Source organism: Protopterus annectens, chromosome 9.part0 (genome assembly GCF_019279795.1).
Source record: "Protopterus annectens isolate FY-2018-M chromosome 9.part0, PAN1.0, whole genome shotgun sequence".
NCBI classification, from domain to species: domain Eukaryota; kingdom Metazoa; phylum Chordata; order Ceratodontiformes; family Protopteridae; genus Protopterus; species Protopterus annectens.
In genome coordinates this window covers 1660481706-1660553794 of record NC_056743.1, presented here as the reverse complement: position 1 = coordinate 1660553794, position 72089 = coordinate 1660481706, and positions in this window count along the sequence as shown.

Sequence of the window (72089 nt, the reverse complement as noted above, 5' to 3'; positions counted from 1 at the left end):
GGGTAACCTACCAGGGGCTGCATGATCTGCAGATACTAGAGTGCCACAGGGTTGTCAGGGACTTACTTCTGCAACTGATCGAGCTGGGCCGGCTCACCTCAGACCCAGAGCCAACAGGTGGGAACCCATCCCAGTTGAAACCAATGTATGTGTAGCTTTAAGAATACTAGCTACAGGTACCTTCCAATGACCTACTGGGGACATCATAGGGGTCTCACACACATCTGCATCCAGGGTACTCCACCGGTTCCTGGATTTCATGTGAACACATGCTGGTAAGCACATATATTTCCCCAGCACCCGTGAGGAGAGGACCAGCAATATGAGTTTTTTCTGCCATGTAACAGACTACCCAGAGGTACTAGGTACCACAGACTACACTCACATCCACATGAAGGCACTACCCGGTGAAGAGGGCAGATTCTACATCAACCACAAGGGCTATCACTCCATCAACTGCAAGGTCATGTGCAATACCCAGGGAATTATCATGAATGTGTGTGCTGGCAGCCCTGGAAGTTACCATGACTCTCTCATCTGCCATGCTTCACAGCTGTACCAGGCATTTGCCTTGGGGGACATCTCGTATGGCCATCTGGTGGGGGATGCTGGTTATGCACTGGAGCCGTGGATGATGGCACCCATCAGAAATTCACACATCCACACACAAACACACACACAAACACACACACACACATACACACACACACACACACACACACACACACACACACACACACACACACACACACTGAAGAACGCCATAATGAGGCACGTGCACAAACCAGGAACAAATTTGTACAGCATGTGTTTGGCATGCTCAAGTCACGGTTCCACTGCCTTGACATATCTGGTGGAGCCCTGCAGTACTCTCCAGCCACATGGGCACACATGTTCATAGTATGTGCCATGCTAAACAATATGATCCTGCAGAAATAGCTGCAGCAGGAATATCACAGGGAAGGGCCGCACAGTCCCCTACCATTGGCAAGGCCCCCAAAGGTACAGGGGGACTTGGAGGAAGAACCCCTGAGCCTGCTCCTGTAGGCAGACAGAGGTGTGCCCAGTATGCCCAGTCCTTGGAAAAGAGGCAACACATAGCACACACTGACACTGTAGGGACACAGGGACTGACCCTCTGTCTGACTGCACATACAGTAAAATGGATGCCACACAGATCACACTACATGTATCTTACCATGTATAAGCTGTGTACTGCATACATCCAACAGAGTCAGCACTCAAGCACCATCCCCAGAACTGCTGCAGGCACAAGGTAATTCAGTCTTCTTAACAATAAATGAATGGGAGCAATACATTGTGGTAGCATAGCTATGGTATTGCTGCATGCATGCAAGGGAATGGGGTGGCCTACCGGGATAGCAGCAGACAACTGACAGCTAAGTGGGACAACGAGAAATGTCCACCCAATACTGGCTTCCCCAGAGTATGCAGTAGTCCCCTAAGTGACAAATGTCACTGTAGTATATGTGGGGGCAGGGCTAACTAACTGTGGGGTCATAGGTCACATGCATTGATGTCAATGTGGGGGTCCCATACTCACCCCTCAACCTTACCCAGCAAGTGAGCAGTAGAAAACCATAAAGAAACGTCTGTCAAAGGCCCACAATTGGGGACAATGATGAAATATTCCCATACAGACTTACACAATGATATCACAGCAGGTCTTGCAGTTGCAGTAAGGCTCTGATGGGTAAGAAGTCTGAAACCCAAATATCTGCCATTACAATCTAACCTGTGATCTTTAGTGATATTCATTTATTCTCCAAGCCAGGCACAATACTATGCGAAATTGAACCAAAATGTAAAGGGAACATCAGCACAGTCTGTACAAATGTGAACAGTTGCCAGGTGCCCCCCCACACACACCCATGTTCCCATATAAATCCAGTAACATTAATGTTTATAGGGTATTAGCAGCAGAGCACACATTCACAGGGCTGTCCCAATGAACTTGATAACTTGTTGCATGTCCACAATGTGCAGGGGTCCATGAGCTATGTATGTGTGTGGTTAATACTGTCAGTATGTGGCCTGCACTTACTCCTGTCTGTCGTATCTTAGTGGCCTAGGTACAGTGCCGTGGCTGACAGGCTCCATGTTCCAAGAACAGCAGTGCCAACTGTTTTGCATGTCAAATACAGCTATAGTAGGAGTTGTACACTCTGTCCAGAGAGCAGTATCTGTTAGTGCAGAAAAGCTGGACAGGTCAGGGACAGGGGGGCCACACATATGGACAGTACACATCTCAGAGTAACCCACACAGTGCCCAGCTGTACAGACATTTTGCAGAATTTGCAGAAATTTTCATCATATTTATCTGTCTGCTTACAATGAAATTGTGATTTTCTGGCAAATCATTGGCAAGTCATGAAAGATTAAAGTCAGAACATAATAACAGGTTGTAGTGTCAGACTTCATACCCTTTAGGAAAATGCATGTTAATGCAAAACCTGTTATTGTATCACCTTTCTAGGTTTGTAAGGCCAATAATTAACAATGGTACTTATATGTAGGCCTTTGTACCCAAATTACTTATGGCTATGTCCAGATGTCTGGCTCTAAAAAGTAAGGAGGTGTGGTGCCTATTAGGACAGCTGCTACCCGAAGGTCAGTGTACTGCCAGGTTGTAAATGGCTGCCAACTTACTGTGTCAGCACTGACAACATGTCACTGGCCAACATCCATACCCCTGGAATGACAGGTTGTCACAGAAGGAGCACAAGTATGCCTTGTATAAATGTTCTGCTTGTCCTAACATTGCATTTGCCTGCCAACTATTTGCAAAACAAGAAAAGATCATGTCAAAACATCAATGTCAGACAGTGTAGAAGCAGACATCCCTCCCATAAGAGAAAGCAAGCAAATACCAAATTGGTCTCCCAACTGTCAATGTTTGGCAGAACAGTATTAACACCGTGTCCCTATGTGTGGGCCTTTGTCTGACCGTCACATATGGGCCTGTCCAGATCTCAGTCTGTGATGGTTTGACAGCTAGGCCAACATGTAGCCTCATAATAACATATACTAACACAAACCATCTGAGGACCACAGCAAATGTAGTGGCGCAATGATGGACAACCTGCTAAACAGGTATACTCAGAGGTGAAGACCATAACTGTGTGTGTGATGTTACAGAATTTACCCCGCTCACACCAGAAGTACAAATACATAACAGCAGCCACTGTGGGAAAAGCCTGTAATTGGACTACAGAAGGAGAAAGAGACACACTTAAGGGGAGGGGGAGCCACTGGCCAGATAAATGGAGAATGTGCACACCAGAACAAATTGTGCAGTAACATAGATGCCATGCAGTGTATAGAGTCAGAAAATATCACCTACAAATATACAATACACACCCATGTAATTGGAGGTCTGCAACAAAACAAAAACACAAACAAAGGACACCTCAGAGGCAAAAACACATGAGAACTCCACAAACCTACACACCACAGAACATGCAGAGTCCACACACCAGGGTCTTGCAAACACTAAAGCCTTACCATACACCCAACATATTACTCATGGAAGACTCCACTGGGAAACACACAGCTGTGCCTCTCACCAGGCAGAATAAGGAGAAAGTCACAGTCACTTGTTCATCAGGTGCCATAATCTGCCATATCATACATGCACTCAAGTCATCCCATAACAGGTACAGGTATCACTCTGGCCTGGTACATGGTGGTGTGAATGATGGCAGATGTATCTCCCTGGACTATAGGAAGGCAAACATGATTCAGCTTGCTGAATATGTGTCCCATGCCGGTATGTCCCTAGCCTTAAGCAGCAGTCTGCTGTCACCCAGAATGATGGATCAATACAAACAGAAAATAATTGTCAGTAAAACTTGGCTCCCTTACTGGTGTCATCCCAGGGGGATCCACTGCCTGGCAGTCTGTGAGCACATGATCAATAGACCACACTGACTTCCTAGAGATGGCCTGCATCTGTCTCACTTGGCCTTCAGGCCTCTGGCAAAGGGTCTTGCCTCCCCCATAGCACCTTTGTAGGGAAAGTCAAGTGGACCATACTATCAACATAAAACACTCAACAAAATGCAAATTAAAGGCTCTGACACTAAACACTAGGAGTCTAACCTGGAAAATGCACTCATTGCAAGGAGTTGTAACCCTGAAAGATGGTAACATTTGTGCATTCACAGAAACCTGGCCCACAGCTGCAGAGAGAAACCCATCCTTACCTGATCAGTCATCGTATTCCACAGCCAGACCCCATAATGTGGGCAGCAAAGCCAAATGAGGTGCAGTATAAATATATATTAGACTGACACACACCTCCAGGCTGGTCAAACAGTCTAACACACATAAGGCACTCTGAGTGCAGTCAACTATTAACAAGACCCTTATGCAAATTATACATAGCTACAGACCAACATATCTGATTCAGGACACCCACCCCACATATCTTGTTCTCTACAACTCTATCAAGATTCCACCAATCACACTGATCCTGGCTGACATATATTATCCAAACACTGGTTGGGAATCCAGCCATACCAGAACAGAAATGCACAGAGATGCCTCCATCTTATCAATGCTCCATCCTTTGGACAGCCACTTGATACCCCCACAAGATGTGATACCGATGTCAGACTTGGCAGTAACTAGCATGATCAACCAATACAGCACTCCTACAGTATCATCCTCCCTGGCAAGTTCTGACAGAAAAGCAATCACATGTCATATCAACATCTCTCTTCAACCACACCTAGCCTTGGTAAAAGGAAATTGTCCCACAAGCTGATTACAACAACCAGAGGCATGGTATAAACAGCTGAACAGCCACCTAACCCAGTAGAGGAACAGGCACTAACTTCTGAATGTACACAAATACTAGCATGCCAGCGTATAGATAGAAATGCATGGAATCAGGAATACCTGACAGGACAACCTCACCATCTGCAAGGGAGAGTAAACTTGTCCGCAAATATCTTCAGTAAAGTAACTATATACCAAAATGATAACATTGCTCTCCAGGACCAAAAATGAGCAGGTGCACAATTGGAAGTAATCACCCCTTAGCCTGAACAAATAAATAAGAGCATCAGTGAAATCCACTAAAGGCAACTCTGAGACCAAATTGCCCTCAACTAAGATTGACAATCATAAGGCCTTCCTCGCATATGTCTGCATTCACAAAGGAAGCTTCCAGATCTGTGCAGAACAGGTGGTCAAGGACACCACATACACAAAATGCTGTAGATATAGCCACTGCATTGGCTGACAGATTCAGTGGAAATGTCTCCCTTCTGCCCCTAATCAAGAAAGAAGGACATCCCCAGTACCTGAACACCCAATCCACATCACTAGGGATCAGGGCATCACTGCCCTCTCAAAGTCAAGAAGACAGCTTCCATGGGACCTGAATACATCTCAGGATGCAAATTTCATGAACCCAGGTATGAACTGGCAGCATCATTATGCACCCTGCACACCCAAAGCCTGAGTACTGTCTATGTCACAGCCAAGGGGTAGACAGCCACTGACATCCCTTTACACCAAGGTGGAGGGTTCACCAATCCAGGAAATGAAAGACCTAGCAGCCTAACTATCCTGATCCACAAGGTCATGCAATGGATTATGGTGGAGCACATTAACAGGGACAATGGCAAAATCCAAACACATTACCCTACACAGTCTGCCACCCTCAGGGGAGGTATGTCAGTGACCTCTAGATGACTTCCCTGAGGCTGCCAACAAAGGCCTGGATGAGGGAATGATGGTGTACTCTGGCCACCATTACCTGGCCGAAGCCTTACAAACCATTTCCCACTTGGCCATAGTACATGAACTCTGTCAACTAAGCAGCAATCCATATGTTACCAGAAGGGTATCAAACTGGTTCATTGATAGAACCCACATAATTATAATAGGGGTAGCCAGCTCAGCCATTACACCCGTAATGAGTGGCATACCCCAGGGACCTGTCTGGGGGCCTCTGGTATATGGGATATACTTCGCTGAGGTGCAGGCCAGAAACACTGGCCCATGGCTGACAAAGTCAGCAGATGACTGCAAGCTGGGAACAGTCATCAATACCCAAAGTGATGTGGAAGTCCTACAACAGGGTCTCACCAAAACAAATGCCTGATGCCAGAAACATAGCCTCAAGCTGAATGCCTGCCAATGCATCATCATCCCCTTAAGGAGATTGACGTCCCCACACAGTATCACAGTAACAATAATGTCCTACATACACAATCAGTAGGAAGACAGTGGGACACTGAAGTTGATAGCAACTTTATGTCTGAGCACCATGTTACTCGCATTGTACAGAAAGCTTCATAGATGGGACAATTCAAATGTAAGGGTATCTCATTAAGGGACAAAGAGGTCATAAAAGCCATTTATGCTAACCTTATGAGGCCAATTACTTTGCTCAGTGCTGAAAGCATATGCAGCAGCTGGAGAGACCACAGAGGTTCCCCACCGGAAGAATGCAGAACCACAAACTCCTACCCTACACAGATAGGTTAACAGCACTGTCCCTCTATCCCATTCTATACAGACTCTGCAACGGTGACCCCTGTCTGGCATACAAAGCAATCCAGACCCTGCCTTGATGGGACTGTTGCACATCTAGAAGTCAAGGCCTACTCGATCAACCTGTAGACGCAACATCAACCTGGTATGTGATATCAGTACTGCTTGTTGGTGTGACAGATACATGTCCCCACACTCCCCCATTTGTGGAATATACTCCCCGTCCACATCAAGCCAAGTGCCTCAATACCCCTTGTGATGTGCTCCCTGTATAAGTGCATGGGAAACAGAAAACACAGTCCTGTGATTCCACCTGTGTCCCTGCTGGACAGGGTTTCTGGTTGCTGACATGTCTTAACATGAGCTACACTCTCATCTGCATGGGTTATAAGGATTCAGGGCCAATAGCTTACTAACATCATATCAACCTATCACCCTATAAACAACTGTCTGTCAGTGTTTCACCACATTATTCTGCACTGCTCTGCCCTGACATACCTGGAGGTCACAATGCTATGTGGAATATACCATGCATACATGTCAAACAGAACACCTCACTGGCCCTCTTCAAGAGAAATCTTGATGAGCGGATGGGAAATAGAAAATTCACCCCTGGGATCACTCTAGTGGCTCTACTCAACAGAGGCACTGGGAACTAAGGTCAAGTGGCATGATGCCAGAGTAATCATATGTGCTAGGCTTGTAAAGGCTCCCGGGCTATTAGCCTAGTACACACCTATGAAGCTATGAACCTATAATGGACATTTGTGCTCAGTAGAATGAACTCTGTACCCACACCCATTCCTCTCAACCTCTGACAGTAAGACATCTGACAAGGTCATAAATAAAACTAGGACAAAGGCCCAATGAAAGGCACATGTTGTAAATATTGCTCTTACAAACTGAGAAAGGTGGTAGAGTAATGGTTTTGCATTAGCAGGAATTGTCAGAAGGTTATGAGGTCTGAAACATTAATGTCTGTCATTATTTTGTAACTTCAGTCATTAATTATTTGCAGCTAACTTGCCAGAAAAACACAGGTTTATGTAGACTGGACAAAAGTGCTTGAAAATCATCTGGACAATCTGCAAAACACTGTACTTTTGAGAGGTATGGGGCCCAGACCAGGATATGACTTTTCAGGTAAGAAGAATAACACACAAGCAGGAAATCCCCAGTCAGTATGTCACCAAATTGCTGGACTGTTTACCCAGCTTCATTAGTCAATCGGCTATAGACAAACCTCTCGACTGGCCAAATTGGGCAAGAATGTCAATGGTTTTGCTCATAATATTGGACTGTGTATCATACATCTTTTATTTATCAGGTAAAGCACTGTGATGATCTGAGGATGTCTGTCATTAGGTAATGACACAATACAGTTCAGTGTCAGACATCAGATATGTTAGAAACTGTCTGCTAAAACAAACCCTGTAACTCTAGCAATTTCCTGTTTACTTTTGAGAGGTATGGATGTAACACACAAAACCCCAGACTGGAGTACAACTACTACTGGAATGGACTCCCAGTCTTACTATAGAAGGTCATACTAGGCATTTTCCTACACTTAGAGAATTACAGCCCATGTCAGAACCAACATTGGACTGTATAACTGTATTGTGCATATATGTCTTTGCATGCAGAAAGCTATGTACACCTTAGCAGTCTCTACACATACCTGTCAGACAGGGTTACCCTCAGCTAGCTGTAGGTGGCCCATATGTGATATATCTGCATCTGTTGCATGTGATACACAGACATATATATGGGTAACAGATAATATGTCAAGTATACACACACAAAGACATGGGGAAGAGAAAGACAGTGATAGAGAGAGAGACACACACACACACAGGGAGACAGACAGAGAGAATGAGTCATACACAGGGATACCCTGACTGTCATAGAGTGATGTCCAGCTGCGGCACTATAGTACAAATAAATAGATAAGCAGTGGTTCTATTCTCAGTTCTGCCAAATGTGTGTAAAAGTGTTTGTAAGTGTGTTTGTTTGTAGGATAAAGTATTTTAAGGAATTTCCCATCCACAACACCTCCTAATTCTCTACTTTAGCAGTCCTGCTGATGTCATTCCCCTTAGAAGTACCTTTGGACAGCTCTCAGCCCTATAAGCTCTGTGGCATGTGTAATAACTACATAACAGTATAATACAAGTAACTAGATAGGTAAGGGTTCTACTCTTAGCTATGGCACATGCGTGTTTGTAGGGTAATGTATGCCCTTGTCACCCAGTACATTTCTCATGCCATACTTTACAAGGGCTCTTGCTGTAATTCACCTTAAATGTACCTTGGGGCATTGTTAAGTCCTGTAAGTTCTGTGGCACATGTGCTAGCTGTGTAACACTGTAGTACACATAACTAGATAGATAAGGGTTCTAAACTCAATACTGGCAATGGTGATACTGTGTGTGTGTGTGTGTGTGTGTGTGTGTGTGTGTGTGTGTGTGTGTGTGTGTGTGTGTGTGTTAGAATCATACCCTACCTGTGTGTGTGTGTGTGTGTGTGTGTGTGTGTGTGTGTGTGTGTGTGTGTGTGTGTGTGTGTGTGTGTGTGTGTGTGTGTGTGTGTTTGGGTGAGAAGTATATCCACTGGGGGTGTGGGTTATACCATTTTGAGGCATGTACCACCAAGTATACTTCCCATTGCCCTACTTTACAAGACCTGCTGATGTCATTCACCTTAGAAGTACCTGTATACACTTGTCAGCCCATTAAGCTCTGTGGCATGTGCAATAACTGTGTAACACTATAGTACAAATAATGAGAAAGGTAGGGGTTCTAATCTCAATACTGATAACTATAGTAGTGTGTGTGAACCATATCCCCTGTGGCTATTGTGTGTGTAGGTTATACCACGTTAAGGCCTTTTGACCCCCTACCCATGGCATTACTTTAAAGGGCCTGTTAATGACATTTGCCTCACATGCACCATGTTACACTATACAGCCCATACCAGTCATCTGTACAGATCTATATGGAATATCCAGATGTTTGCAATCTATACTTGGTCTGTGGCCCCTAACAATGAGCATTCCTGTGATATCATTGGCAGATATGTCACAGTTACTATAGTGACACACATGCCAGCATCAGACATCGTACTTGAGTGACACATCATGCTGATACAAAGTCTGTCACTCTATCACTTGTCCAGATTTGTAGGAGCAGTAGATGAGACCAGTCATTATTTCTGCTAGTTTATCCCACTATCCATGAAGGCATTCACAAGATTTCTTGTTGTAAGTGGTTGTGTGTCATATCCCAGGCATATAATCTATGTGGAACATGTCATGTGTACATAGAAATATATTACATGCAAGTGGATATGTAGGATTACTATTATGTCTATTGGCAACTGTGTTTGTGTTTTGGTATGCACATTCCCTGTGGCTGTCTTTACTGTGTGTATGTGATGGCTATACCATTTTGTGTGCCTCTTCCACCCTGTGAACTCCCCTATTGCCAACCTTGTTTCAGCCCATACAGATGTCATCCACCTTACAAGCACAGCTACACTGTTTCTAACACAAAGCCACTGTGGTGCATGCAATGGTCATATCATTATGTATTGTACATAAATATATGGGTAGGTCATCTACGATGAAAAGTGTCAACTGTATGGGCATGTCTGTTTCATTGCATGTCCCCATGCAGCATTTTGTGTGTGTGTGTGTGTGTGTGTGTGTGTGTGTGTGTGTGTGTGTGTGTGTGTGTGTGTGTGTGTGTGTGTTTGTGTGTGTTTGTCAGATGGCTCTACCATGTTAAGGGCCTCTGAACCCACCATTGGCAATCCTAACAGCCCCTGCAATTGTCACCTACTTGAATAGTAGTAGCAGATACTGCAACACTGCATTACCTCTGTGGTATTTGTTTTATGTATCTAGCACTATCGTGCTGCGGTAGCATTGTCACCTCACAGTAAGACGTTGTCCTGTTTGATTCTCAGCTAAAGCGTCTTCTGTGTGGAGACATGCGTGAATGGGCATACCTTCGTTGAAGGTTGTGTGTCAGGCTTAGCAAGTCGGTACGTAAAAATCTACTGCCAATCATTAGCGGACCGGAGTTCCACTGTGGCGACCCCTAACCAGGAAAAGCTGAAAGATACAACAACATCTAGCACTATCGTTTGTAAGACTGGGCAGGTAGGGCTGTGCTCAGCCCTTCAACAGCTGCCCCATGTACAGGACTATGACTCTGTGTGCACTATCAGCACAAGAGGCCAGACTTTGCATATGAGATAGCAGACACACATGCTGGTGATTGTCAGGTTAGACTAGCAGAAGCTGACCTGTGTCAGGAATACATACCCCAAACCTATCATGCACAGTACCATGCATACCCTCATCAACTGCATCAAGGTTGAGTGGATGGGACATAAATGGCAGGGGCAACAGGTGCTGATAGATGACTTTGTTGTGGTTAGGGTAATGGTTAAGCTTGTGAAGGACCTAGTGCCAGTACTCAAGTAACCTCCTCTGTATGTATGAGCCTGTGGTATTTCAGAAAACCAAGTTGACATGTACAAAGGCTAGCTGGCTGTGTCAAGGGGTATGTATGTAAGGTCACACTGTCTGCCCCAATTGTCCCTAAAACACTGTTGCATGTAAACACACCTGGTAAACATGTACATATACAGCTGTATCTTGGCTATGAAAAGGTCACTGTGTTGCCACTCTGCCATACTTATCATTGCTACTGTCAGCAGGCCCACAGCCTGCAGACATACATACACCTGGAACACAAACAGAATACAGTATGTGACACTATAGTCCATTAGCAGTACTAACAGCAGTAATGCACCATGGCTAAAAAGTTACATACACCTCAATGTATGCCCATAACTATGGCTAGCAGACAGCATCTTACACAGCATTACATTACCACACTGTACTATATTCACCCTGTGCATCATACCCATATTAGAATGTCTCTGCATGGATAGTATGGATAACAGTGATGTGGCACAGGTATCATCACATTCACAGGGTGTAGTGTGGGATTGCCAGAGCCTAGGCTGGCCATATGGTTGACATCAAGTGTGTGTGTGTCTGGAAGGGTGGTGTTCAACTGAGTTGTGCAGAGGAGCTCTATGTTTCTGGTGGTGATCGGTCTGTGACAGAGATTTGTGTGTGTATGCACACAATCAAGCATAATCAAGGGCTATGTTGGACAGCCGTGCACCGTACATGGCAGGATGTACAGTTCACTCTCTCCTGTCAGGGACATGGGAATTGGTTCTGGCAGGAGTCTCACTGGCACCATCAGGCCCAAGGCCAGATGCAGTACTACTCCCCGATGGTGACTGCTGTCTACTGGATCTGCATCCCTGATGGGACTGGCCAGGAATAGTGCTGTAACTAGGGTCTAAGGCAGTAGGGTATGCAAATGAGCTAAATAATTGACTAGCAAAATGGGAGACCATGTCCGCATGCACCTAACCATATAGGAACTATAATGTGGTGGTGTAAGCAGGAGAAGCAACTGAAATGAAAAGGGTGTGTGTCATGCTTGGTGTAAGCAAATTGAAGCTCTGCAGCTCCTATTTGTACTCAGCTAAGCACAGTAAAGCAAGGGGGTATGTCTGAGGCTACTTAACTGTGCTTAGTTATTTCAAGAACTGAGGAATGTGTTAGTGTCCATGGAGGGCTTTTTCTGCTCAACAATGTTTACACTTGCTAAAACAGTTTGCGCTGAGTGCTGTGGGGCTTAAACAGAGCAAAAAAAAAAAATAAACAAAATAGCAGTATAAAGGAAATAATCTACAAATCACTTAAATTCACTCTCCTAGTCATGGTGGCCCATACAATCTGCTCAATAATACAGATGGCAGGTGGAATATATCCTAGTCAGCCAATCACACAGGCAGAATTTGTAGCACAACAGTATAAAGTATGCAAACACCTTTCAGTCTGCTTTTTCCTCACAAAGCCTGCACCATTGGTGTACACAGTTGGGAATTTTAACTGACAAAATGTTAGCGACTGCTGTTGCTTCAATACAGCAGTATGTGTTAGAGACTGAGGGTATTGAGAAGGATAATGCTGACAACTGTCCCAGACTGAGGAGGAGGAGAAGAGTGTTCAGACCCAGGGTTACCTACCAGGCACTACATGATCTGGAGATACCAGAGGGCTACAGGGTGGACAGGGACATACTTCAGAAATTCGTTGAGCTGTGCTTGGCCTCACCTCAGACCCAGAGCCAACAGACAGGAACCCATCCCACTTGAAACAAAGGTATGTGTAGCCTTAAGAATACTAGCTACAGGTACCTTACAAAGACCTACTGGGGACATCATGTGGGTCTCACAGGCATCTGCATCCACAGTAATCCACCAGTTCCTGGATGTCATGTGAACACATGCCAGTGAGCACATATATTTCCCCAGCACCCCTGAGGAGAAGACCAGCAATATGTGTATCTTCTTCCATGTAGTAGACTACCCAGAGGTACTCGGTGCCATAGACTACATGCACATACACATCAAGGCACCACCTGGTGAAGAGGATAGAGCCTATGTCAACCACAAGGTCTATCACTCTATCAACTGCCAGGTAATGTGCAATGCCCAGAGCTTTATCACGAATGTGTGTGCTGGCAGCACTGGTGGTTATCATGACTCATACATCTGGCGTGTCACACAGCTGGACCAGGCATTTGCCAGGGGGTCATCCCATATAGCCATCTGGTGGGGGATGTTGGCTATGAACTGGAGCCATGGATGATGACACCCATCAGAAATGCACACACACCTACAGAAGAACACCATAATGAGGCACACAGACAAACCAGGAACATTGTAGAGCTCATGTTTGGGATGCTGAAGTCACAGTTCTACTGCCTCGATATATCTGGTGGTCCCCTGCAGTACTCTCCAACCACATGTGCACACATGTTCATAGTATGTGCCATGCTACACAATATGATCCTGTGGTAACAGCTATGGCAGGAGCATCGCAGGGAAGGGCCAAACAATCCCCCACCATTGCCAAGGTTCCCATAGGCACAGGGGGACTTGGAGGAGGAACTCCCTGCTCCTGCTCCTGTAGGCAGACAGAGGCATGCCCAGTATGCCCTGGCCTTGGCAAAGAGGCAAGCATAGCACACAAAATGACACTGTAGGGACCCAGAGACTGACACCTCTTTCTGACTTGCATGCACAGTAAAATGGATGCCACACACATCACACTACATGCATCTTACCATGTATAGGCTGTGTACTGCGTGCATCCAACAGAGCCAGCCCTCAAGCACCATCCTCACAGCTGCTGCAGGCACAAAGTATGTCAGTCTTCCTAACAATAAATGAATAGAGTAGTATGTTGTGGTAGCATAGCTATGGCATTGCTGCATGCATGCAAGGGAATGGGGTGGCCTACTGGGTTAGTTGCAGACAACCAACAGCTATGTGGAACAACAGGAAATGTCCACCCAATACTGACTCCCCCAGAGTATGCAGTAGTCCCCTAGGTGACAAATTTCACTGCACTATATGTGGGGAACTAAATAACTGGGGGGGTCATTGGTCAAATGCATGGATGTCAATGGTCACAGAAAGCCATAAAGAAATGTCTGGCAAAGGCCCACAAATAGGGTCAACGATTAAATATTCCCATACAGACTTACACAGTGATATCACATCAGGTCTTGCAGTTGCATTAAGGCTCTGAAGGGTAAGAAGTCTGAAACCCAAATGTCTGCCATTACAATCTAACCTATGGTCTTTAGTGACATGCCTTTATTCTCCAAGACAGGCACAATGCCATGCTAAATAAAACCAAAATGTAAAGCCAAAATCAGCACAGTCTGTGCAAATGTATACATTTGACAGGTGCCCCCCCCCCCACACACCTATATTCCCATACAAATGCAGGGACATTAATGTTTGTAGGGTATTAGCAGCAGAGCACACATTCCCAGGGCTGTCCCAATCAACTTGATAACTTTTTGCATGTCCAAAATATGTAGGCATCAATGAGCTATGTATATCTGTGGTTAATGCTGTCAGTATATGCCCTGCACTTACCCCTGGCTGTTGTCTCTTTGTGGCCTAGGTACAGTACAGTAATTGACAGGGTCCATGTTCCAGGAACTGCAGTGCCAACTATTTTGCATGTCACCTACTGTAGTAGTTGTGCACACTGTCCAGACGTCAATATCTGTTACTGCAGGAAAGCTGTACATGTCAGGGACAGGAGGCCATACATATGAATACACAGCTCAGAGTGACCTACACAGTGCTTTGCATACTTCTCAACTGTACAGACGTTTTGCAGAATGTCCAGAGGTTTGCATCATATTCATGGTCTGTTTAACATGAAATTGTGGTTTTCTGGCAAATCATTGGCAAATCACAAAAGACTAAAGTCAGAAAATAATGACAGATTGTAGTTTCAGACTTCATACCCTTTAGGAAAATGCATGCTAATGCAATAGTTGTTATTGTATCACCATTCTAGGTTTGTAAGGCCAATAGTTAACAAGGGTCTCTATATGTAGACCTTAGTCCCCAAATTACTGAAGGTCAGTTTACTGCCAGGTTATAAAAGGCTGCCACCTTACTGTGTCAGCACTGACAACATATCACTGGCCAACATCCATACCCCTGGAATGATATGTTATCACAGAAGGAGCACAAGTATGCCTTGTATATCTGTTCTGCTTGTCCTAACATTGCATTTGCCTGACAACTATTTGCAAAACAAGAAAGGGTCATGTCAAAACATCAATGGCAGACAGTGGAGAAGTTTTAACACCCTGTCACCATGTGTGGGCCTTTGTCTGACTGTCATATATGGGCCTGTCCAGATGTCAGTCTGTGACAATTTGACAGCTAGGCCAACGTTTAGCTTCATAATAACATATAGTAACACAAACCGTCTGAGGACCACAGCAAATGTAGTCGTGCAATGATGGACAACCTGCTAAATAGGTACTCTCAGGGGTGTGAAGTCCATATCCTTGTGTGTGATGTTATGGCATATACCTCGCTCACACCAGAATTACAAATACATAATAGCAGCCTCTGTGGGGAAAGCCTGTGACTGGACTACAGAAGGACAAACAAACACACCTAAGGAGAAGGGTAAGCACTGGCTAGTGAAATGGAGAATTTGCACACCAGAACAAATTTTGCAGTAACGGATTCACTATACAATCTTGAAGTACTGAAATGTTGAATTTCAGTATTTCGAGACTGAATAGTTGAAAACCCACATACACGAAAACCCACAATCACGAATACCACAACCGCGACCATTCACACACACACACACACACACACACACAAACCAAGACATAGTCACACACACATACACCTACCTAACTAAACAAACATATTAACACACAGAAACACACCTAATCTACTTATAAGCAGGGGTCAAGCCCCCCTGCACCCCCACCCCCACTTATTTATTCTAACTCCGAGGTCACACTAAACACACAAACGCACAAAAAAAAAACACCACACACACTCACACACACTAAAATCCCTACTCAATATCCTCAAACACACAACACTTACCTGAAACCCCAGATAAATCCACAAAATGCACCACATGTAATGAACGTGACACCACGATAGTGGCGTATTCGACATTTGCGGATTTGACACTTCCGCATTCGGCATAGTGTAGTTTCCAGTAACTGCACTTGCCACTATTCGGTCTCGACGTACTGAAATTCGAGATTTCAGTACGTCGAGATTGTCTAGTGTATATGCAGTAATATAGGTGTCATGTAATGTATGGAGTCAGTAAACATCACCTGCAAATACACAGCACACACCCATGTAAGTGGATGCCAGCAACAAAACAAAGACTCAAACAAATAACTCCACAAACCTACATCATGCATAGTCCACACAACAGGGTCTTGCAAACACAAAGGCTTTACCATGCACCCAACATATTCCTCATAGAATACTCCACTGGGAGACACACAGATGTGACTCTCACCAGGCAAGATAAGGAAAAAGTTACGGTCACTTGTTTGTCAGGTGCCATAATCTGCCATATCACACATGCAATCAAGTCACCCCACAACAGGTACAGGTATTAGTAAAAACAAACAGATCTGCAACATGAAAGGAATGACAGCTTTTATTCACAAATAAAATCACACTGACCTGTCAGTGTGATTTTATTTGTGATTTAGAGCTGTCGTTCCTTTCAAGTCACAGATCTGTTTGGTTTTACTAGGTACCGTTATTACTCTGGCCTGGTCCAAGGCAGTGTGAAGGATGTCAGATGTATCTCCCTGGACTATAGGAATACAGACATGATTCATCTTGCTGAATATGTGTCCCATGCAGGTATGTCCCTAGCCTTAAGCAGCCATCTGTCGTCACCCAGAATGATGGCTCAATACAAACATAAAATGATTGTCAGTAACACTTGGCTCCCTCACTGGTGTCATCCCAGGGGGATCCACTGCCTGGCAGCCTGGGAACATATGATCAAAAGACCATGCTGCCTTGCTAGAGATGGCCTGCATCTGTCTCATGTGGCCTTCAGGCCTCTGGCAAAGGGCCTTGCCTCCCCCATAGTGCCTTTTTAGGGAAAGTCATAGGATGCATACTACCAACATAAAACACTCACGAAAACACAAATTAAAGGCCATGCCCTAAACACTAGGAGTCTAAACTGGAAAATGCACTCATTGCACACAGTCGTATCCCTAAAAGATGGTGACATTTGTGCAGTCACAGAAACCTGGGCCACAGCTGTGGAGAGAAACCAATCCTTACTTGATCACTCATCCTATTCCACAAGCAGACCTCAACATGTGGGCAGCAATGCCAAAGGAGGTGGAGTTTAAATATATATTAGCCAAACACACACCTTCAAGCTGGTCAAACAGTCTAACACACATGAGACACTGCAAGTGCAGTCAACTATCAACAAGACCCCTATGCAAAATATACATAGCTACAGGCCAACATATCTGATTCAGGGCACCCACTCCACATATCTGGCCCTCTACAAATCTATCAAGATTCCACCCATCACCCTGATCCTGGCTGATGTATATTACCCAAACATTGATTGAGAATCCAACCATGCCAGAACAGAAATGCACAGAGATGCCCCCATTTTATAAATGCTACATTCTTAGGACAGCAACGTAATACCCCCATAAGATTATATACCTATGTCAGACTTTGCAGTAACCAACATGATTGACCACTGCAGCACCCCAGTGGTATCATCCTCCCTGGAACAGTCCAACAGAAAAGCAGTCACATGTCATATCACCATCTCTCCTGACTCACTTCTAGCCTCGGTATAAAGAAAATGTCCCAAAAGCTGATAACAACCACCAAAGGGATGGTACAAACAGCTGAACAGCCACCTAACCCATTAGAGGAACAGGCACCAACTTCCGAATGTACAAAAAAATAGCATGCCATTATATAGATAGAGATGGATGGAATCAGGAATACCTGACAAGACATCACCATCTACAAGGGAGAGTAAAGTGTCCACAAACATCTGGAATAAAGTAATGATATACCAAAAGTATAACATTGCTGACCAGGACCAAGAAGGAGCAGATGCACAATTGGAAGTAATCACCCCTTAGAATGAACAAACAAAAAAGAGCACCAGTGAAATCCACTAAAGGCAACTCCGAGTCCAAATTACCCACGTCTAAGACAGACTATCATAAGGCCTTCCTCACATATGTCTGCATTCCCAAAGGAAGTTCCCAGATCTGTGCAGAACAGGTGGTCAAGGACACCACATATACAAATGCTGTAGCAATAGCCAATCCACTAGCAGACAGATTCAGTAGAAATGTCATCCCTCTGCTCCCCTATCAGGAAAGCACGACATCCCCAGTACATGAGCACCAAACCCTTATCACTAGGGAGCAGGCTATCACTGTCCTCTCAAGGTCAAGAGGACAGCCTCCATGGGACGTGAGTACATCCCAGGCTCCAAACTACATGAACTCAGGCATGAACTGGCAGCATTATTACTCACCCTACACCACCAAAGCCCTAGTACTGTCTATGTTACAGCTGAGTGGCTGACAGCCACTGTCATCCCTTTACACCAAGGTGGAGTGTTAACCAATCCAGCAAATGAAAGACCCATCAGCTTAACTAGCCTGATCTGCAAGGCCATGCAATGGATTTTCATGGATCACATTAACAGGGACATTGGCAAAATGCAAATACATTACCCTACACAGTCTGCCATCCTCAGGAGAGGTATGTCATTGAACTCTGGGTGACTTCCCTGAGGCAGCCAACAAAGGCATGGATGAGGGAAAGATGGTGCACTCCGGCCATTGTGACCTGGCCGAAAGCCTTACACACCATTCCCCATTGCCCATGATACATGAACTCTGTCAACTAGTCGGCAATCCATATGTTACCAAATGGGTATTAAACGGGTTCATTGATAGAACCCACATAATCACAATAGGGGTAGCCAGTGCAACCAGTACACCCGTAATGAGTGCCATACCCCAGGGATCATTCTGGGGCCTCTGGTATACGGGATATACTTCCCTGAAGTGCAGGCCAAAAACACTGGCCCATGGCTGACTATGTCGGCAGATGACTGCAAGCTGTGAACAGTCATCAATACTCAAAGTAAGAGGGTCTCACCAAAACAAATGCCTGATGCTAGAAACATGGCCTCAAGCTGAATGCCTGCAGATGCATCATCATCCCCTTTGGGGAGACTGATGTCCTCACATAGCATCACATTAACAACAGTGTCCTATATACACAATCAGTAGTGAGGCAGTTAGCCACCCAGGTTGAAAGAAACCTGATGTCTGAGCACAATGTTGTTCCTCTTGTACAGAAAGCTTCATAGATGGGACAACTCAAATGTAAGGGTATCCCATCCAGGGACAAACAGGTCATAAAAGCCATGTATGCTAACCTTATGAGACTAATTATTTTGATCAATGTCCCCTTTGGCATGTACCTCAGAAAGCACATGCAGCAGCTGGAGATACCACAGAGGTTCTCCACTGGGAGAATGCAGGACCGCAAACACCTACTCTACACAGACAGGCTAACAGCACTGTCCCACTGGTCCATTCCATACAGACTCTGCAGCGGTGACCCATCTCTGGCATACAAAGCAATCCAGACCCTTCCTTGTTGGGACTGCTGCACATCTAGAAGTAAAGGCCCACTCGATCAACCTGTAGGTGCAGTATCAACCTTGTCTGTGATATCAGTATGGCTTGTTTGAGTGACGGATATGTGTCCTACACACTCCCCATACACTCCCTGTTCACATCAAGCCAAGTGCCTCAATTCCCCTAGTGATGTGCTCCCTGTATAAGTGCATGGGAAACAGAAAATACAGTCCTGTGATTGCACCTAGGGACTCTGGGTGCTGACATGTCTTAACGAGGGATACACTCTCATCTGCATGGGTTATAAGGGCTTCAGGGCCAATAGCCTACTAACATCATATCAACCTATCAACCTATACATAACAGTCTGTCAGCAGTTCACCACATTATTCTGTACTGCTCTGACACTGACATGCCTGGAAATCAAAGTGCTATGTGGAATATACCACATATATAATGGACCTTTCTGCTCAGTAGAATGCACTCTGTACCTACACCCATACCTCTCAACCTCTGACAGCAAGACATCTGGACGAGGTCATAAATAAAAGTGGGACAAGGACCCAATGATAGGCATGTGTTTTGAATTTTGCTCTTACAAACTGAGAAAGTTGGTAGAATAATGGGTTTTGCATTAGTAGGAATTGTCTGAAGGTTACAAAGTCTAAAACACCAATGTATCTCATTATTTTCTAACTTCAGTCTTTAAGTATTTGCAACTGATTGGCCATAAAAACACAAGTTTATGTAGACTGGATGAAACTTCTAGACAAACATCTGGACAATCTGCAAAAAACTGTACAGCTGAGAGGTATCCCCACACCAGGATATGACTTTTCAGGTAAGAAGAATACCACACAAGCAGGAGATCCCAGGCCAGTTTATCACCAAGGTGCTGGACTGTTTACTCAACTTCATCAGTCAATCGGCTGCAGCCACACCTCTCAACTGTCCGTATTGAGCAAGAATGTCTATAGTTTTTATCATAATATTGGTCTGTGCATTATACATCTTGTATTTCTCTGGTAAAGCACTGTGATAATCTGAGGATTTCTGTCAATAGGTAATGACACAATATATTTCAGTGTCAGACGTCAGATATGTCAGAAAATGTCTGCTAAAACAAACCCTGTAACTCTAGCAACTTCCTGTTTACTTTTGAGATGTATGGCTGTAGCACACAAAACCCCAGACCGGAGTACAACTATCTCTGGAATGGAGTACCATTGTTGCTATAGAAGGTCATACTGGGTATGCTCATACACTTAGAGAATTGCAGCCCATGTCAGAACCCACATCAGACTATATAACTGTATTGTGCATATACGTCTTTGCATACAGACAGCTATGTACACCTAAACTGTCTCTACACACACCCATTAGACAAGATTACCATCAGCTAGCTGTAGGTGGCACATATGTGATATATCTGCATCTGTTGCATGTGATACACAGGCATGTATATGGGACACAGATAATATGTCAAGCATACACACACATATACATGGTGAAGAGAGAGACAGACAGTGATAGAGAGAGATACACATGGAGACACACACACAGAGTGAGTCATGTACAGGGATACCCTGAATGTCATAGGATGATATCCTGCTGCTGAAAGCGGCATACCAGTCATAACCATTCGCACATGGCAGCATGAAGGTGAGCTCCATTGTGTAATAGTACTGAGGTGGCGATTGTAATATCACATCAGCTGCCTTTGTGTGTATGTGTGTGTGTGTGTGTGTGTGTGTGTGTGTGTGTGTGTGTGTGTCTGTAGATTTAAGTATTAAGAGGCCATTCCCACTCAGTACACTTCTCATTTCCCTACTTAACAATATCTGCTGATGTCATTCACCTTAGAGGTACCTTTGGACACTTATCAGCCTTATGACCTCTGTTACACATGCGATAACTGTGTAACAGTGTAGTACAAATAACTAGATAGATAGGGGTTCTGGTCTTAGTCATGGCAAATGTGAGTGTATGTTTGTAGATGAAGCAGTTTTAGGCCATTCCCCCCAGTACAATTCCCAGTACCCTACTTTTGCAGTCCTGCTGTTGTCATTTCCCTTAGAAGTACCTTTGGACAGCACTCAGCCCTATAAGCTCTGTAGCATGTGTAATAACTACATAACAGTATAATGCAAATAACTAGACAGGCAGGGAATCTATTCTCAGTTCCACTAAGTGTGTGTGTGTGTGTGTGTGTGTGTGTGTGTGTGTGTGTGTGTGTGTGTGTGTGTGTGTGTGTGTGTGTGTGTGTGTGTGTGTGTGTGTGAGTGTGTAAAAGTGTATGATTTGTAGAATAAAGTATTTTGAGGACTTTTCCACCCACAACACCTCCCAGTTCCCTACTTTAGCAGTCCTGCTGATGTCATCCCCCTTAGAAGTGCGTTTGAATAGCTTTCAGCCCTATAAGAGCCATGGCATGTGTAATAACTATGTAACAGTATAATGCAAAAAACAAGATCGGCATGGGTTCTATTCTCAGTTCTGGTGTGTGTGGTGTTTGAAAGTGTGTATGTTTGTATGGTATTTTGAGGACTTTCCCACTCACAACACCTCCCATTGCCCTACTTTAGCAGTCCTGCTGATGTCATTCCCCTTAGGAGTACCTTTGGATAGCCCTCAACCCTATAGGCTCTGTGGTGCATGTAATAACTACGTAACAGTATAGTTGAAATAACTAAGTAGGCAGGGGCTCTATTCTTAGTATCGGTAAATGTGTGTGTGTGTGTCTGTGTGTGTGTGTGTGTGTGTGTGTGTGTGTGTGTGTGTGTGTGTGTGTGTGTGTGTTTGTGTATTTGTAAGATAAAGTATTTTGAGGACTTTCCCACCCACATTTCCATTGCCCTACTTCAGCAGTCCTTCTGATGTCATTCCACTTAGAAGTACCCTTGGAGAACTGTCACGCTCCATGGCATGTGCAATAACCTTATAACAGTATAATATAAATAACCAGATAGGCAGGGGTTCAACTTTCAGTTCCAGAAAGTGTGTGTGTGTGTGTGTGTGTGTGTGTGTGTGTGTGTGTGTGTGTGTGTGTGTGTGTGTGTGTGTGTGTGTGTGTGTGTGTGTGTGTGTGTGTGTGTGTGTGTGTGTGTGTGTGTCTGTGTGTGTTTTACCATTTTGAGGCTTGTACCACCCAGTACAATTGTAATTGCCCTACTTTACAAGACCTGCTGATGTTATTCACCTTAGAAGTACCTGTATACACTTGTAAGCCCTTTAAGCTCAGCGGCTTGTGCAATAATTGTGTAATATTATAGTACAAATAATTAGATAGGTAGGGGTTTTAATTTCACTACTGAGAACTATAGTAGTGTGTGTGTGTGTGTGTGTGTGTGTGTGTGTGTGTGTGTGTGAAGCATATCCCCTGTGGCTGTTTTCTGTGTAGGTTATACCATTTTAAGGCCTATTGACCCCCTACCCATGGCATTAATTTAAAGAGCCTGTTAATGGCATCTGCCTCAGATACACCTTGTTAAACTATGCAGCCCATACTAGTCATCTGTACAGATGTACATGGAATGTCCAGATGTTTGGAACCTATACGTGATCTGTGTCCCATAACGATGAGAATTCCTGTAATATCATTGCCAAATATGTCACAGTTACCATAGCGACACACAAGTCAGCATCAGACATCATACCTGACTGAAACATCATGCTGATACAAAGTCTGATACTGTATCACTTGCCCAGATTTGTAGGAGCAGTAGATGAGACCATTCATTATTTCTGGTGGGTTATCCCACCATCCATGATGGCATTCACAAGATTACTTGTTGTAAGAGGTTGTGTGTTATGTCCTAGGCATATAATCTATGTGGACCATGTCATGTGTACGTAGCACTATAGTACATACAACTGGATATGTAGGGTTACTAATATGCCTATTGGCAACTGTGTTTGTGTTTCTGTATGCATATCCCCTGTGGCTGTCTTTACTGTGTGTATGTGATGGCTATACCATTTTATGTGCCTCTTCCACCCTGTGAAGTCCCACATTTCCAACCTAGTTTCAGGCCGTAAAGATATCATCCACCTTACAAGCACAGTTACAGAGTTTCTAACACAAAGCCACTGTGGTGCATGTAATGGTCGTATCACTGTGTATTGTACATAAATAGATGAGTAGGTCATCTACTCTGAGAAGTGTCAACTCTATGTGCATATGTGTTTCAATGCATGTCCCCATGTATCAGTGTGTGTGTGTGTGTGTGTGTGTGTGTGTGTGTGTGTGTGTGTGTGAGTGTGTATTACATGGCTTTACCATGTTAAAGGCCTCTGAACCTACCATTGGCAATCCTAACAGCCCCTACAATTGTCATCCACTTGAATAGTAGTTACAGACACTGCAACACTTCATTACCTCTGTAGTATTTATGTTATGTATCTAGCACTATCGTTTGTAAGACTGGGCAGGTAAGGGTTGTTATAAGCCCTTCAACAGCTGCCCCATGTACAGGACTATGACTCTGTGTGCACTACCAGCATGAGAGGTCAGACTTGCATATGAGATAGCTGACACACATGCTGGTGATTGTCAAGTTAAATGAACACAGGCTGACTTGTGTCAGGAATACATACCCCAAACCTGTCATACACAGTACTATGCATACCCTCATCAACTACATCAAGGTTGAGTGAATGGGACAGAAATAGCAGGGGTAACAGGTGCTGATAGGTGAATGTGTTGCAGTTAAAGTAATGGCTAATCTTTGAGGGACCTTATGCCAGTACTCAAGAAACCTCCTCTATACGTATGAGCCTGTGATACTACAGAACACCCATGTGACATGTATGAAGGCTAGCTGGCTGTATCTAGGGGTATGTTTGCAAGGTCACACTGTCCAGCCTAATTGTCCATCACACACTGTTGCATGTAAACACACCTGGCAAACATATACATATACAGCTGTACCTTGGCAATGAAAAGTTCACTGTGTTTCCACTCTGTCATACTCTTCATTGCTACTGTCAGCAGGTTCACAGTCTTCAGACACACAGACACCTGGAACACAAACAGAATACAGTATGTGACACTATAGTCAATCAGCAGGGGTCTATATTATATACTCAAAGTTTTATAACTTCAAATACCATATGATCAACACCATATGGTCGAAGTTATAAAACTTCAAATATATAAAACAAAGATTTCCCTTTACTGCACTGTAGTGCAATCTCGAAGTTGGTATAGTAAAAGAGCGGGGGGGGGGGGAGTGCAGAAGGTCTTGCCCCACTGCTTTAATCTGTTAGGTTACTTTTTTTTTAACTGTTCGAACTTTTATAACTTCGACATATGGTGTCTATCATATGGTATTCAAAGTTATAAAACTTTGTACATATAATATAGACCCAGTCAGCAGTTCTAACAGCAGTAATGTATCATGGCTAAAAAGGTACATACAACTTGATGTGTACCCATAACTATTGCCAGCAGACAGCACCTTAATATCATTATATTACTACATCGTACTATATTCACCCTGTGCATCAGACCCATATTAGCATGTCCCTGCATCTATGGTATGGATAACAGGGATGTGGCACAGGTATCATCACATGCACAGGGTGTGGTGTGGGATTGAATAAAATAATTGTGAGTCGACCAACGTGGTCCAGGTAGGATAAACTTCTGTTGAGCACCAAGAATGTATAAAAAATTGTTTCACTGAAGAAGGTTAGCACTTTCGCGGGTTTACCGCTTCATCAGACCAAATACAAAAGTATGTTAAAACACAGAGATATTTAAAACATAGTACTTTGTTTGACTGGTCTTTTTTAATTAGTTTCAGTTGATTGATTGTGCTATGTTTTAAATATCTCTGTGTTTTAACATAATTTTGCATTTGGTCTGATGAAGCGGTAACCTTGCAAAAGCACTAACCTTCTTCAATAAAATTTTGTTTATACATTCCTGGTGTTCAACAGAAACTTATCCTGCCTGGACCATGTTGGTTGTCTCACAATTATTTTTCTCAGTTTTGTTGATTTGCTTGTGAGTCTCCTTTAGCAGTTTGGTTAGCTTATTTTTGCCTTTTTATGGTGTCGGATTGCCAGAGGCCTAGGCTAGGCCATATAGTTGAAGTCATGTGTGTGTGTGTGTGTGTGTGTGTGTGTGTGTGTGGGTGTGTGTGTGTGTGTGTGTGTGTGTGTGTGTGTGTGTGTGTGTGTGTGTGTGTGTGTGTGTGTGTTTTTGTGTATGTTTTTTGGGAGGGGTGGTTTTCAACCGGGCCATGCAAAGGAGCTGTGCATGTTTGGTGGTGACCGACCTATGACAGAGATGTGTGAGTGCTTGTATGCACAGAATCAAGTCATGTGGTTGCCCTACACAGGGCTATGTTGGACAGCCATAGACCGTACATGGCAGGATGTACAGTTCACCCTTTCCCACCAGGGACATGGGAACTGGTTCTTCCAGGAGTCTCACTGGTGCCATCAGGCCCAAGGCCAGATGCAGTACTACTCCGCAATGGTGACTGCTGTCTGCTGGATCCACATCTCTAATGGGACTGGCCAGGACCACTTGCCCATGGCCTGCTATGGTGTGGTGTGGACAGCACCCTCCATTTCATAGTGCCGGTGGTACTGCCACTACAGTACTGTGAATGTGCATGGCCACATGGGCTCTCAGCTGATCTTGTTGCTGACCTATGTCCATGTGGCCGATGCCCTACTCTCACCTCATGCTCAAACACAGACTTTGCATGGCCAAACAGTGACAATGTCTAATCCCACTTTCTATCCACAACATCGGCAAAATTACATAAGGAATCACAAATGCCATGGAGGTCATTACACATGGCAGGAAGTGCTGCATCCATGACCCTGAGCATCTGTCTGGTATTGGCGTTGGACCGTAACATGGATCTGGTGACATCTGCTGTGACACTTGTGACAGGGGCTTGATGGGAATCAGTCCTCCGTTGAACACCCCTATCTTGCACTAAGAGTTTGAGTATATAAACATATATAGATATAGATTATATATAGCTATATATATATATATATATATATATATATATATATATATATATATATATATATCTATATCTATACACACACACACTTATACATATATATACATATATATATATATATATACATATATATATATATAGACACACACACATATATAGATACATATATATATATATATATATATATATATATATATATATATATATATATATATATATATATATATATATATATATATATATATATAAAACAGTACTAATTCCACAGGTTTTTCCTTAATGTTGGATGACCATCCTGAATGATATATTTACTGAAGAATTTCTTATACCCGCGGTGGTGGTGCTGCGGTAGTGTTGTTGCCTCACAGTAAGACGCTGTCCGGTTCGATTCTCAGCTAGAGCGTCTTCTGCATGGAGACATGCGTGAATGGGCGTACCTTCGTTGAAGGTTGTGCATCAGGGCTGGTAACTCGGCACATAAAAATCAACTATCAATCATTAGCGGACCGGAGTTCTGCTGTGGTAACCCCTAACCGGGAAAAGCCGAAAGACACAAACAAAAAACACAGCTCATGTCAAGTAGTGGTAGCTGCTGTGACTGGAGTGCACATTATCCTGGGTTTAAGGCTTGCCAGGGATGTCTATTTTTTCCCTTTATGTTAAATGACTATAATGCATGGTATGTTTGTAAAAGCATTACAAATTCCCACAGCTCAGGTGGTGCACTGGCACATTGCTGTGATTGTACTCCATAGTGTCCTTGATTCAAGACTTGACAGGGCTGATTATTTTGTTGCTGGGCAGAACAAGGCTGATGGAGATAGGGTGATTAAAGCAGTTGTAAGCAGGTTTGTGTGGTTTTTACACTAAGCTAAGCAATGCTAACAGACAGTTAAATCCTCTTAGCTTCACTTAGCAGAGCTTATTCCCACTTACACCTACACTAACTTTAAATAAAGAAAAGAAAAAAGGGTGATAGGAAAGTTGTGAAATGGGGGCAAGGAGGGGGTAAAACATTAAGAAAACCAGCTAGGGATGTGCAGGATGGTGTAGGGAAGGACCGTAGCTCTACATTTCTACTACAGCAACAGCTGTGACTGATGTGGAAAATTTGGAATTTACAGCCACACACCCCACATGGAGGTGTGTTGGCAACAAACATTTGTAGAGTAATTTGAGTGTTGATTGATTACATCACTGGACATGGGGTAGGAATGTAAAGCTATGTATGGGGCAATGATTTTTTTGTGGGACAGACACCCTTTTTATTAAGGTGAGAGTGGGATATTGGGGAAGGGCTTTAGGTATATTTGGGGAGGTAGGTCAGGCAGGATAGGTTGCATTTCTTGACAGCAAGGCACACAAAGACAGCAGACAGGGGTGGTATATGACACATGAGGGGTGTAAACACCTTGGACAGGGATAGTGGCTGGGAATCAGATGCCCATAATCCCCCAAGTGTATACAGTTGGACTGAGGTCACCTCCCACGCACAGTCACCACTACACCTTCATGACCCCGAAGGTGGCTGTGCTAGCGGCTGGAAATCAGGGGCAGGCTGCCCCTCCAGGTGCACCAGTCAGCCTTCCATCTAGTACAGCCATCCATCCAACTCAGATGATGCTCCCCAACATACCCCAGAACTTGTGGTGGGTGGCAGGGTCCTCTCCACGTCCACACCCGGGGGGGACGGGCCCCATCCCATATGGTGGTTCCACCCGAAAGTGGTCCAGGACCAGTGGAGGAGGAAGTTTTGGCTTAGGTACCAGATGTGCTGGGGCCCGGTGCCACAGCCAGATGAGGTGGGGCAGGTGGATCTGCTGGGATCTGCTTTCCCAAATGTGCTTGGTATTGAGGTTATCCAAGATATATTGGTTATTCATGAACAAAACATTTGAAAATTATTAATAACAGCATGCATGGGTGTTCCATTTAACCTAGACCAACAGATTTGAAACAGTTGCATAGCAAACAGAACACATGCATAAATGGAACAACAGTAAGCATTGTAACAGCATGCCAGTTATATTGACGGCAACAGGCCACCAACAATGATATTTAAAGAAGGTATGTTAATATGCAACCAATTAAATATATGAACAGTAATAGAACAGAAGTCCCAGCATGAAGTTTTGAGAAAAAAATATCCATAGTGTATGAATAATAATTACTTATGCAGATGAGGGGTGGGGGAGAGTAAAAGTCCACTAACAACTGTATAGGCTTCTATTTTTCACAACAGTACTGCTCAGTACTCTACAGGTCTGGCCTCACTTTACATCTACCTATGCCCCATTGCTTCTGTAGCACATATATACTGTCAACCTGTAATGGTATGGGGCAGACTGTGACAATTTTGGCTACATTACTGGGGGGGTTGTACATGTCAGGGTTACATATCTGACAAAGAAGGGGTACCCTGCACTGATGTTGTATGTGTCTGCTACTGGCATACTTCACCTGGATTCCTATTTGTGTCCAAGGTGATTGGCAGCAGTGACCACTAGTCATGACAGCGTGATACTTCAGAGAAATGTATCAGGAAGAGTGCATTGTGTACATACCTATCCTGCTGTGATTTGCAGGCATGGGGTTGGACAGTGGGACAGTTGTACATGGTGTATTGGTGTACCCTTCATACAGCTTCTACAAACATTTCTTTACATGTAAGACCTGTGGAGAAAATGTCTGTTACCACTATCTGACTGTTTCTACAAACATTCAAGATTTCTTAAGTGTATGTATGCACACATCTCAGTACCACTCCCTGGATTTGAACTATGTGTGGGCATGATAAAATAAACAACAAGGCTATATCTCATCACACTGAGCTACTGGGGAACTGTTGTTTTTTATTTGACTGATTTCTGCTTATTACTCTGTGGGTTAGAGAGTCTGATCTTGTAATCCTGAGATTCATGCATGACATAGTTAGTGTACTGTATATTAATCCTTTGAAATAATACAATCTGGAAATCAAAGGTTAACACAAGACAATGCTGTAGGGAACACACAATAATACATTAGACATTACTATTCCGGGTTCATATCTTAGTGCATAACATATTTCATGTTTTATGTATATGTTATTTTACTGCTCCACAATCTACTGTTTGCATAATAGCTGGTTCTCAGTACAACCTCAGTTAATTCCTGCTGTCAAAGCCATATTTGCTGTGAAGAACTTGTGCACATTCTTCTTCTACCACAGCATACCAGAGTAAACACAACAGTTTGTGTTATGAGTCTTTATTTCACTCATATGACACAGTGCTTTACTACTGGATATCCTGTAGATCAATATTAGTCTGCCAAACTTTTATTTATTTGTTAGACACAGAACACACTGCACCTACTGGTAGTAAATAATTTACTCCTTCTTATTTATACCACTATGTACTGCAAAGTAGATCTGTACTCACCAGCCTGTCCATGCAGCCTTGTCAGTCTGTTGGCATGGACCTTGATATTGCTAGCCCTTTCCACTGCAGCTGTAGGGGGAAAATTATGCATACCTGTCTATCAAATACTCAAGCTAGAATTTGGTACAGCTATACATGAGATACTTATAAACTAGTAAACCATTCTGTTCCCAAGTTTCTTGGAACCACTGTGCCAAGACCACCCCCTTCCTATGCTTTAGGTTGGCATACCGATGCCATACATGCTCAGCAGTTCAGACATTTCCAGTGGCACTGGTGAGGTCATATGCCAGATGGTCCTAGGCCTCTGCTTTGTACTGAGAGCCCTGGTACTAGCCCTGCAGCAGTCTGTCATCATGGTTTGCTATGAGGAGTCCAGTCAATACCAAGGACTCCAAAATGCCCCAGCACTGTGCCTGAAAGCATGCCAGACAGGGTTCCTGCAGAGATCAAACTACAATGGGTTATGGCTGTATTCCCGCCTGTGCAGTTTAAATAAGGCAATATTCCCACCCTTTGCTTTCATTGGACCATTTTGAAAATGCTAAGCTCAGCTAAGCAGTGTGCAGATCTACTAAGCTGAGTTGAACAGTGCTTAAAGGGGTAAATGTTGAGCGCTGCTTAACAGTGCGCAAATCCACTTAGCTGAACTGACTGCTGCTTAGTATTTACGTCTAAGCAATGCTTAAACTGGCTAAGCAAAGCTGTCCCCTGCTAACCATTGCTCAGTTTTCATTTTAAAAAATATTAGAATTGTAACTTCATTAATTATTACTGCCATATTATTAAGTGCATTTGATTTACTTTACATGACTTCCCTCTGTGTGTTTTTATTACATTTCCTTGTGCTGTGACTATACTGTATGGCGCACTCATGTATACATGGGTGATTTCACATGTTATATGCAATCACACTTCCATTTTGAACCAGCTACACTAACTTGGTTAACAAATATCAATTACTACATAATTTAAAATAAAAACAATAATTTTAACAATGCTTTCCCATGTAAAAATAAAGGGCCTATTTTGGTACTTGAACTGTGAACTGCTGCATCCAAAGCTGGGACTCTAACCACTGTGCTATCTCACTGTTAAGGATCTGAGCTATACATTTGTATTTAGCTCCTATGAGATGCTTATGTAATGGTGAGCAGAGGGCCATAGCTCGCAGTACTGCTCAGCTACACTTAAACTTTACTTGGAACAGAAAAAAAAATTATAAAAGACTTTAATTACATGTATCAGTACTCCTTGTAAGTCATATTAAGTAAAGCACTACCTGTAATTCTATCAACTGTTCAAGTCTGTATGGGCAATATCAAGATTGAAGTCATTACATAATGGCATACATTTGAGTTTCAGACTTCAAATCCTTCTCTACATGTTATGTTGATACAAACCCTGTTCCTCTATCAACTTTCTATGTTTGCAAGGGCAATATTTATAATCTGTCCCTATTTGTCCCCCCATCATTTTAGGCTTTGTCCATATTTTTGTTCTGAGAGGTTGAGAGGTATGCCCCCCATCATTTTAGGTTTTGTCTGGATTTTTGGCTCTGAGAGGTTGAGAGGTATGCCCCCAGTCATTTTAGGCTTTGTCCAGATTTTTGCCTCTCCGAGGTTGAGAGGTATGCCCCCCCATCATTTTAGACTTTATTCAGATTTTTACCTTTAAGAGGTTCAGATGTATGGTGAAAGTGCTGTACAGCATTTAAACAATGCAGGGGGTGTTTGACAGTACCTGTCACACACTCCCTCCATTGTTCCCTATTTAGATTCCTGCTTTCATTGTCTGCGGACACTGAAAGCAGTTAGAAAGTGTCATATGGCACTTTCAGAGTGCAGGGGGCATGTTGGATATGGAAGCACTACTGACACATGCCCCCTGCACTCAGTAGTGTTCGTGTCCACACAGCTGTTATCAGTAGAACGCCTTCGTTAGTATGTTCGGCGCCCTGCTGTTAAAACTATGCGAAAGTGGACACCATTCACTCCGTGTCGGAATAACACTATTCCTAAACGGAGTTTACTGAATCCTGGGCAACATCTACTTTTTGAAGACAGTATTAGTACTTACAAGATGGCAAATGAACTGTATCTGTGTGCTGTATACATGCACAGATACCACAGTTTGTTTATGACTTAGGTTATAAAAAGTATTATATTTTTTTATATTTTGGTAAATAACTCTCCTAGGAAAGATAGCAAGGTGATGACTGAGGTATCCTTTTAAAGCCACTATCAAAGTGTACAACTTTATGTTGTTGTTTGTCTTTTGGCTTTTTCCCACTAAGGGGTCGCCACAGCGGAACTCCAGTCCGCTAATGATTGCCAGTAGATTTTTTGCGAAAAGCTGAGGTGCCAGCTCGACACCCAACCTTCAAGGAAGGCATGCCCATTTGCGCATGCATTTCTTTTGAATGCTACCCAACCACGGGGCGGACATGCAGACTCCACACAGAAGATACTCACAAGCCAAGCCGAGAATCGAACGGGAGAACGTCTTGCTGTGAGGTAACAATGCTACTGCTGTACCACATAATAATATGAATTGTGAGTATCATACATGGACAGATATCCCAGTTTGTTTGCTTGTAGGATTATGAAAATGAATATATTTGCCATATGTATGTGAATATGTGTGCAAGGAAGTAAGGGAAAGTCAGGGGTGACGAGTAATATTTACAGCAGAACAAACAAACATCAATTTCTACAAAATATAATATCTATGACAAGGACAGAAATCAAATGCTCAGCTTATTTGTTACATTACAGAAATTATGATATTTTTCATTATTATACCCATGTCTTTGAAAGGGAGCATAATGACAAAACAACATGATGTATCATTTTGAAGTGGACATTGAGCCACACAACTTGTACACTGATATGTTGTTTCTGTCTGTTACAGGTGATGAGATAGTATGCTTTATTTAATTATCAGATTATGAGAAATATAATATTAATCATATTTCTGAGAATATCTCAGTAAAGGAGCATCACACAGTAATGGTTAAGGTATCATTTTAAAGCTGACATTCACACAAACAAATTACTTACAAATTGCATGGATACAGATGCTACATTCACCAAGATATTGTGATTTGTTTTACCAAAAAGGTATAAAAGTATGCATAACATCAGAATTCCTTAGCAAATATTTAATAATGATTTAGATGCACACTATCAACCTTTACAATGTTGGAAAGATCAGTGTCAATGGAACAGCTTTGGCATTTACATTTTTAGTATAGTTCTTATGGTTAAAGAGTTATGAACATTTGTTTTCTGTGTGGTATTACAAATTAATTATCTGAAAATGAGCTCAGGCTGCACTGTTGTTCTTATGGTAGAAGTAAGCAGGCAGCATTTCCTGAACTGCTCCAGACTGAATGAGTTAGGATGCTATCATCTAGGCAGTCAATTGAAAATGATTGATGAAGCTGTGTCTCAAACAGTCCAGTAGATCCATTTTGTGAGGAAGTTTGTGGCAATTGCCTCTGACCATTTCCAAAAGAAAGGAGAACCACAGTTGCCTAGGCCAGAAGGGAGGCACCACAATTATCTTTGGGTATTCCTTCTGAATCTTTAGAGGTACCCTTGATATTGGTGGAAAGGATGGAAAGGCATATAGGAACATTCCTGTTTAAAGAAAAGAAAAAGCATCTGTCTTCTAGGCCTTCTTGCATGGAGTCCTGAAACAGCATTTTGCCAGTTGATTTTTCAGAGAGGAGGCAAAGAGGTCTACTTGAGGAACTTCCCACCAATGGATCAAATCGTGGAAGACCCCCAATCTAATTTCCATTCGTGAGGGTCTGCCTTGGTACCAATCAGCTTGTCTACCAGACAGTTTTCCACTGACAGAATGTAGGATGCTGTAGAGTGAGATTTTTATGTGAAGCAATATTTCAAGTTAATGTGTCTTATCTGCAAATGGGGTATGATCTGGTTCGCTCTTGTTTTTTTGAAATACTATATGACTGCGGTATTGTCTGCAACCACTTGAAGAGGTCATGGGGACCAATGATGGTTCAGAGAGTTGAATGCCTTGATCATGACAAGCATCTCCTTGATATTCATGTGCTTGCATCTGTCCATGGTGCCCCACAGCAAAGGCCAACGTGTCTGTGGTGACCAACTTCTTTGGGCAGGGATGGAGAATGGGAGACCTGGATTTAAGGATATCTGTTGTCTCCACCAAAACATTTATCTTCTAACAAACCCCAGTATTGGGATCTGAAAATATAAAGGGTGTTGATGTTGGCACCAAAGATATTTCAGGCACTAATGTATATTTCTCATATGCAGTCTTGCCAGGGGTATCATGAGCATCATAGATGCCATGACACCCAGAATTCTGTGGTATTAGCACACAGTGGCAGAAGTGGAAAACTCTATACCTAGCTCTTGATAGAGATCTTTTTTCCTATGGATGAAAATTAAGTGTGAGGGAGTCAGGAAATAACTTTTAATGTTCTCTTGGAATCCCAGCATGTGCAAGAGATTTCTTACCCAAGAATGAGACACTCATGACATTTTGAAAAAAGACTCTACAAAAATAAGCAAATTGTTTAAATATGGAAAAAATATGGAGACCCTATAGCCTACAGTGAGCTATAATTGGAGTAAGGCACAGTGTGAACACAACTGGTGCAGTGGATAGTCCAAAGGATTAGGCAGAGTACTGATAATGTGATCCAGACACAAAAAAAACAAAACAAAAAAAAAAAAAACTTAAGAAATTTGTGAAGTCTAGATTAATAGGGATGTGCTAATAAGCATCTTTTAAGTCTTGTGTTACAGGGAAACAGAACCCAGACTGTAAAAGTAGCTACAAATCCAGCAACAGACAAGTGACAAGAGGAGCACTTCAGGGATCAGTCCTGGGATCGCTCTTGTTTGGCATCTACTTCTCTGAAGTACAGGCCAACACTAAGGGACTCTGGCTAACAAAGTTCGCAGATTACTTCAAACTAGGAGCCATTATTGAATCCCTAAATGATGTGGATATTCTACAAAAGGGGCTTACAGAAATACATGCTTGGTGCCAGAGCCATGGGCTCAAGCTTAATGCCAAGAAATGTACCCATGAATTACCACATAGGTGACAGTACACTAAACACTGAAAGTGTGATGAGAGACTGAGGGACACAGGTGGACAGTGGTCTCACCTTCAATAACTACATCACCGCATCAGTCAGGAAATCCTTCTATGTGGCACACCTTATCACTAAGGGCTTTTCATCAAGAAAAAAGGAGGTCATTGTCCCACTGTACACATCACTTATTAGACCCATTATAGAGTACAACACCCCATTTGGTATATATCTCACAAGACATCTGCAACAGCTGGAAAGGCTGCAGAAATACCTCACTAAAAGAATGACAGGCCTAAAGCAGATGCCCTATGCTGACTGTCTAAAAAATTCCAGCTATACTCTGTGGCATATTGTCTACTCAGAGGCGATCTCTGCTTAACATACAAGGCCATGTCAAACCCTGAGCTGTTGGACATGCTCCACTTACAGAAATCCTAATCCCTCAGAGCCACACACTTCAGGGATCTAAACTTTGTCATCACAATGAGCAAAACATGCTGGAGGGATAGGTTGCTGACCCAGAGACTCCCCATACTCTGGAATAGACTGCCCATACATGTCAAGCAGAGTGCCTCCTTGGCCCTCTTCAGAAGGAACCTTGATGATTGAATGGGAGATAGGAAATTCACCCCGGGGATCACGTCAGTCACCCTGCTAGACAGGGTCCAGGGAAGTAGATATTGTGGGAAAAAATATCCAGGGAATTGTTATGGCTAGGCTTATATAGGCCCTAGGGCTGATAGCCTAGTACCAACCTATGAACCTATAAGAGCTAACAGTTTGTGAAGTCACATCATTTTGAATTTGGACACTATCACAAACATGTTTAGCAGAGAATGATTCAGAACTGATCTCCAAGTATTTTCTTTTTGTGTCGCTAAGAACTTTCTTGAATAAAACTCCTTCCCCATCTTGGAAAGAGGAACTGGTTCTATCACTCATTTTGACAGCATGTGATGAAGAACAAGAGGAAACAAAAGAGTCTGAGCTGCAGGATGCGGAATGACTCCTAGAAAGTAGGCATTTCCTCCATTGCCATTTGTAACCCTGTTGAATGATTTTTACATTCCATTTGTCTAAAACAATATGATGCCAAAGATAAAAATGGATATTCAGATTTTTTGGAGGAGAATAGGGGCCAGGGTGGAAGGAGGTCACAAAGTCTCTTGAATATCCATGCATACTTGCTGGACTTTCCTTGGTTTGGGAGGTTTGAGATCTCTTTTTGGAACACCCTTGCCACATTTTCTTAAATGTATATTTACCTGAATTCTGTTGAGACTGTATATTCTGCTTTTTAGCCAAAATCAGATGAGTAGAAAGAGAATCCCTTGGACAATTTGAAAAATGAGGGCTGAAAAATCTTAGAGATTCAGTGGATCAACTTGCCTCTTTCATCACACTTTTTGATCATCTCTACAGCAGGGCCACTAAACATTAAATCGTCTAAAGGGAAATTTAAAATTTATTTTTAAATCATCTGGGAGGTTCTGAGACAGCAGCCAAGACAACCTCCTTAAAACTGTATCATTGGTCATAGTCCAGGAAGAAGTACCAGAAGAATCAAAAACACACTGCAAACAATGAGTAGTGACTTGTGCAACAGGAGAAACTGTGTTATTTAAAGCATTTTTTTTCTAAAGAAGAAACTGCAGATAAACCATTCCCCATGCCTTCACAATATGACAGAACAGACTTCAGGATATGAGCCTGACAATTTAAAATTCTGAAAAAATTAAAGTTACAGAAGTATGCACTTTTTCTCATACCTGTCAAATTTTCTGATTCTTATTAGAAAGTGTAATATTTGAATTAACTCAGTGCTTACTAGCAGTGGAGTCAACTAGGGCTATAGCTGCTGGGTTAGGTTTGGGAATATTGTATAAACATTTAAAAGACTGATGAACTTTATACATCCTATTTGCCATGTTTAGGGACTTTTGGCTATCAGAAAAATTGCAGGCAATAATACAATAAGACACATATCCTCTAAATCAGACAGGTCAAGAGGAATGGGTTTAAGTCCTGGAAGATCATATACACATATATAGATAGATAGCTAGATAGATAGCTAGATAGATAGATAGATAGATAGATAGATAGATAGATAGATAGATAGATAGATAGATAGATATAGCTATAGATATATATGTATGCTCACATACCCCCCCCCCACACACACACATAGACACACACACACACAAGCACACACACATGTATGTATATATATATATATATATATATATATATATATATATATATACCTATGGGTGTGTGTTTGTGTAGTGCGTGAGTGTGTGTGTGTCTGTGTGTGTGTGTGTGTGCCTTATATATATATATATATATATATATATATATATATATATATATATATATATATATATATATGTATATATATATATATAAACATTTTATAATCTTGAAATACTGAAATGTCGTATTTCAGTATCTCAAGACTATAAAGTTGAAGTTTGAAAATAGCGAAAGTGCATAATCACGAATTTGAATATCTCAAATTCGCGATTATGGCTTTACACTACATAATGTCCGGGACTGTATGTGGATGGTGTGCGGCGCTGTGTATGGATTTAGGTGTTCAATTAGGTAAGTGAGTGTTTTGTAAGGGTTTTGGGTGGGAGTTTGAGTGTATTTGAGTGTGCTGATATGTGTGATGTGTTTATGAGGGACTGTAGAATGTGTGTGTGTGTGCGTGTGTGCATGTGTGAATGTGTGTTTGCTTTTGTTTACTGTTTGTGCAATCTCTGAGTTAGTATATATAAGTAGGGGGGTGTGCGGCGGTGGAGGGAGGCTTGCCCCCCTTTTTATCTGTGTTGTAGATTTATGGATGTGTGTTCTTTGTTTGTTTATGTTGTGATGTGGGTGTTGTGGTATATGTGTGGTCTGATGTGTGCTGTGTTTTAGGTGTTTTGAATTTTGCAGTTTTAGGCTTCGCGGTTTTGGTGTTTCGGTGTTGTGTGGATTCGATTTCCTGGTCTCAAAAAACTGAAATTCAAGATTTCGGTATTTCGAGATTATGAAGTGAATCCATATATATATATATATATATATATATATATATATATATATATATATATATATACACACACATACACACATAGATATATAGATATATAGATAGATAGATAGACACAGATCATCTTCCTCCCAATTTTCTTAAAAAATCATTTTTTGCTTTCCTGCACGTGTCTGAATGAGTGAATTATGTCTTTCTTCACATTCTCTGCAATCATATTATCTATCTGCCTATTTTGATATCTGTATCTAAATATCTTTATGTATATATATATATATATATATATATATATATATATATATATATATATATATATATAAATTTATATTGACTTCTTGAAATAAAGCCATCAACTACAAAGAACAAATGTGTTCAAAATTAACATATGTGAACATTTTCAAAAAAAGCAGAAAACAAACTTTTAAAACTGTTGTTTTTGAAGGAGTGAGCCATCCTACATCTTCCATATCCCCTACTATTCATATATACTAAATACAAGATTGCATTAGAGTGGGGAAAGGGCAAATAATAACCAGTCTCCACTGCACTACATTCTCACTGATGAGAGGACAAACAATTCCTTAAATGAAATTTTGTTTTTTTGTTTTAGAGAAAGTTAACATTGCAGTGAGGGGTGACGACTGAAAAAATTGTTTATGATTAAATGAGTTATATTGGCAACTGAAATTAAATGCAACCATACACTCTGCCGTAAATGACATGGCGTCCATTACTAGTTAGCTTAAGATATGATCTCTGAAGAACTAAACATATATACTATTTTTATTATAAATTAATTTTTATACATTATTCACATCTTTAATTTTTATGCACTTTTCTTTGGATTTGTACATGGGTGAATTTTTGTAATTAATGTTGTTATTTGATTAGTTGCTTGGTTCTTACACATGCTCACACATAGCTCAAAGCATGTTGAGGTACACATTCTGTGATGTTGACAACTTAAATAACTGTATTGTTATGGATTCATAATAATAATAATAATAATAATAATAATAATAATAATAATAATAATAATACCCATTTGTTAACCAGGTAGTCCCACTAGACACACAGACCCTTTTTAGTAGTGACATGGGAGCAATGTCTGTTTATGTAACTTGCTCAAGGTCACACAGTAGGTAAATGGGGGTTTATGGAATCAAATCCAGTACAACAAGAATGACCACTCATACCCTTAACCCCATTTATCAGCTGATAGACTCATTTACTGCACTTGTTTAGCAAAATATCTGACTAGGCCATGCAAAACCCTTTTTAGTGGAGGCATAGGGTGAAATGCCCCAAAACACACAAATTACATTTATACAGCACATCACAGTTAGGTAGCATATGTAAGCAGAAGATACGTCACAGAAAATATTTCATAATTACATATAGACATTCATATAAAAATAGATAACATATTATAATGAGTTAAAATGATTACAATACAAATCAGTTAGTAAATGTCAAAAGCAATTTTCAATATTTGATGGTGCCAAAATAGCAATGTAATAGATTCCAGTCAGTTAGTAAATGTCAAAAGCAATTTTAAGTATTCGATGGTGCAGAAATAGCAATGTACTAGATTCTAATGTAGTAGGGTTTCCGATCATTAGGAAGGTAGTGAAGGGGTAGAGGCATCTGCAGTTGAAGTGAACTAAAAAGTTAGATAATGAAGGGAAGATGCAATTAGAGTACACTAGACATTAGTGACAGTAGGAGAAAGAGAGGAATGTCTAAGCAGAAAGTATAAACAGAATAGTAGCCAGCCATTTGGGAAAGAGAACTGACAATCCCCAGCATTCAATAACCTCTGTGCAGAAATAGTGTAATTCCTCCACGGAGTGAATGGTGTCCGTCTATGCATAGCCTTAACAGCAGCTCGCCTTGCATATTCATGAAGGCGAGCTCCTATAATGGCTAAGCAGACACGGATGCTAATGAGTGCAGGGGGAGAGTTTTAGTAGTGCTCACACATCCAACATGCCCACTGCACTCTGAAAGTGCTCTACAGCACTTTCTAAGTGCTTTCAGTGTCTGTGGACACTGAGAGCAGGTATTTAGATAGGAAGTGATGCGGTGTCTGTGTGTGTGTGTGTGTGTGTGTGTGTGTGTGTGTGTGTGTGTGTGTGTGTGTGTGTGTGTGTATGTGAGTGTGTGTGTGTGTGTATTTGTGACAGGTATTGTCACACACACCCTGCATTTTCAAAGTGATGTAAGGCAGTTTCTAACTGCTGTCAGTGTCCCAGGACACAGAAAGCAGTTAATTCAACAGGAAGCAATGCAGGGGGTATGTGACAGCTCCTGTAACACACCCCCTGCATTGTCTAAGTGCCATATGGCACTTTCTAACTGCTGTCAGTATCCGCAGATACTGAAAGCAGCTATTTAAATCAGAAGCAATGTAAGGGTGTGTGACAGGTACTGTCACACACACCCTGCATTGTCAAGGTGCTGTACAGCACTTTCTGTTTTCAGTGTCTGCAGACACTTAAAACAGGAGTTTAAATTGGAAGCAATGCAAAGGGTGTGTGGCAGGTACTGTCACACACCCCCTGCAGTGTGAAAGTGCTGTACGGCACCTTTAACATGTCTCAGCCTCTTAGAACAAAAAACTGGCCATAGTCTATAATGATGGGGGGACAAATAGGGACAGATCATAAATATTGCCTTTACAAACTTAGTAGAGGAACAGGGTTTGTATTAACATAACAACATGTACGGAAGGATTAGAAGTCTGAAACTCAAATGTATGCCATTATGTAGTGACTTCAATCGAGATATGTCCCATACAGACTTAGTTGATAGAATGAAAGGTAATGCATTACCAAATATGACTTACATGTAGTATTGATACATGTAATTAAAGTGCTTTTATTCATTTTTTTCTGTTCTAAGTTTAAGCGTAGCTGAGCAGGTATGGACATTATGGCTTTCTGCTCAGCACTGTGTAAACATCTCATAGGAGTCGGATATAAATGGACAGCTGACATCCTTAATGACATGATAGAGTAGTGGTTAGAGTCCTGGCTTTTAATGCAGAAGTTCATGGTTCAAGTGCCATAACAGGCACTATATTGTAGTAATTGATATTTGTTACCCAGGGTAAAGTGTGAATGCATACATGTTAAATCACCCATGTATACAAAAGTGTCCCATACAGTATAGTCACACCCCAAGGCAATGAAATGAATGCACATAGGGGGATGTCATGTAAAGTAAATCATATACACTTAATAATATGTCAGTAATGATGAATTAATCTAAAATTCTGATATTTTTTTAAAATGAAAACTGAGCAGTGCTAAGCAGTGCTCAGCTCTGTTTAGCCAGTTTAAACATTGCTTAGACATAAATACTAAGCAACAGTCAGCTCAGATAAGCGGATTTGTGCACTGTTAAGCAGTGCTCAGCATTTGACCCCTTAAGCACTATTTAACTCAGCTTAGTGGATTTGCACATTGGTTAGCTGAGCTTAGCATTACCAGAATGGTGCAGTGATGGCAAATTTTGGGAATATGGCCTTATTTAAACTGCACAAGTGGGAATACAGCCATAACCTGCTGTAGTCAGATGTCTGCAGGAACCATGCCAAGCTTTGAAGAGGGAGGGCACTTTTGGTCACAGTGCTGGGGCATTCAGGAGTTCATGGTTATGGTTGGGCTCCTTGTAGAAAACCATGATGACAGACTGCTGCAGGGCCTGTACCAGGGCTCTCAGTATAAAGTGGAGACCTGGGACCATCTGGCACGTGACCTCACCAGTGCCACTGGAATCCCCTGAACTGGTGAGCAGGTAAGGCATCATTATGCTGACCTAGAGCAGAGGAAGGGGGAGCTCTTGGCCCAGTGGATCCAAGATGCTCGGGCACAGAATGCTCCAGTAGTTAGTAAGTATCTCATCCATAGCTGTACGAAATCCTAGCCTGAGTATGTGATAGGTATGCGTAATGTTTTTTTTTTTTTCTCACACTACAGCTGCATTGGAGAAGACTAGCAATGCCGAAGCCCATGCTAACAGACTGACAAGGCTGCACCGACAGGCTGCTGAGTACAGATCTACCATGTAGTATGTACTGACATAAATAAGAAGGAGTAAATCATTTACTGCCAGTAGGTGTAGTGTGTCCCGTGTCTAATGATTAAATAAAAGTTTGCCAGACTAATATTGATCTACAGGATATGCAGCAGTAAAGCACTGTGTCATATCAATAAAATAAAGACCTAAACCATCAACTGTTGTGTCTACTCTGTTATGTTGTTGCACAAATAGAATGTGTACAGGTTTTTCAGAGCAAATGTGTTTTTTCTGAGAACCAGCTATTATGCAAAACAGTACATTGTGGAGCTGTAAAATAACATATGAATGAAATATGACATATGTTATGCACTAAGATCTGAACCCTGAATAGTAATGTCCAATGTATTATAGTGTGTACCCTGCTGAATTCCCTTGTGTTAACCTTTGCTTTCCAGATTGTATTATTTCAAAGGATTACTGCAGAGTACACTATCTGTCATGCATGAATCTCAGGATTACAAGGTCAGGCTGTCTAACCCACAGAGTATTAGGCAGGGAACAGCCAAACAAGACAGAGTAGCTCAGTGTGATGAGAAATAGCCATGTTGTTCATTTTAGCACACCCAGACATGGTTCAGATCCAGAGAGTTGTACTGAGATGTGTGCATATATACACTCAAGAAATCTTGAATATTTCTAGAAACAGTCAGATAGTGTTAACAGATATTTTCTCCACAGGTTATATAGGTAAAGAAATGTTTGTAGTAGCTGTATGAAGGGAATACCAGTACACCATGTGCAACTGTCCACTGTCCAACCCCATGCCTTTAAATAACTGCAGGATGGGTACATACACTATGCACTCTTCCCGATACATGTCTCTCAAGTGTCACAGCTAGTCATCACTGCTGCCAATCACCTTGGAAACAGGTAGGAATCTAGGTGAAGTATGCCAGTAGCACAATCACACAACATCAGTGCAGGGTACCCCTTCTTTTCAAGTATGTAACCCTGAGATGTACAAGCCCCATCCAGTAATGTAGCCATAGTTCTCCCAATCTGCCCCATACCATTACAGGTTGACAGTCTAACAGGTATGTATGTGCTATAGAAGGTATGGGCCAGAGGTAGATGTAAAGTGAGGGCAGACCTGTAGAGTATTGAGTAGTACTGTTGTGAAAAATAGAAGCCTATACAGTTGTTAATGGACTCTTTTCTCTCCCCCCACCCTTCATCTGCATCAATAATTATTATTCATTTACTATGAGTATATTGTTCTCAAAACCTATTGCTGGGACATGTGTTCTAATATTGTTCATATATTTAACTGGTTGCATATTAACATACCTTGTTCAAATACCATTATTGATGGCTTGTTGCATTCAATGTAACTTGCAAGCTGTTAAAATGCTTACTGTTGTTCTTTTCATGCATGTGTTCTGTTTGCTATGCAACTGTTTCAGATCTGTTGGTTTGGGTTAATTGGAACACCCACACATGCTGTTATAACTAATTTTGAAATATTATGACTAACCAATATATCTTGGAAAACACAACACTATAGCATGTTTGGGAAGGCAGATCCTGGCGGATCCACCTGTCCTGCCTCATTTGGCCCAGCACGTCTGAAACCCAACCTGGAACATCTTCCTCTGCTAGCCTTGCACCACCTTCAGGTAGAACCACCTCAAGGGAGGGGGCTCATCCCCCCTGGGCATGGAGAGGAGCCTGTCACCTGCAACATGCTCCAGGGTATGCTTGCGCAGCGTCATCCAATCTGAGTTGGATGGACAGCTGCACCAGATGGACGGCCACCTGGTGCACCTGGAGGGGCAGGCTGCCCCTGTTGTCCAGCACCCAGCACAGCCACCTTTGGGGTCATGAAGGTGCAGTGGTGACTGCCCATGGGTGGGGTCCTCAGTCCCACTGTATCCATTTGGGGGTTCATGGGCCTCTGATTCCCAATCACTCCCCCCCTTCAAGGTGTTTACTAGCCTCATGTGTCATATACCGCCCCTGTCTTCTGTCTTGTGTACCCATCCTACCTCCCCAAAAATACTTACAGCCCATCTCCATCATCCCACTCTCACCTTAAAAAAGGCCATCTGTCCCACAAAAAATCATTACCCCATACATAGCTCTACATTTTGCCACCATGTCCAGTGATGTAAAGCAATCTACAACCAAATTACTCTACAACTGTATGTTGCCAGCACCCCTCCCTGTAGGGAGTGGGGCTGTAAATTCCAAATTTCCACATCAGTCACAGCTGTTGCTGCAGAAAAATGTATAGAGCTATGAGCCTTTCATACACCCATCCTGCACATCCCAACCTGCTTCTCCTAATGTTTTACCCTCTGATTGCCCCATTTCACCACTTTTCTATCACACTTTTTTCTTCTCTTTATTTAAAATTAGCGTGAGTATAAGCGGGAGTAAGTGTCGCTAAGCGAAGCTAAGAGGACTTAACCATCTCTTAACATCACTTAGCTTTGCACAAAACTGCACAAACCCACTTACTACTGCTTAAAAGTACTTTAATCACTCAGTCTCCATCAGCCCTTGTTCTTCCCAGCAACAAAATAATCTACCTTATTAAGTCTCAAATCCAGGTTCCTGTGCACTACAATCACAGCAATGTACCACTACACCATCTGAGCTAAAAGGATTTGGAATGCATTTACAAACATATCATGCATTATGGTCATTTAACATTAATAAAAAAAAAAAGCTGTAAGGCTTGAAACCAGGACCCTGTGCACTACAATCACAGCAATGTACTTCTACACCATCTGAGCTGTGGAAATTTGTGAAGCTTTTACAAACATATCATGCACTACATTCATTTAACATAAGTGAAAAATACACATCCCTGGCAAGCCTTAAATTCAGGGCCCTGTGCACTCCAGTCACAGCAGCTACCACTACTCCACATGACCTGCAAGAATTAAAAATGCTTCAGTAATTATATCATGCAGGATAGTCATCAAACATTAGATAAAAAACCTGTGGAATTAGTACTGTTATATACCTATATATGTATATATATATATATATATATATATATATATATATATATATAGATATATATATATAGATATATATATATATCTATATATATATATCTATATATATATATATATATATATATATATAGATATGGATATATACATACATATACATATATATGTGTATAGATGTGTGTGTGTGTGTGTGTGTGTGTGTGTGTGCGTGTGTGTGCATGCGTGCATGCGTGTGTGTGTGTGTGTGTGTGTGTGTGTGTGTGTGTGTGTGTGTGTGTGTGTGCATGTGTGCGTGCATGTGTGTGTGTGTGTGTGTGTGTGTGTGTGTGTGTGTGTATGTGTGTGAGTATAAATATATATATATATATATATATATATATATATATATATATATATATATATATATATATATATATATATATATATATATATATATATATATATATATATATATATTTTTATATATATATATATATATATATATATATATATATATATATATCCATATCTATCCCACCAAATCCCAATTTGGTGAGCATACTTGCGTGAAAGTGCTGTTCATCGAAGCAGCACTTTTGCGTAAGTATGCTTGTTGTTCCAGTTGTACTATGGTGCGGTAAGGGAAAATTCCCTTTTCCCTACTGTAGTGCTACCTTAGAGTGAGAATATTAAAGTAGGGAGGTGTGCCCCCCACATCAGGGGGTGCGGGGGGGGGGGGGCTTGCTCCCTGCATTCAAGTAGATTTTGTATTTTTTTTAACATACTTTAATGAAAGCGCTTTTTCAATGAAAGCTCTTTCGTTAAAATGTGTTTGGTGATAATGGATTTGGGCTTTTGATCTTTTGATCAAAAGTCCTAGATCCATATATATATATATATATATATATATATATATATATATATATATATTTTTATTTATATTTATATTTATATATATATATATATATATATATATATATATATATATATATATATATATATATACTCAACCTCTTACTGCAAAAAATCTGCAAAAAGCCTGACAATGTGGAGGATAAAGAACAGACAATAGTGACATACTTCAAATATGGCTGTTATAAGCTTAGACATTTTCTAGAGTATCACAGTTTGTTTTAACATATATCTTCTGATAGATTTCAGGTCTGAAACACAAATGATTGTCATCGTTTAGTGATGTCAGTGCTCACATCATCCCAGTGATTTGTTAGAAAACCATAACTGTTGTGGGCAACAGACCAAAAATATGAACCATGCATCTGGACAGTGTATAGAAATCTGAACAGTGGAGAAGTATGACTGCAGTTATCTAACAAAAGGGAAAAAACACTGAGAGCTGAGAATCATTTCACCCAGCACCTTCTCAACTACAGTCAGACCAACACAACACTACCCTAAATCAGCTCTGGGGAATTACTCATACATTTGCAAATATATCATGCACTACAGGGATGTAACTGTAGGGAAAAGCAGACATCAGTGAGAAATTGTCCACCCATGACCATTTGCACGACAGTCACATCAATATACCAGTACTCCAACTGAACTTTAGAGTATAACGGCTGTTTGATTAAAGATATCCTGATTGCCCATCTCACATTATACCTACATATATAGCCCCAAGTCACAGTGTACTGGGAATCCTGAGGTGTTACAAGACATTTCTCAGTCCGCCCCTACAAAAATATACAGCTAATAGACCACCAGTAGCTGTGGCAGCTTGCACAGTCAGATAGAAAAGGATCTATGATGCTCACATCTTCCCTTCGGCCTACACAGCCCAACAAACATTTACACATTACAATGCTACACAATCTCAACAGACTGGTAACAATGTCCAGACATACATAACTTTCAACTGTACAGATTTCCACAGAATGTCCAGGGTGTGAGACCATATTTATGGCCACTGCCTCGTAACACTTCTGGGAATCTGCTAATTCACTGGAATGATATCAGGAGTGAGGTCACTAAATAATGATATACCATACCTCTGAACCTCCTACTGCAAGACATCTGGACAAAGCCTGACATACTTGGGGGACAGGGGGCCAAAAAGAGCAACATATCTCACATTATGGTGTTACAAACTGAAACAGTTGCTGGTGTTACATGGTTTGTTGTAATATAACTTCTTTGAAGGATATGAAGCCTGAATCACAAATGGATGTCAACATTTAGTGAAGTCAATAATCATATTATCCTACTGATTTCTCAAAAAAAGAAATTGTCTGAGGAACAGATCAAACATAAGAGGCAAACCTCTTGACATTCTGCAGACACCTGGACATTTGAGAGGTATGTCATAGACATATCACTGTCAGATGTCAAGTCAAGCGGAAAATGCATGTCCAGACAAACCCTGTTTAACTAGCATCTTCTAAGTCTATAACAGCAATACTTACTTACAATCTGTACCTAATTCTGGAACTCTGTTCCCAAATTTGTTGGGCTTTCTCCACATTTCTTGTTGTATGGGGTATTTCCACCTTCCTTCTGTGAAGCTGTAGCCCCCACACCTCCATAATGTCCTCCTGACAGGCAAGGAAAAGGGGCAAAGCCCTCATAAAGGACCTAATTTAGCACTGTGTTTCTATGGCATTGGCTAGTGAAAAGACAACATGGCTGTTCTGGATGCAATAAGCAACTGGGAGATACCAATTGGTGTACAGGCCATCAGCTGCTCATGAGCATTACCTACAAAATCAAGCTGCTACCTATGCAAAACAGGTCTGAACCTTTCAACACAAAGATAGACTATGACTACACAAACCTAAACATATGCATTATGCTGAGAAACTTGTCAGCACCATAACAGGTATGTCAATCAATTAAGCATGTAATGGAATACAGAAGGGGGGATGCAATAATGTGAAATAGGAAGCTGAACAATACGTCTCAATAAGACTTGCTGAACTCACATGCTGCTGTCCAGCACCTACTGCCATTCTTGCTGGCCCTGTCCGCAGTGACATAGATCACAGCTCTGGCCCCTGAGTCACCCCAACAAAGGTCAGTTCACATATGACTACTACTGGAGTGTCTGCTGTCCAATAATAACATGGCTAGGCCAACTGCCTGGGATGTTGTAAATATTCGTATGTCACCTGTGAATGCTACTTTGATACACATGTTTGTTTTGCAAATGTAAGGGACCTGTATAGGGTATGTGCATAGCAAACAACTGCTGAACAAGTGTGTGTTGAACTGTATGTTATATACCGAGCTCATACCTTTCAAATGTTCAGAGTTTTGAAGATTAACCACATGTTTGCCTCATATATGTAGTCAATGCCAGCTACAGTTGTGTTTTGTCTGACAAATCACTGGTAACCCAGTAAAGACTGAAGTCATTACATAATAGCATACATTTGAATGTCAGATGTCATATCTTCCAGACGATTCCTGTGAATGCAAAACCGTCTTTGCTAACAACTAAGTGTGTTACAGCTAGATTTATAAAGTGTCAGTATTTTCTGGCCTTTGCCTGCCATTGATGTGTGCCTTTGTCCAGATGCCTTACTCTAACAGGATTTAGGAGTCTTAGCATGAAACTAATATCATTGCAAGCATACCTTGTCCTAGAGGATGCTGACATTTGTGCAGTCACTGAAACCCTGTTTGAAGCTGTGGACAGCACACTAACCTTGACAGGTTACTCATCCTACCATACTTTAAGACCCCAAATGGAGGGCTGCAAAGCCAAAGGAGGCAGAGTTTTAAATGTCATCATACACATAAACACCTCCAGTCTGGTCAAAGAGTATGATGCATGGGAGACATCCCAAGTGCAGTTAACTGTTGAAAAAAACACCAATTCAAATCATAGCTAGCTACAGGCCTCCAACCATGACCCAGGACACCCACTACACCTATCTGGACTTATTTGAACCTGTCAAGATTCAACCATCTACCCTGCTCCTGGGTGACTTTAACTACCTAACCATAGTATGCATGACCTATTCTACCTGAATGTGAATGCACAGAGATGCCTCAGATTTGTCAATGCCAATGCATTGGATCAGCTTGTCCACACCCCTACAATATTTGGAAATATCCTGTACCCGGTCCTAATCAACATGAGTAGCCACTGTAGCACTCCTACAGTTTCATACTCCTTGGCAGGATCTGACCAAATAACCATCACTTTTGAGGCCACCATCTCCCCTGCCACCCAGCCCATCAGGGTCAAACAAAATCACTTTCTAAAACTGACTATAAATCTCCTCAGAACAGGTATAAGTAGCTTTACAGCCACTGTGCTGTCAGTTGGAACTAGCAGTAGTGTCCAAGCCTAAACCACAATACTATGTGAGCATTTACATACCTGTATGGAATCAGCAATACCTGACAGGGCAAAATAATCTCCCTCAAGGTAGGATAAACCTCTGTGGTGGACAGCAGCAATACACAAATTCCATTATAGGTAGAAATATATGCTTGACAGGACCAAGAAGGAGCAGGTTCCAAATTGGAAGCAATGTCACCTTTGTCTGAACAAGCAAATAAGGTCAAAGGTGAAACTTTGAGTGCAAACTGGACACATCCACCAAGGCAAATCACAAGGCCTTCCTTATGTATGTCAGCAATCTCAGTGGCAACACCCAAATATGCTCCATAGTGGTGGTCAGTAACACCACATACACATACAACATAGATATAGCCAACCTGCTGCAGCCAGGTGAAGTGTACATATCAGCCCCAGTCCCCCTTCAGTAAACATGGACATGCACATCACCTGCCTCCATCCCCTCATCAGCAGGAGCAGGTCTGTAATGCCCTCTAAAAGGCAACAAAATGAAGTCTCCATTGGGCCTGATACCATCCCTGGCTGCATCCTACAAGAAAACAGCTGTGAGCTCTCAGCTCCATTATACACTGTAGTCAACCAAAGTCTGAGCACCAGTGTCATCCCATCTGCACAGAGGACAGCCACTATCATCCCACTACATGAAAGTGGAGCAATCCACTGACCCAGTCAGTCATATGCTTATAGGCCTAACTAGCCTGATCTGCAAGGGCATGGAAGGCATTATCAAGGACCATATAAACAGGGACATTGACAGCTTCAAAATGCTTGAACCCACACAGTGTGGTATTGTCAAAGGGAGATCATGCCTGTTAAACCTGGTTGACTTCCTTGAATTGGTCAACAAACAAAAGGATGAGAGGAAGACGGTGCACACTGCCAACCTTCACTTAGCACAAACCTCTGTCAACAATCCCTAGTCTGCCATGATACATAAGCCTACACAGCTAGGCATCAACTTGTATGTTACCAGATCGGTAGCTAACTGTCTCAGTGATAGTACCCACTTGGTCATAGTAGTGGAAGCCACCTCTAGTAGTAGACCCATACATAGAGGTGTACCCAAGGACTGGCCTGGGGGCCTCTACTGTTTGAGATATACATTTCTGAGGTACAAGACAAACCAGTGGAATGGGGCTGACCAGGTGTACAGATGACTGCAAGCTGGCCACTGTCTTACATTCCCTTACTGATGTGAGCATCCCTCAAGAGGCCCTTACCCAAATTAATGACTGGTGCCAGAAGCATTGCCTCAGACTGAATGCCAGGAGAGGCATAATTTTCCCTGTTGTGCTAGATGTCATCCACACTAATTATGACAGTAATAACAATGTACTGAGCATGCAATCAGGAGTGTGGTGACTTTTCCACCAAAGTTGATAGCAACCTGACAGTTCCCCACCACGTTGGCACCATTGTACAGAAGGCTGTCTATATGGCCCATCTCACAAATATGAGTAAGAAGTCATCCAGGAACCAGGAGGCCACAACATCCCTGTACTTAACCCTTATCAGACGCATTACTGAGCACAATGGCTCCTTTGTCATGTACCTTGTCAAGAAAATGTAGCAGTTCCAGAGACCACAGAGGTTCATAACCAGTCAATTCCAGGGTCTGCAACACTTATCCTAAACAGATAGGCTAAAAGCCCTGTCTCTGTACTCAGTCTCATTCAGACTGATCATAGACAACCTGTGTCTGGCATACAAGGCCATTTCCAAACCAGCCTTGATGGCATTTCTGCATATCCGTCATGCAACCCAGATGCAAGGCCCTCACCTGGTCTGTGACATGAATAGTACTTGTTGGCGAGATAGTTCAGTGTCCCACACAATACAATGTCTGTAATATACACTCCCTCCCCATGTCTAGCAGCGTACCTCTATAGCCCTCTTGCAGAAGAAGCTGGATGGCTGCATGGGAAATGGAAAAGACACCCCTGGGATCCCGCGTGTGTCCCAGTTGGACAGGGGAAGCAGGTGCTGACTTTGAAGGGACATGGGCAAAACTCTGGGCTAGGCTTATGGGGGCATCCAGGCCAATAGCCTAGTATTATCCTATGAACCTATACACCTAGTACTGTACATGTTTCTTGTATGTATTGCAGACTGCCCTGCAATGTTGTCTGAAATGAATCCCTGTCAGTATGAATTGTGTAGGTACTGCATTGACAGAATATTCTCTTGTTCCTTCATTAGTTATTAACACATATCGTTAAACCTTGGCATTGTGTCTGGTCTGTATAGCAATAAGTCAGCTCTTACAGTACTTGCATATGCACTTGGTGACCCTCACTCCAATAGCCTTGGTCTTGGTCATGCTTACCATTCTGCTAATAGGCACATCACATAGTAGGATTGAAGAGATGGATTGTGGCAGTCAGAACTACTGTAAATTCTGGACTGAAGGGCCCATAGGTTGCAAAGCTGCGCCAGACTTTACCAGGAGTGTGTGTGTCTGTGTGTGTGTGTGTGTGTGTGTGTGTGTGTGTGTGTGTGTGTGTGTGTGTGTGTGTGTATCAACAAACATTATACTGCTGGGTATTAATTTACATATGTTGTCTTCCTCTTGCAGGTGAACATGGGGGTTGGTGTCTGTTCCCCTCACAACCTGATGTCAGTGTCTTAGCAGACTCTGATGATGATGGTGATCATAGAGAGCCACAGGTGGGGATGGCGGGGGCTGAATCTGTGCCATTGGTTGGTATGCCACTTTCACCCACAATGTCCCCACACACAGTCGGTATGCCTACACATACCCAGTCCCCAACAGCCACAGATAATGGACAGTTGGTGGGTGGTGGCATGGAACAGGCTAGTGTGGGGACTATGGCAATTGTGAGTGTAGACACTAGCCATAGTCAGAGAGCAGGCTAGGTCACACACAGGCAGATGGACAAGTGTGTTCGATGGAGGACTGCTGCCCATCAAGCCAATGTCACAATTGTCACAGCAGGTGTTACCAGACACATGTTATGGTCCATCATAGAGGCACAAGTGTGTACTGACCACAGCATTCCCTGCCATGTGTGATGACCTCCACGGCATTTGAGATGCTGTATGTCATTTTGCTGATGTCATGGATAGACGGTGGGGTGAGACATTGTTACTGCTCGACCGTGGAATATCTGTGCTTGAGAATATTGTGGGAGTAGGGCGTCGGCCATGCGGACATAGGTCAATAACAAGATCAGCTGAGAGCCCACTTGATCATGCACATGCACACTCCCATACTGGCAGTACCACCATCACTACTGAAGGGATGGTGCTGTACACACCACACCAGAGCAGGTCATTGGCATGTGGTCCTGGCCAGTCCTGTCAGGGATGTAAATCTAGCAGACAGCAGTCACCACTGGGGAGTAGTACTGCATCTAGCCTTGTGCCTGGTGGTGCCAGTGAGACTCCTGGCAGAACCAGTTCTATTGTCCCTAGTGGAAGAAGGTGAACCATACATCCTGCCATTTTTTGTCCATGACTGTCCAACATAGCCCTGTGTAGGGCATCCATATGGCTTGATTGTGTGCATGCAAACACCCACGCATCTTTACCACAGGTCGCTCACCACCAGACACGCACAGTTCCTCTGCACAACTAGGTTGAACACCAACCCGACAGACACACACACACACACACACACACACACACACACACACACACACACACACACACACACACACACAAACACACTCGATGTCAACCATATGGCCCAGCCTAGGCCTCTGGCAATCCCACACCACACCCTGTGCAAGTGATGATACATGTGCCACATCCCTGTTATCCATACCATTGACACAGAGACATGGTAATATGGGTCTGATGTACAGGATGAGTATAATACAGTGTACTAATGTAATGCTGTGTAAGGTGCTGTCTGCTGGCAATAGGTATGGGTACACATCGAAGTGTATGTACCTTTTTATCTATGATGCCTTATTGCTGTTATTGCTGTTGACTGAATGTAGTGTCACATACTGTATTCTGTTTGTGTTCTAGGTGTCTGTGTGTCTGCAGGCTGTGGGCCTGCTGACAGTAGCAACAATGAGTATGGCAGAGTGGAAACACAGTGACCTTTTCATAGCCAAGGTACAGTTGAATATGTACATGTTTCCCAGCTGTGTACACATGCAACATTGTGTGAGGGACAATTGGGGCAGACAGTGTGACCTTGCATACATACCCTTGACACAGCCAGCTAGCCTTCATACATGTCACCTGGGTGTTCTGTAGTAAGAAAGGCTCACACATACAGAGGAGGTTTCTTGAGCACTGGCAGTAGGTCCCTCACAAGCTTAGCCATTACATTAACTGCAACAGATTCACCTATCAGCACTTGTTACCCCTGCCATTTCCGTCCCATCCACTCAACCTTGATGCAGTTGATGAGGGTATGCATGGTACTGTGTATGATAGGTTTGGGGTATGTATTCCTGACACAGGTCAGCCTGTATTAGTCGAACATGACAATCAGCAGCATGTGTGTCTGCTATCTCATATGCATTTCTGGCCTCTCATGCTGGTAGTGCACACAAAGTCTTAGTCCTGTACATGGGGCAGCTGTTGAAGGGCTGAGCACAGCCCCTACCTACACAGTCTTATGAACGATTGCGCTAGATACACAACACACATACCACAGAGGTAATGTAGTGTTGCAGTGTCTGCCACTACTATTTAAGTGGGTGATAATTGCAGGGGCTGTTAGGATTGCCAATGGTGGGTACAGAGACCCGTAACACACACGCACACATGCACACACGCACACACACACACACACACACACACACACACACACACACACACACACACACACACACACACACACACACACTGCTGCATGGGGATACGCATTGAAACACACATGCACATAGAGTTGACACTTCTCAGAGTAGATGACCTACCCATCTATTTGTGTACAATACACAGTGATATGACCATTGCATGCACCACAGTGGCTTTGTGTTAGAAACATGTATCTGTGCTTGTAAGGTGAATGACATCTGTACGGGCTGAAACTATGTTGGCAATGGGGGAGTTCACATGGTGGAAGAGGCACACAAAATGGTATAGCCATCACATACACACAGTAAAGACACCCACAGGGGAACTGCATTCAGAAACTCATACACAGTTGCCAATAGACATATTAGTAACACTACATATCCACTTATATGTACTATAGTGCTACGTACACATGACATGCTACACATAGTTTATATGCCTGGGACATAACACACAACCTCTTACAACAAGTAATCTTGTGAATGCCTTCATGGATGGTGGGATAGCTCACCTGCAAAAGCGATTGGTGTTATCTACTGCTCCTACAAACCTTGACAAGTGTTAGAGTGACAGACTTTGTATTAGCATGATTTGTCAGTCAGGTATGATGTCTGATGCTGGCATTTGTGTAAAATGGTAACTGTGACATACTTGGCAATGATATCACAGGAATGCTCATTGTTAGGGGACACAGACCACGTACTGGTTGCAAACATCTGGATATTCCATGTACATCTGTACAGATGACTGGTATGGGCTGTATAGTGTTACATGGTGCATGTGAGGCAGATGCCATTAACAGGCTCTTTAAAGTAATGCCATGGGTAGGGGGTCAACAGGCCTTAAAATGGTAGAACCTACACACACACAACAGCCACAGGGGATATGCTTCACACACACACTACTATAGTTGTCAGTATTGAGATTAGAACCACTACCTATCTCATTATTTGTACTATAGCATTACAAAGTTATTGCACATGCCACAGAGCTTAGAGGACTGCCAAGTGTAGACAGGTACTTCTAAGGTGAATGACATCAGCAGGCCTTGTAAAGTAGGGCAATGGGAAATGTACTGAGTGGTTCACACTTCAAAATGGTATAACCCACACCCCCAGTGGATAGGATTCTCACCCAAACACATACACACACACACACACACACACACACACACACACACACACACACACACACACACACACACACACACACACACACACACACATATGCACACAGTTGCCAGTATTGAGTTTAGAACCCATATCTAGCTAGTTATGTGCACTACAGTGTTATGCATTTATCCCACATGCCACAGAGTTTATAGGATTTAACAGTGTCCCAAGGTACGTCTAAGGTGAATTGCATTAAGAGCCCTTGTAAAGTATGGCAATGGGAAATGTACTGAGTGGGAAGGGCATCAAAATACATTACCCTACAAACATACACACTTACAAATACCTACACACATGCAGCCACACATTTGCCAGAATTGAGAAGAGAACCCCTGCCTATCTAGTTATTTGTAGTATAGTGTTGCACAGTTAGCATATGCGCTACAGAGCTTATAGGGCTGACAAGTGTCCAAAGGTACTTCTAAGGTGAATGACATCAGCAGAACTGCTAAAATAGGGCACTGGGAAGTGTTGTGGGTGGGAAAGTCCTCAAAATACTTTAGCCTACAAACATACATACTTACAACTACTTTTACACACACACATTTGCTGGAACTGAGAATAGAACCCCTGCCTATATAGTTATTTGTACTAAAATGTTACGCAGTTATTGAATATGCCATGGAGTTTATAGGGCAGAGGGATGTCCAAAGGTACTTCTACAAGGAATGACATCAATAGTGCTGCTAAAGTAGGGCACTGGGAGGTGTTCTGGGTGGGAAAGTCCCCAAAGTACAATATCCTATAAACATATGCACTTACAATCAGTTGTATATACACACACACACACACACACACACACACACACACACACACACACACACACACACACACACACACACACACACACACACACACACACACACACACACACACACACACACACACACACACACACACACACACACACACACACACACACACACACACACACACATACACACACCCACACTTGCCAGGACTGAGAATGGAATCCCTACCTATCTTGTTATTTGTACTATGCTGTTTTGTAGTTATTGCATGTGCCATGTAGCTTATAGGGCTGGGATTGTCCAATGGTACTTCTAAGTGGAATGACATCAGCAGGACTGCTAAAGTAGGGCACTGGGAAGTGTACTGGGTTTGAATGGCCTAAAACTGTTTCACCTAAAAACAAACAAACACATACACTTGGCAGGACTGAGATTAGAACCCCTATTTATCTAGCTATTTGTACTATAGTGTTATACAGTTATCGCAGGAGCTATAGATCGTACAGGACACACATGTCCAAAGGTACTTCTAAGGTGACTGACATCAGCAGGACTGCTAAAGTAGGGCACTGGGAAGTGTACTGGGTAGGAATGGCCTAAAACTCTTTCACCTACACACACACACACACACACACACACAAAGACAGGTGATGTGATATTACAACCCCCACCTCAGCACTATTACACAATGGAGCTGACTTTCATGCTGGCACATGCAACTGGATATGACCGGTATGTCACTGTCTGCAGCAGGACATCACTCTATGCAATTCAAGGTATCCCTGTGTATGACCCACTCTCTGTTTGTGTCCCCCTGTCTCTCTCTCTTTCTCTATACCACTCTCTGTCTTTCTCTTCCCCACATCTATGAGTGTGTATGCTTGACATATTGTTATATGTTGCCATATAATGTCTGTGTATCACATGCAACAGATGCAGATATATCACATTTGGATGACCTACAGCTACATGAGGGTAAACCTGTCTGATGGGTGTGTGTAGAGAATGTTAAGATGTACATAGCTGTCTGTATGCAGAGACATAAATACACAATGCAGTTATATAGTCCGATGTGGGTTCCAACATGGGCTGTGATTTCCTAAATGTAGAAGCATTCCCAATATGACCTTCTATTGTAAGTGTGGGACTCCATTCCAGAGATAGTTGTACTCTGGTCCAGAGTTTTGTGTGCTACAGCCATACCTCTCAAAAGTAAACAATACATTGCTAGAGGTACAGGGTTTGTTTTAGCAGACATTTTCTGACATATCTGATGTCTGACACTGAAATGTATTGTGTCATTTCCTAGTGACAGAAATTCTCAGATCATCACATTGCTTTACCAGAGAAACACAAGATGTATGATGCACAGACCAATATTGTGAGCCAAACTATAGATATTCTTGCCCAATTCAGCCAGTTGAGAGGTGTGGCTACAGCCGATTGACTGGTGCAGATGTGTAAATAGTCCAGCACCCTGGTGATATACTGGCTGGTGATCTCCTGCTTGTATGCTATTCTTCATACTTGAAAAGTCATATCTTGGTGTGTCCATACCTCTCAACTGTACAGTTTTTTGCATATTGTCCAGATGTTTGTCTGGAAGTTTTGTCCACTCTACATAAACCTGTGTTTTTATGACAAGTTAGTTGCAAATAATTAAAGACTGAAGTTACAAAATAATGATGGGCATTAGTGTTTCAGACTTCATAACCTTCAGACAATTCCTGGTAATGCAAAACCCTTTATTTTACCAACTTTCTAAGTTTGTAAAAGAAATATTTACAACACGTGCCAAACATTGGGCCTTTGTCCCACTTTTATTTATGACCTTGTCCAGATGTCTTGCTGTCAGAGGTTGAGAGATATGGATGAAGGTGCAGAGTGCATTCTCCTGAGCAGAAATATCTATTATATGTGTGGTATATTCCACATAGCACAGGTATGTCAGTGGCACAGCACTATAGAGTAATGTGGTGAACCACTAACAGACAGTTGTGTATAGGTTGATAGGTTGATATGACATTAGTAAGCTATTGGCCCTGAAGCCCTTATAACTCATGCAGATGAGAGTGTAGCCCATGTTAAGACATGTCAGCACCCAGAGCCCCTGTCCAGTAGGGACCTAGGTGGAATCACAGGAGTGTATTTTCTGTTTCTCATGCACTTATACAGAAAGCACGTCACTAGGGGAGGGGTATTGAGGCACTTGGCTTGAAGTGGGCAGGGAATGTATTTCACAAATGGGGGAGTGTGTGGGACACATATCTGTCACACCAACAAGCTGTACTGATATCACAGACCAGGTTGACGCTGCACCTACAGGTTGATCGGGTGGGTGTTGACTTCCAGATGTGCAACAGTCCCATCAAGACGGGGTCTGGATTGCTTTATATGCCAGACAGGGGTAACCTCTCCAGAGTCTGTATGGCATGGAGTAAAGGGACAGTGCTGTTGGCCTATCTGCGTAGGGTAGGTGTTTGTGGTTCTGCATTGTCCTGGTGGGGAAACTCTGTGGTCTCTCCAGCTGCTGCATGTGCTTTGTGAGGTACATGCCAAAGGGGACATTGAGGAATATAATTGGCCTCATAAGGTTAGCATACATGGCTCTTATGAGCTCTTTGTCCTTGGATGGGATACACTTACATTTGAGTTGTCCCATCTATGAAGCTTTCTGTACAATGGGAGCAACATGGTGCTCAGTCATCAGGTTGCTATCAACCTGGTTGGCCAACTGCCTCACTACTGATTGTGTATGTAGAACATTGTTGTTAATGTGATACTATGTGGGGACATCAGTCTCCCCAAAGGGGGTGATGATGCATCTGCATGCATTCAGCTTGAGGCCATGTTTCTAGCATCCAGCATTAGTTTTGGTAAGATCCTCTTACTTTGGGTATTGAAGACTGTTGCCAGTTTGCAGTCATCTGCCAACCTGGTCAGTCATGGGCCAGTGTTTTTGGCCTGCACCTCAAGGAAGTATATCCCATAAACCAGAGGTCTCCAGAACATTCCCTGGGGTATGCCACTCATTACAGGTGTACTGTTTGAGCTGGCTACCCCTATTATGATTATGTGGGCTCTATCAATGAACCAGTGTGATACCCATCTGGTAACATATGGATTGCCGGCTAGTTGACAGAGTTCATGTACTATGAGCAAGTGGGAATGGTGTGTAAGGCTTCGGCCAGGTCACGGTGCCCAGAGTGCACCATCTTTCCCTCATCCATGCCTTTATTGGCAGCTTCAGGGAAGTCATCCCTAGTTCACTGACATACCTCCCCTGAGGATGGCATACTTTGTAGGGTAATGCATTTGCATTTTGCCAATGTCCCTGTTAATGTGATTCATGATAAAACACTGCATGGCCTTGTGGATCAGGCTAGTTAGGCTGATGGGTCTTTCATTTCCTGGATCGATGAACACTCCACCTTGGTGTAAAGGGATCACAGTGGCTGTCCACCACTTGGCTGTGACATAGATAGTACTCAGGCTTTGTGTGTAATAATTAGGGTGCATAATGATGCTGCCAGTTTATGCCTGGGTTCATGTAGTTTGCAGCCTGGGATGTATTCACGTCCCATAGAGACTGTCCTCTTGACTTTGAGAGGAGTGATGCCCTGCTTCCTAGTGATAAGGGCTGGATGTTTAGGTACTGGTGATGTCCTGCTTTCCTGATAGGTGGGCAGAGGGGAGACATTTCCACGGAATCTGTCAGCCAGTGTAGTGGCTATATCTACAGCATTTGTGTATGTGGTGTCCTTGACCACCTGTTCTGCACAGATCTGGGAGCTTCCTTTGGGTTTGAGTTTCCTTTAGTGGATTTCACTGCTGCTCTTATTTGTTTATTCTGCTGCTGTTATGTATTTGTAATTCTGGTGTGAGCAGGGTAAATGCCGTAACATCACTCACAAGGTTATGGACTTGACACCTCTGAGTGTATCTTTTTAGTAGGTTGTCCATGACTGCACCACTATATTTGCTCTGGTCTTCAGACAGTTTGTGTTGATATATGTTATTATGAGGCTACATGTTTTCCTAGCTGTCAGACCATCACAAACTGACATCTGGACAGGCCCATATATGATAGTCAGACAAAGGCCTACACATGGGGACAGGGTGCCAATACTGTTCTGCCAAACATAGATAGTTGGGAGACCAGTTTGGTATTTGCTTGCTTTCTCATATGGGTATGACATCTGCATCCTCACTGTCTGTCATTGATGTTTTGACATGACCCTTTCTTGTTTTGCAAATAACTGGCAGGCAAATGCAATGTTAGGACAAGCAGAATAGATATACAAGGCATACTTGTGCTCCTACTGTGACAACTTGTCATTCCAGGGGTATGGATGTTGGCCAGTGACATGTTGTCAGTGCTGACATGGTGTAAGCTGGCAGCCATTTACAACCTGGCAGTACACTGACCTCCAGGTACCTGCTGTTACTACTAGGCACCATATCTTCTGACTTTCTTGAGCCAGACATCTAGACAAAGCCATAAGTAATTGTGGTACAAAGGCCACATATAGGGACCATTGTTAACTATCGGCCTTACAAACCTAGAAAGGTGATACAATAACAGGTTTTGCATTAGCATGCATTTTCCTAATGGGTATGAAGTCTGAAACTATAATATGTCATTATTTTCTGACTTTAGTCTTTTGTGATTTGCCAGTGATTTGCCAGAAAACCACAATTTCATGATAAAGAGACCATAAATATGTTGTAAACCTCCGGCCATTATGCAAAAAATATGTACAGTTGAAGGATATGTTAGACAATGTGTAGGTCACTCTGAGCTGTGCTGTCCATATGTGTGGCTCCCTGTCCTTGACCTGTCCGTCTTTCCTGCAGGAACAAATATTGACATCTGCACAGTGTGTACAACTCCTACCATAGCTGTATTTGATATGCAAAATAGTTTGAAATGCAGTTCTTGGAAAATGACCCTGTCAACCACAGTACTGTACCTAGGCCACTAAGGCATGACAGCCGGGAGTAAGTGCAGGCCACATACTGACAGTATTGACCACACATATACATAGTTCTTTGACCCCTGCATATTGTGGACATACAACAAGTTATCAAGTTGATTGGGACAGCCCTGGGAATGTGTGCTCTGCTGCTAATTCCCTGCAAACATTACTGTTACTGCATTTCTATGGGAAAATGTGTGTGGTGGGGGGGCACACCTGTCAATTGTCTACATTTGCACAGACTGTGCTGATGTTCCCTTTACATATTGGTTCCATTTAACATATTACTGTGCCTGTCTTGGAGACTACAGGCATATAACTAAAGACCACAGGTTAGATTGTAATGGCAGACATTTGGGTTTCAGATTTCTTACCCTTCAGAGCCTTACTGCAACTGCAAGACTTGCTGTGATTGTGATATCACTGTGTAAGTCTGTATGGGAATATTTCATCATTGTCCCCATTTGTGGGCCTCTGCCAGACATTTCTGTATTTTTTTATGGCTACAGCTGACTTGCTGGGTGAGGTTGTGGGATGAGTATGGAACCTCCCCCTACATTGACATCCATGCATATGACCTATGACCCCCCCCCCCACAGTTAGTTAGCCTCCCACATATACTTCAGTGAGATTTGTCACCTAGGGGACTACTGCATTCTCTGAGGAAGTCAGTATTGGGTGGACATTTCCTGTTGTCCCACATAGCTGTCAGTTGTCTGCTCTTATCCCGGTAGGCAACCCCATTCCCTTGCATGCATGCAGTGATACCATAGCTATGCTACCACAACATATTACTCCATTCATTTATTGTTCAGAAGACTGACTTACCTTATGCCTGTGTCAGTTGTGAGGATGGTGCTTGAGGGCTGGCTCTGTCAGATGCATACAGTATACAGCCTATACATGGTAAGATACAGGTAGTGTGATGTGTGTGGCATCCATTTAACTGAGTGTGTGAGTCAGAGAGAGGTGTCAGTCCCTGGGTCCCTATAGTGTCAGTGTGTGGGCTATGCGTTGCCTCTTTGTCAAGGCCTGGACATACTGGGCATGCCTCTGTCTGCCTACAGGATCAGACTCTATGTGTTCATACTCCAAGTCCCCCTGTGCCTGTGGGGGCCTTGGCAATGGTGGGGGGCTGTGCGGCCCTTCCCTGAGATGTTCCTGCCACAGCTGTTTCTGCAGGATCGTATTGTGTAGCATGTCACATACTATGAACATGTGTGCACATGTGGCTGGTGAGTACTACAGGGCTCCTCCAGACATACCAAGGCAGCGGAACCATGACTTGAACATCCCAAATACATGCTCTATAATGTTCTGTGTGTGCCTCATTATGGCATTCTTCAGTGTGTGTGTGTGTGTGTGTGTGTGTGTGTGTGTGTGTGTGTGTGTGTGTGTGTGTGCATTTCTGATGGGTGTCATCATCAATGGCTCCAGTGCATAGCCAGCCTCTCCCAACAGATGGCTATATGGGATGTCCCCCCAGCAAATGCCTGGTACAGCTGTGAGGCATGCTAGATGTGGAAGTTGTGATAACTACCAAGGCTGCCAGCACATACATTCATGATAATGCCCTGGGCATTGAACATGACCTGACCGTTGATGGAGTGATAGCCCTTGCAGTTGACATAGACTCTACCCTCTTCACCAGGTGGTGCCTTGATGTGGATGTGCATGCAGTTTGTTACACCCAGTACCTCTGGATAGTTTGCTACATGGTGGAAGAGATGAATATTGTTGGTCCTCTCCTCATTGCTGCTGGGGAAATATATGTGCTCACCAGCATGCGTTCACATGGCATGCAGGAACTGGTGGAGTACTCTGTATGCATATGCTTGTGGGACCCCCATGATGTCCCCAGTAGGTCTTTGGAAGGCACCTGTAGCTAGTATTCTTAAGGCTGCACATACCTTGGTTTCAACTGTGATGGGTTCCCCTCAGTTGGCTCTGGGTCTGAGGTGAGGCCGGCACAGCTCGCTGGGTTGCTGAAGTAAGCCCTTGTCCACCCTGTAACACTGTAGTATTTCCAGATCATGTAGCCCCTGGTAGGTTACCCTGGGTCTGAACACTCTTCTCCTCCTCTTCAGTCTGGGATAGTTATCAGCATTATCCTCCTCACCGCCCTCAGTCTTTAGTACATACTGATGTATCAAAGCTATAGCATCCCCTAACATTATTTTGTCAGTTAAAATTCCTCTGAGTGTGCATACCAATGATGCAGTGTTTGTGGGGAAAAAACAGACTGAAAGGTGTTTGCATAGTTTATACTGGTGTGCTGTAGATGCTGTCTGTGTGATTGACTGACTATGATACATTCCACCTGCCAGCTATATTATTTATAGTTGAGTGCCTTTATACTACTATTTCCCATTTTATTTCTTCCTATTTCCATCCCTTTTAAACCCAATGCATGCCACGCAAACCCGCTGCTCAAATGTAAACACTTCTGCTAGTTCCTGTTGCTTTCTTGTTTTTATTATTATTTCTGTTGTGTTTAAGCCCCACAGTGAGCCACCCAAACCCATGTAGCTATAGTAAACAGTATTGAGCAGAAAGGGTCCTCCCAGGGACATGAAAAATCTCTGTATTTCTTTAACTAGCTAAGAAACACCCCCTTGCTTAGCTGTGCAAAAATAGAGGCCGTGGATCTTCAGTGTGCTTAGACCAAGCATGACATACCCCCGTTTCATGTCAGCTGCTTCTCCTGCTTACACTACAGCATTATAGCTCCTATACGGTTAGGTGCAGGCGGACATGGTCTCACATTTTGCCATTCAATAAATCTAGCTCATTTGCATACCGCACTGCCTTAGTCCATTGTTACACCACTACATAAGAGCCTATCTCCTTAGCTACTAGTACTACCTGTCACTGTTTTGCTTCTGCATGCTACCCACTATAATGGCAAGATTCATATTTCACATAAAATTGCCTTTTTACATTTTTCTTATTTTCTGCATAATGTCATTTGCACGCCACTGCGCTCCACTTAAATGGACAAAATCGACCAAAAAAAAAAAGTTGGATTTTTATAATTATGAAAACATGAAATGGTTTTGCATGGCCATTGGCATGCCTACTCCTCATAATACATGCTTTACTTTGGGCTGTCATGCCCTTGTTTTATTTTTTGCAGAAATGTACATGGTTAGTAACCGAATACATTTCTGCAGCAGACACTCCTCTGACATGGATGCCTGTCTGCTTACAGAATGGCTAATTCATCTCATTTTTATGGTTTTCACCAGAAAATTAGGTAATTAGCATTTTTCAGTGGTGTCCGTATCCGAATAATGCTGGGAGGCTCGTGCACACTCCCAGCCTTTTTTACTGGATCGCTCAGCAGCCATATTCCATGCAATAGCTGCTACACTATTCTGACATGGAAATTTGGCTTTATTGAATCCCAGCCAATATCTAACATTTGGGAGATGGCCATGGAGGTCTCTCTTAAACCTAAGCATTTTGTCTATTTCCTTAAATGAGCTGAGTATGGTATTCCATATCTGAGAGCTATAACTTAGAATAGAAAGCATCCCCTGATGACTTCTGGGATTTAGATTGTTGAGCCAGGAATTTATCTTTAGAGCAGAAAGGTCTGTTTTGATCATACCACTGAAGGAATGTATTAAGGGAACAACATTCATTTGGGTAGTAAAGCACACAATTAGCAGGTTTTGGATGAAAGATTTTAAGGTAGTTTGGGAATTCAAACCAGTTTATTTTTGAGAGTGCAAAGCAGTGATAGGTTCTGTTAGGCAAATTAGTAAGAAATTTAGCAATTTTATTGTAGAACTGTTCAAGCTTTCCTAGGTGGCTGTTGTATAGATTAATGAGGATAGGGACAGAATATACATGTTTTGTTAGGAGATTTGCATGTGCAGTAGATTTATGACCTAGGCCAGTGAGAAATGCCTTGATTCTGTATAGATTCCCAAATGTTTATTGAGTTTTCTTTATAACATTATGCATATGAATATCACAGTTGAGTTTAGCATCAGTTGTTACAAGTAACTTGGTGATTGAAACTTGTTCAAGTTTAATGTTTTGAAAAGAGGAAATATTAAAACTAGTTGATGTTAATAACGTCAGTTAAATTAAATTAATAATTCAACAATCATGTGCACCTTAATCGTGTCATTCCTCCACTGAGCCTGCATAATTGAACTTGTCTGTATAATGTAGCCCTACTGCTTTTCCATTGCATTTGTTTCAACTACTGCGACAATGGAAGTCCTGATTCATATCTAAGTAGCTACAGGCCATGACATTCTACAGGATCTTTGATATTTAGCTTGGCAAAGTGTGCGTCTATGAATCACAGCCTTTGTATGTGTTAGTCTGCATTACAAGTTTTTACTTCTGGGCATTCTGTGTCTTAGATGTCAGTATTGATATGGGGATTCTTTCTTGTGTACTGCTGTGCTAATGAGCAGGAAAAGGTCTTGTTCTGTGACTAAGTTAATATTATATACAGTTTGCATAAATAAGTAAAAGAAGCAGCTAAATTACTATAATATGTGTTGATAAGAAGCAATAAAAAGTAACAGTGGCAATACTTTAAAATCACGAAATGTAGTAGACTGTGACATACAAATAATTTATCTATATGAAACTGGCAATCCCTGCCCTGGCATTTTGCACACTTCTCTTGTGTACTAAACTAGGTGTAAAGATGAAATTGATTCTCTTTCTGTAAAAAGCAAATAATTAAATCATACCTGCAATTTTGAAAAAGAAAATCAAAACAGATGAAAACTCCTTTGGAGGAAGTACATGATTTGGCATACCTGGATACTGGTTATTTGCCTGCTTTTGAGTTACCTGCCATTCCACTGAATAGAGTGAAAATAATCAGGACCACTATTTAAATGGGCTTAAATTATGTCGCTTATAAAACAATTCACAAATCACACAGCCTTTTCTGAACACAGCCACTGATGATGTAGGCACATAAGTAGGTTGACTATGTCTCTTTTTCTTGCAAAGAGGATGCATGTAGCCTTACCTTTTTTTAAAAAAATATATTCCTATGAAACTTTGGAAACATGATCCTGGCTTCCTTTGTAGAAATAACAGTGATAGAATCAGTTCACAGCATTCAGTAGATAATGTAATTTTTCTTCTGCCTTTAGTGCAGGCCTATCTAATTCTAACACATTACCTTTCTCTTGCCTCAAAGGCGGGAAACAAATATAGAAAATGTGTCTACAGCACAAAATGTTATAAACTGATGGGATGTAGTTATTGAGACTGCATGCTCATTGCAGAGAAGGAGCTTTACTAGTGGTCATTAAATATTTTGCTGAAAGTTCTAATTTTCACTCTATGATTTAAACAAGTGCAAGCACATGACGCATTAGACTTTTAGCAAGATTGTTATTCAGATGGGACAGAAATAAATATAAGTTGACAAATGATTCTGGTGGCATGCCTGCTTGAAATTTTTCTCTTTTTTAATTTGTGAAAATAAATGTGTAATTTGCTTCTTCATAATTCACTATCTCTCTCTCTCTCTCTCTCTCTCTCTCTTTTGCTCTCAAAATATAATAGGCAGACTAATGTAAATTGAAAAGAATGTTTTAAAAATTCTTTCTGGGTGTTTTCTTAATGTTCATTAAGAACATAATCCTCAGCTTTATCTCTAGTAAATCCATATAAATTCTTTGTCCAGAGTAACACTCCATGTTGTTTTTCTCATACATGTGTATTGTGGTATGATCTTTTTCTCATACATGTATACTGTGGTATGATCTTTTTCTCATACATGTGTATTGTGATAGGGAATCTCTTAAGACAGTGAAATCATCCTGGTCCCACTGTCTCCACCAACTTCTGCTCCTCTACATCACCACAATCATCCTCCCCCAAAACCATCCACCTAGCTATAATCAATACCTAAAGTATTTGCAATAAAATATCCAATTTGCATGCCTGGTTGTCACATAACCATCCTGACATATTAACTGTCTCAGAATCCTGGCTCAAACCTCATATCAAAGATACTGAAATTCTTCCCCTTGACTACCAGATCATACAGAATGACAGACCTAATAAGAAAGGAGGAAGAGGGTAGCCATAATTTACTCTTCTCTAACAGTCATTCCTTACACTAACTCCATTCCTAAATTCTCTCCTGCTGATCTATCCATAGCTTTCCTAAAAATCAACAAACATAAATCTTTATGTATAGCTGCCATCTACGTTCCACCTGGTGATAAAATCCCCATACTTGATAAGCCATTTTGTCATGGTTCTCTTCCAACATCAAAAAGGAAACATTCATCCTTGGCGATGTAAACATCAACTGGGCCACCATCTCCTCACAATCTCTGAGCCAAACAATTAATATCTTTAACTTCTCTCAGCTAATAAACTACCCTACCAGAGCCAGTAAAGATGGCTCCTCTGGCACCACACTAGATTGGATCTTAGCAACTCATCCAAACCAAATCTCAAACAGCAAAATTATACCTGATCCCCATAGTGACCACCTACCAGCATATGCCCTCCAGTGTGCCTCTTTTGTCCAAATACAACATCAGTACATTCAGACTCATAATCATACCAACTTCAATCCACAGACATTTTCTGACTGTCTGAAAAAAATAATTGGGCCCCCCCTAAAGACTCTGCCTCTGGACAGTGCAACTAATTACTTCAACAAAACCTTCTTATACTTACTAAACAGCCTAGCCCCTCTTAGAACAAAAAGGATAAAAGCCAAAACCATTCCCTGGCTATCTTAAGAATCTAGAAAATTAATGCACCTCAGAGACAAATGTTGGAAACAATACCAAAAAAAAAAAGTTAACAAACTCTCTAATCGAATTCAAACAACTCCACAACTCAGTGAAGAAACTAATAACTAAAGACCATAAGACTTATTACTCCAAACACCAATTAGAACATAATTCTAACCTCAAAAAGTTCTGGAATTGCATTTCCTCCCTTCTAAACCCTAGTAGAAAAAACAGTTCATGCCCTAACCCAAACTCCCCAGACCATGAAATTGCATCTAATTTCAACACCTTTTTTGTTGACTGCATAGCCAAACTACCCGCAAACTTTTCCTTCTTCTCCCCCTCTCATAGTCCTCTATCCACTGCTTTTTCATCTAACACTCCACCTTTCAGTATTAAACCTATCCCCACCAGCAGCATAAAAACATTCTCCTTAAACTAAGGCCTTGCCCCTATGCTCCTGATAATCTGCCTCCCCCTTCCTTAAGATGGCTGCAGACAGCATTGCCCTCCCCATTTCCATTCTTATCAACAGGTCCATCCAAGAAACCTATGCCCCCCTCACTCTGGAAGAAAGCTTTTGTCACCCCTCACCACAAAGGCAGCAATAGCACAGACACTACTAACGTCTGTCCTATAGCTATTCTCTCACCTCATTCTAAAATCCTCGAAAAATGCATTCATCACCAACTTTTGCCATACCTAACACACAATCATCTTCTTACCAAAACACAACATGGTTTCAGACCTGGCCACAGCACTACCACTGCTATTCTGTTCTTCCTATATACCATTAACCATGCATGTGACTCTGGGAAAATCATATCCACCCTTTACTTAGGTCTCTCCAAACCCTTTAACACTGTCTCACATCCTTTACTCTTATATCAACTGTCTTCCCTCAATTTCTCTCCTTCCTCCTTAGCCTGGTTTACAAGCTATCTCTCCAATAGACAACAAGCTGTTAAATGGAAAAATTCCACTTCATCCTTTCTTAACTATCCCTCCCGCATCCTCCAAGGCTCTATTCTCAGCCCCTTACTTATCAATATTTTCATTAATTTCTTTTCCTCTTCCTACTAGACTCTGGTTTCATCTCAGTGGTGTGCAGTTCCCTAATGTACTGATTTTAACAGCTTTTCACTTGTAATCAACATTTAAACTACATTTACCTCACTTGGAAGGCTTTGTATGCTGCTGCAACTTATTTGTGGGAGTTTGGTTTTAAGAACAAAGTTTCTTCCCTTCTAGACTGCTTCTACGATATTTACAGATTCTGCTCCAATTCCTGGGATAACACCAGTGGTCTACTGCATAGCCAGTTTAAACTAAAAGTATAGTCTCAGCTCATACCACAAATTAGCCTTACTTTGTCTACTGTACTGGATACCTGCATATCACTAAAATGCCACCCAGCACTCACGTGTTTAAAAACTTTGCCTCATTGTCCCTCTCTGCCATCAATAAGTTAGTCACTACCCTAGTGCCAACTCTCTTAGCTATACTCTCTTGTTTTTCTGTTTATGGTTTCCTTTTAATTGTTTTTATCTTACTGCGAATGGTCATGTATACCTTGCTATAACATCTCTTCCCTCTCTGTCTACAACTCCCCACCTCTTCTACTCACCTTCTGACTCTCACTGTGTACTCCTTACTTTTTCCCTCCTAACCTGCTGATTGTTTTTTGTGGTGACTGCCATTTCCTGGCCCAAACTGCTCCATTAGCCCTCACTACGGTCAGGCTCACTCCACTCCTGTACCCACCCCCATTCCCAACCACCCCCATATAATTTCCTTTATATTCCTCTCCATTCCACAATCCCCTCCTCTGCTTCCCTCCCTTTCCCCCCTTATTTTTGCCATACCCCACTCCTGCATACCTCCCTCCTCTCCTTCTGCAAACCCTAGATATCAAACACTCCTTTTTCCTTTCTGTGTACTGACACTCCATACTGGTTACTTTTCCCTAGTTTTCCTACCACCTTTCTTCTAGGCCCAACTTTTACCTCCCTCTTAACTACTGACCCTCCTTACTGACATGTCTTTTCAATCCAAGCCTTTCTTCTATTGTCTCCCCTTCTCCCCCTATACACTCTTACCTCATATAACTCTCACCTAACTCCAACTTACTTTCATCCAGCAAATACTAATGTCAGTGTCTTCACACATCCTGTGCAATGTTCCCCTGCCTGCTCATCTATCTTTCCTCTAAATACTATCCTCCCCAGAATCAAAATACCCCCTTCCTCTACCACCTCTTTAGAAAATAAAATAAAGCCCCTACTATACAAACAACATTTCCTCCCTAAGCCTCTACTACAATCAGGTGACATTCATTCAAACCCTGGCCCACCCCCCTCCAGTCAATAAAGCTAACTCCTCTAACCAACCCTACACTACTCCTCCAAAAAAGCAAGTATCTTTTGACTCCATGAATCTTAGAAGCATCCTAAACAAAATTAGTGAATTCCATGCCTGGGTGGCTAACCACACTCCTGATATAGTCACCCTGACTGAAACCTGGCTGAAGCCACAAAACTGTAACAGTGATATCCCCCAGGATATAATATTTTTAGACTAGACAGACTAAAGGAAAAAGGGGATGGAGTGGCCATTGTATATTCAAACCATCTTACCCCTTCAAGTCTAAACCATCCCTCGCCTCCTTTTCACCTGCTGAACTTTTGACAGCTAACTTTAAACTTAACAATTACACCACTATCACAGTCATAGCTATCTACATTCCCCCCACAGATAACATCACCCTTCTAGAAAACATTCATTCTTCCCTTTCTCAAAACATCCACAATGAAACTATTCTTCTTGGGGATGTAAATATTAACTGGATAACTCTTCAGTCCCCTAACACTACTTCATGCATCAACGTACATGGCTTTGTACAACTTATCTCAACCTCCACCTGTACAAACAGATCACATACCCCCAGCTCTCTCATCAATTGGATTTAAGTCACAGATCCCAACAAATACCATAACTCTGAGACCCTACCCGACTCCCTATGTGATCACTCCCCTGTGAAAATTCTTAGATACACTCCTCATTTCCCTAGGCCTCACAGATACATAACCTCTCGCAAACTATCCACTTTCTGTCCTGAGACTTTTAATTACCTCCTCTCCAGGATAAACTGGACACATCTAACCTATCTTCCCCTTGATGAAGCTATCCACTCTTTCAGCTCTACTTTCCTTAACATTCTTAACTCTCTTGCTCCACCCGGCACAGTTCACATCAAATCTAATATATCCCCTTGGCTTACCATTGCCACCTGCACCCTAATGAAAACTAGAGACATGGCATTGAAAAGAAAGGGGAAAAACTAAGCTCCCTTCCCATTTGCAAAAATATAAAGAACTAAGAAATCAGGCAAAAAAACACATTCACAAAGACAAAAAGAACTTCTACATTAACCCCCAACTGGTCAAAAAACAGGTCCCAAGAAATTTTGGAACTCTATAAACCAAATTCTGCACCCTGGTAACCCTTCATCTCCCAACTCCTGCCCAAAAAAAATCATCAGAAGAAACAGCTACCTCATTCAATTCCTATTTAATTGAATCCATATCTAAGTTTATAAATTCCTTCCCCTCTACTACCAATTCAACTAACATTTCCAAATCCTCTCCTACTCTCAACTCCTCTACCACTTTCTCTCTTACAACTGTACCCACCAAGTATATGAAATCCTTGCTCGCTAAACTTAAACCCTGCTCTGCTTCTGCTGACAACCTGCCTCCCTATTTCCTGCAAATTACTGCTGAATCCCTTGCCCTCCCTGTATCAATCCTAATAAATTGTTCCATCTCAGAATCTAAGGTCACATCTATCTGGAAAGAATTCTAAACCATACCCATTCAGAAAGGAGGTAACTCCACTGACATCACAAACTTCAGACCCATCGTGATCCTTTCACCACTCTCAAAAATACTAGAAAAATTCATATGCAAGCAAATTATGAAATACGTTCTACAGGAAAACTTGCTCACTCCTACACAGCATGGCTTTTGCCCTAAACATAGCACTGCAACTGCCCTTACATTCTTCATAAATAGTGTTTAGCCAGAGACAATAATAAGTTTGTCTC